Below are 72,089 nucleotides of genomic sequence, written 5' to 3' on the forward strand. Positions count from 1 at the left end.
CCCGGGGCCCCCCAGTGGCCCAGGGCCCTCCAGTGACCAGTGGCACCCCCGCTCTGACCACAGTGCAAAAGGAGGATGTGCTACAACACCTTCGCAGACTCAATCCCAGGAAAGCCTCAGGCCCGGATGGGGTGTCCTCACATTGCCTGAGAACCTGCGCAAACCAACTAGCTCCCATCCTCACCTCTCTCTTCAACAGATCCCTATCAGAGGGGGGGGTCCCCGCCTGCTTCAAAAGGTCCACAATAATACCAGTCCCTAAAAAACCAGGGAACATGGAGCTCAACAACTTCAGACCCGTAGCCCTGACCCCCGTCATCATGAAAGTATTTGAGAGGCTAGTGCTGGCCTACCTGAAGCACTCCACCGGCACCCTCCTTGAACCACACCAGTTTGCCTACAGGGAAAACCGATCAGTTGACGATGCAATCAATGTCAGCCTAGCATACATCTTGGCATACCTTGACAGACCAGGGGCCTACGCTAGGGTCCTTTTCCTGGACTTCAGCTCGGCCTTTAATACCATCTGCCCGGACATTCTGATCGACAACCTTGCGCACCTCGGGGTAGACCCCCTCCTCTGCAGGTGGGTTAAGGACTTTCTCTCCAACAGAACCCAACGGGTCAAGCTTGGCAGTCACATCTCCAGCGAGAGAACCACTAATGTCGGTGCACCGCAAGGCTGCGTGCTGTCTCCACTCCTGTTCTCCCTGTTCCAACAAATGCACCTCAACCTCTGACTCCGTCAAAGTCATTCAATTCGCAGATGATACCACGCTTATCGGCCTCATCGACCGAAACGGGGAGGACTCCTATCGAAACGAAATTGAGAGGATCTGTAATTGGTGCAAGGACAACAACCTCGTTCTCAACACGGCAAAGACCGTGGAACTGATCGTGGACTTCCGGAAACTCTCCCCTGCCCCCCTCCCTGTGCTCATCGACGGGTCCGAGGTCTCCAGAGTTCAAAGTGTACGGTTCCTCGGCACAACCCTAACAAGCGACCTCAAATGGGAGCAGAACACTACAAAAACTCAGAAGAAAGCACAGCAAAGGCTATTCTTCCTGCGCCAATTGAAGAAATTCGGCATGTCACGGGAACTGCTCACCAGCTTTTACACCTCGACCATCGAATCCATCCTCTGCTGCTCCATCATCGTCTGGTACGCCGGTACATCTGCTAAGGACAAATACAAACTCCACAGAGTGATAAACGCAGCAGAAAAGATCATCGGCGCCCACCTGCCCTCGCTAGATCTCCTCTACACCATGAGAATGAAGACAAGGGCCTCCAAGATCCTACTTGACCCCTCCCACCCGGGCAGACGCTACTTCGAGACCCTTCCGCTGGGACGTCGGCTCAGATCCATCCCCACCAAAACCACTAGGCGCATGAACACCTTCTTCCCCCAAGCAGTCCAACTGTTGAACTCACTGAACTCAAGACCCCCCCACCACCACCGGGACATTCTATCCCCTAGGGCAACCGCCCCCCCCCCCCCCCACACTGCTGTTAATTCTGACCCCTCGAAGACTCTAACTGTGTTGCTCCATATATCTGCATGCATGCTTTGCCTTGCTTATGCTTATATGTTATGTATTTTATATGTTATGTATTTTATATGTTTATATGTTTATATGTTCTTGAACTGCCACTTGCCATGTGAACCACAAGCAATTCCGGGCTCACCAATCGGTGTGCTTGGCGACAATAAAGATGATTCTGATTCTGATTGATAGGTTTTGTTTCAGGAAATTGTAAGTTGAATTTGTTAGTCAGTTGAGTCCTGTGTTAAACATGGTGATAGGAGTGGAGAAGGAGAGGAGGCACTGAAGTTGCAAAAACAAGGTACTGGCAGCTAAGAAAGCTTCTTTAGAGGCTCCTTAAAGGAAAGGTTCAGGGAGGGTGGAGGAAAAATAAAAATCAATTTCCACTTACCTGGGGCTTCCTCCAGCCTGTGGCAGGCAGGTGCCCTCGCCGCCGCTCCGCAGGCTCCCGGTGGTCTCCGGTGGCCGACCCGACCTGGCCAGGCCGGCTGCCAGGTCGGGCTCTTCTGCACTCCAAGTCCTGGTACTTCTGCGTTCCACGCCGGCGCTCTGACGTCATCGGACGTCCGCCGGGCTGTACTGCGCATGCGCAGAAATACTGCGCATGCGCAGTACAGCCCGGCGGACGTCCGATGACGTCAGAGCGCCGGCGTGGGACGCAGAAGTACCAGGACTTGGAGCGCAAAAGAGCCCGACCTGGCAGCCGGCCTGGCCAGGTCGGGTCGGCCACCGGGAGCCTGCGGAGCGGCGGCGAGGGCACCTCCTGCCTGCCACGGGCTGGAGGAAGCCCCAGGTAAGTGGAAATTGATTTTTATTTTTCCTCCACCCTCCCTGATCCTTCCCTTTAGGGCCAGTTTCCACTAGAGCGAATCCGCATGCGTTGTCTGCATGCGGATTCGCATAACCAATACAAGTGGATGAGACTGTTTCCACTTGTCAGTTTTTTAGTGCGTTTTTCTGTGCAGGATTTTTCTGCACGGTAGGGCCTGCAGAATTCGCCTGCGTGAGGAATGCAGGCGATTCGCAGGCTATGTATTTAATAGGGAAAACGCACATGCGTTTTTGCCGCGATTTCGCGTGCAAATTCGCACGAAAACTAATGCAAATTGAACCAGGCAGTGACATGGTTAAAATCGCTCATAGCCTGCCTATGCGAAATCGCATGCGAAATCGCGGCAAAAATCGCATGCGGAATCGCATCCGCATGCGATTTTGTCAGCGGTGGAATCCCAGCGATTCGCACCGCACTAGTGGAAACGGGCCCTTAAACTTGCCTCTGAAGAAGCTCTCTTAGCGAAACAGCTGTCAGGCATCGCCTCACCCCCACTGTACACCCCAATTGTGTCTGCACCGTGGATTAACCTCTTGACGACCAGCTAACGCCGATTGGCGTAAACTGGTCGTCTGCGGGTTACCATGGAAACGGCCGCTCGATCGAGTGGCCTTTCCATGTCAGTTCACGGAGGGTGTCCCCGAGAACAGCCGGAGAGCCGCCGATCGCGGCTCGCCGGCAAAATGTAAACAGGCGGGGAAGAAATCCCCGCTGTTTACATCATACGGCGCTGCTGCGCAGCAGCGCCGTAAGGCAGATCGGCGACCCCCGGCCTCTGATTGGCCGGGGATCGCCGGCATATGATAGGCTGAAGCCTATCCTTCAATGCGCAGGATGGAAATCCGTCCTGTGCAGCTCACAGGGGGAGGGAGAGGGAGGGAGGGAGCGCCGAAAACGCTGCGGCGGGGGGCTTTGAAGAGCCCCCCCCCCCGCAAAACGCAGCAAGCCAGCAGCGATCAGACCCCCCCCCCCCAGCAGGACATCCCAATAGTGGGGAAAAAAGGGGGGTAGTCTGATCGCCAAGGCTCACTCCTGATCGGTGCTGCGGGCTGGAGAGCCCACGCAGCACCGATCAGTGCAGAAAGCCCTGGTTTAAAGGTACCTTGTGTGTGAAACTTCAGTGCCTCCTCTCCTTCTCTACTCCTATGTACATGAATGTCTCTGAGAGCACGTTGTAGCATAAAGTACTCAATCCGGTGAGCCCAGCATCTATTTGCCCTCATCTAGTGCCAGTCTTTTTCTTTTTCTATATTGTTAAACATGGTGATATTAAGATACATAAATATTTACTTTTACACAATTCTAGATTTGGTCATATAGTGTAAACTGTTTTTTGATGGTTTTCAATGTGTTTTTAAACTACTTATAATAGCGTATGCAATACTGTAATAAAAATTATTATAAAAATAATTTACAAAAAATTGTATATTTTTGTAAATGAAGACTACTTTGTATCTCTGAAACGTTGGCACTTGAGTCGCTAGTAAGTAGGGGGCTGTCTTTAGAAGTCCAGCTTTCTAGTCCTGCATGCAATACTAAGTTTTCTATAACTCTGCAATTAGAACCCTCAACCGGAAACTGTTGTAGTTGGAGCTGAGAGTCCAGTTCTGCGGAATGCACACAGAAGGGAGTGGTAGGGTCATGTGCTTAGCATGACAGAGCATCCTCCGTATGAACAGTCATCACAGCAAGTCTGTCCCCGGGCGGGCCCCGCCTCTTTACTCCCCGGAGACCGTTATCAATACAATACAGCCTGCCGCCCCGCCCTCTCTGCGTCTATTGCAGTCCCCGAGTCCCCGCCGTTGCAATGTCCCAGAAATGCTCCGCTTTCCCGTAAACGCTCCCTTCCAAGCTCACCTTATCGACTGTAACCCCGCCCCCGGATAAACAACGCCACAACATCCCACTGGCCGGAGCCGCCCCTGGTCCCTCTCATGGCCACGCCCAATCCTGCATCTTTCCCGAGGTTGTGGTCAGCGCTGCCTCGCCCTCGTCTATAGCCAAGTGTTGCATTGCTGGCCACGCCCTTTCCCGCGAGCCCGCCCACCACCAAAATAAAGCGTTCCAGAGACCGGTAGTGTTCACTAGTCTTCTTGCTCTCGGCGGCCCCGCTATTCGGCATCATGGTGCGAGTCATCGAGAATCTGGTAAGAGAAGTGTAGTGTTTCTCCAGGTGGTAGTATGCCACGTGATGTGTGCCTGGCATGCTGTGACCTTTGTCCCTCACAAGCACGTGTCCCCGTGTGCTGCACCCACTCTTTTTATACAGAGTTTGGATGGTTTAAAATTCTGTGTTCCGATCTGCTATAACGTGACCTGTTGGCGAGGAAACAGTACATTACTAGTAGAACTGGTTTAAAGTTGGCATTCTTGAGTTTGAGATAATCATACAGTTGTAGTAGAAAAGTACAAACATCCAAGATCTATGTTGCAGTTACATAAGGGGCATGATTAGGGGTGGAGAGAAACTAGTCACGTGTATATACAGTATATGTGACTATAACTATCTGCATGGCTTTACATTAATGCGTTGTGCGTGTGTGGGTTTTTTTTTTTTTTTTATAATTGGTTTGTCATGTCTTGTTGGTGCATGGTGATTATTTCCAAGTGCCAATATTTTTGCAGCACTGCAATCAATGGGGCATGCAAATGTCAAACCAGCATCCATATTTGACACAGGAAGAGAGAACTGTCTTAGCTTACACGCTAGATGCCAACCAACCAACTTGTGTATTTGTTTCTCTCTGATCAGTATTCCTCAAAGTGGTTTGAAAACTTTTTTTTTTTCTTTTTTTAAGTCTGTTTGCAGAATTTCTGTGTGTAGCTCTGCAATGCTGACCAGGTTAAACCACTAGTGATTAGCAATGGTCAGTGAGATACAAATAATTCTCAATTTGCCACTGGTTTTATGTGGGTTTATGCAACTTGAAAAGAGCCAGTAAAATGCTTCTGTGGCATCTGGTCCATTTTCCAGGTTGGGTAGCAATAGGTGATGCAGAAGTAGTGACTACACCAGGGCCCCTTGACCAGAGGGGCCCTTTATGTGGTTTCCTTCAACTGCTTTATTAGCTCTTAATTGGTGGTGGGTTGGTAATGATTGCCACTATATGTGCTTTGGTGTTTGCATATTAGTTGTAACCATTAAAACCACTTGAGGGCTGTAGGCCTGCACCCCCTCCCCCTAGTGACCAGGCTATATTTTACTATTTAGGCCACTGCAGCTTCAAGTCCTCACTGCAGGGCTGTACAACCTAGCACACAAGTGATTTCCCCCCCCCCCCTCCTCCTCCTCCTCCTTTTCTGCCCACCAACAGAGCTCTCTGTTGGTGGGCTCTGTGGTGGCTGGATGGTGTAATGGTTAAGGGCTCTGCCTCTGACGCAGGAGACCAGGGTTCGAATCCCGGCTCTGCCTGTTCAGTAAGCCAGCACCTAGTCAGTAGGAGACCTTTGGCAAGTCTCCCTAACACTGCTACTGCCTATAGAGCGCGTCCTAGTGGCTGCTGCTCTGGCGCTTTGAGTCCGCCAGGAGAAAAGCGCGATATAAATGTTAGTTGTCTTGTCTTGTCTCTGATCCCTGCCAGCTTTCTATTTATTTTTTTTTTTTTTTTTCTTTCTATTTATTTTTTTTTTTTTTTTTATATCCCAGAAGATTGCTTGTAGTGGACCCTCTAGTGCGGGGGGTGCCCAATAGGTCGATCGCAATCTACCTGTAGATCGCGACCGCCTATTTGGTAGATCGCGGCCTCTTGGCCGCGTCCCATCACATTTTGCGGCCGGCAGCTGTCCCATCGAATTCTGCTGCCAGCCGCTGGCCAATAGGAAGCATGGGAGGAGAGGAGGTGTGGATGAAGAGGCCATGATGCGACGTCATGGCTGGGGGCGGGGCCGGGCATGCACGCCTGCCTGCCTCATTCAATCACGCTGCCCGCCGGGGAGACCAGACAACGCCGCTGGAGGGAAGTAAGTGATTGGGCACTCCCCCACCTACCTATGCTGGAGGCACCCCCCCCACCTACCTATGCTGGAGGCACCCCCCCCACCTACCTATGCTGGAGGCACCCCACCTACCTATGCTGGAGGCACCCCCCCCCCCCCACCTACCTATGCTGGAGGCACCCCCCCCACCTACCTATGCTGGAGGCACCCCCCCCACCTACCTATGCTGGAGGCACCTACCTATGCTGGGGGCACCCCCCCACCTACCTATGCTGGGGGCACCCATTCCCCCCCCCCCCCCCCACACCTACCTATGCCGGAGGGACCTATACTTAGCTACTTATACTTCAGGCACTTGTACCTGGGGGCTGTTCATGACTGGGGGAGGGGGTGGTGTCTGCAACACTTTAAATGTTGGTAGATCTCCAAGACTTGGCAAATTTTAAAGCGGTTTAACACCCAGCATTACAACTTTGCTTTAAAAGATTGCTTACAGCTTACAAACTATTATGCCAGATTTTTTTTTTTAAGCAGAAATTCACTGAATGGGTTAAACATGACATTTTAGTGTTGGATTTAACTAGGAATCCGCATCCGTTATCTTTTAGTTACAAATGTATCTTTATTTGAAATACAAATAGACCTTTGAAAAGCCTGCTGGGGAAGCCCTCTTTGTCCTCTCTCAGAGCAGTGTTTGTTTGTTACATTGTAGATACATTTGTAACTAAACATGCAAGCACGGAGGAGTATTTCTAGCTAAATGCAGCACTAAAATGTCATGTTTAATCCATTCAGTGAATTTCTGCTAAAAAAAAAATCTGGCATAATAGTTTATAAGCTGTAAGCAATCTTTTAAAGCAAAGTTGAAATGCTGGGTGTTAGACCACTTTAAAGTAGCTCGCCAGCCAAAAAAGTGTGGGCACCCCTGCTCTAGCTGAACAAACTTTTTTGGTGTTTTACACCTCTGGCTAATTACGGTAACCTCTAAGCGTGCGATCTGTGAAGGCCCAGATCCTAGTCATATGCTAATTACAAATCACAGGTCTTTCGAGACAGGAAACCGATTGCGTTTTCTGGTCTGACGGCTCGTACGTCACAGCGGCGCTTGCGGCCCGCAGCATTGGACATACCTTTAGCATGAGTCCAACGCTGTCTGTCCTATCGCCGGCTCTTGTGCTTGGCAAAACTCCGGGCTCCTGTGTGTCACATGACATACAGGAAGTATTCTGTGCATTAGAGCTTGCAGGAGGCGAAGTGGTTGGACAGGCATCGCTGGACTCGTGTTGGAAGAGACAGAGGGGCAACAAACCGGCACAGATGGGGCACAAAGCTTGATTTTAAAGAAAATCTTGAATTGAAATCTTAATTTAGGACAGAAATCGCTCAATTCAATTTTTTTTTTTTTCCTAAATCGGTCAGGCCTAATTGCCATGTCTCCTTATTCTAGTGTTTTTTACTATGTGTTTACTATTATTTGGTTTGCTGTTTGCAATCTACATGTTGCCACTCGGTACACTTATCCAACGACATGGCCTGACGTACCACTGCTACGCCGATGACGCACAGCTATACCTGTCCTTCAAACCTGGTGGAACAGACCCTACCCAAAAAATAAACTCTTGCTTAGCTGAGTTTCAGGCATGGATGAATAACTGGTTGAAACTGAATGCTGACAAAACTGAGGTCCTGTTTGTCCAAAGCCAGTGCTCGCCATCAAAACAGCTCTATCCTAAAGCAACACCAATCAGGATTGGGAATTCAGACATAAACAGCTCCAACCTTGTGCGCAGCCTTGGCGTACTAATCGATGGGGAATTGAGTTTCAGAAACCAAATTTCATCTGTAGTTAAATCTTCCTTCTTTCATCTGAAGAACATTGCAAAGATTAAACATCTGATTCCCCCAGAGGATCTTCCAACCCTAGTCCACGCCTTCATCACATCACGGCTGGACTACTGCAATGCCCTTTATGCTGGCCTCCCCAAAAAGGACCTGCGTCGCCTGCAATTAGTGCAGAATGCTGCTGCCAGATTGCTAACAAACCAGCCTCGCCACTGTCACATTACACCGATCCTTCGCTCACTGCACTGGCTACCAGTAGAATGGAGAATACTCTTCAAGATTGGACTGCTGACATTCAAATCCCTGCACAATCTGGGCCCTGGATACATGAAGGACATGCTGAAGCTGCACCACACCTCTCACAACCTCAGATCAGCAAGTTCTATAAACTTGGTCACTCCCAGAGTGCACCTCAAAAAATCTGGAGACAGAGCCTTCTGTCATGCTGCCCCTACTCTTTGGAACTCCCTACCACACCCAGTAAAGACAGCACCATCCCTGGAGCTATTCAAATCCAGACTGAAAAGCCACCTGTTTAGCCTGGCATTTCCGGACTTATAAAATTCTTCTTCTGTACCACGATGGTCGGAGCCATGCTTATGCGCTTTGAGTCCCACGGGAGAAAAGCGCTTTACAAATGTTATTTGTTGTTGGACCCCCAATTTAGTGCTTTTTACAGTACCCCCTATTATAATGTGCCCTCTATCATACTACCCCCACGATGGGGGGAAAATGCCAGGGTAACCCTGCAGAGTACTCAATGAACCCTGGTTGAGAAAGCCTTTCCTAAGGTATGTGATAACAGCAGAAAATGTTTTGAATACAGGATTACCATCTTTAACACTAAGGCTATCATTCATGAACAGGCTGTCGGTAAAGAGAATTAGTGCGGGAAAACACCGCTGGCGAATTTTTAGACTTCTGGGTGGGCATTCATAAAGATGTATCCATGTGCGGAGATTCCCCGAGCTAAGCTGGCGGTAGGCAGGTGGAGACACGGAAGCTGCAGAGTTGATACATTTCTCCGTGTTCCGCTCTGCTGCAGCTGCCTGGGAGGTCTGTGTGTCTCCATTCACTTACATTGGTATCGCCACATCAGAGGGAGCGGTACTTCCCGACCTCACACCGCTTGCAGTGATCCTCATGAATTAACATTTTGCTACATTTGTACTGATGATCACCGCACAAGGCGGTGATTTATCACTCTGCTCGGTAGTGTCATTTTTCCATGCGGAAAGAGGCTTTATAAATGCTGACTTTGCCGAGTGGTCGGTAAAGTCAGCTGTTTTAAGCATTTCCGCATGCGGAAATGCTTTATGAATGATAGCTTAACTGTAAGGTTTGTTACAGCCAATTTTTTTTTTTTTACTTGCCTTAGGAGTGGAAGCCCCTGAATCCTGTCCTCAGCCAGGCCGAACCAGAAATGAGTTGGGTGTGTCTGTGCTACTGCGCATGTGCGAGCGGTCAACAAGGTTTTTTTAAAGAGACAGATACTTACCCGAGGAGAGGGAAGGCTCTGGGTCCTATTAGAGCCTACCCGCTCCTCTCCTGGTCCCCTCGTTCCAGTGCTGGCTCGCCTGGTAGCAGTATTTGACTAATTTAGTCAAATACTGCTTTACCCGGCCGAAGGAGGCTTCAGAAGTGCTCCTGAAGAGCGGCCCTGTACTGCACCTGCGCAAGCACGCTCACGCCTGTGCAGTATGGAGCCGCACGTCTTCGGGAGGACACTGCTTCCGAAGACTTCCAAATAGCCTTTCGGTGGGGGATTGAAACGGGGGTGGGGGGGAGCCAGCACAGGATAGAGGGCACCAAGGGAGGAGACGGAAGGCTCTATACGACCCAGAGCCTTCCCTCTCCTTAAGTATTTGCTATCTCTATCTCGTTGCTGTAATGTCTGTATAACACCTGAAACAAGCATGCAGCTAAACTTGTCAGATCTGACAATACAGTCAACATCTGATCTGCTGCATGCTTGTTCATGGAAGCAGCTAAATTAGCATCCTATGCTTTCAGATTAACTTATCTGCCATGACAGTCAGCTGATACAGGTGAGAGAACAAATTACAACTTGTGATTAGACACTGAGATGGCATTAGACAGGCTAAACTTTCTAAATACATGCAAGGTGCTTTTTTTTTTTTTTTTTTTCTTCTTCTTCCTTCTGTCCTGTGCAAGAGTTCAGGTCCACTTTCAATCATTATCCAACCTTGTGTCTTGTACTGTAAAGACAGGTACATGGATAAATGTTTTTGTTTCTTCTTCTATTTGACTTTCTTTTCGTGTTACTGTTTCCATAGCCTAAATCACCATGGAATCCTTGGTTTATTTAGTCAAGTAATGTCTGTGACGTGAGAGGCAAGAATGACTTTGCATTTTTTTTTTTTCTTGTCTGGGGAGCATTTTAATAGGCCTCTAACCTTTGTCCACCTGTAGGCTTATTGTTGTTGCCTGGAAACCTAGGCAGATGGGTGTCAGGCTCACCTGATCTGGGCCTGTTTTGTATCTTGACACTTCTAAATCATGTGTGAAGACCGGAACTAACATCTTGTTTCTTTGCATTAATTGCCTTCAGGAAGCTGTGTTCTCCTTCTCTGCAAAACATTTTATTACAGATGCCACATTTTCAGAAACTGGTTTGAGGCCAAAAACCCACTAGGAGCGATTTCTAACTGCTAACAATTTGAAAAAGCTCTTGCTAATGGAATGCTATGGGGGATTTTTATAAAATCACATAGCTCGAGTGGGATCCCACCCATAGCATTACATTAGCAAGAGTTTTCAAATCTCAAAACGCTCAGAAAATTGCTCCTAGTGGGTTTCTGGCTTAAAGGGAACCAGAGACAAAGCACCCTCATGTGGTTTTTACCATATAAATCAATGGGAACATGACAGTAAACACCTACCCTGAAATTTCTTTTAAACAATACCAGTTGCTTAGCAGTCCTCCTGATCCTGTGTCTAATAACTTTTGCCATAGATGCCGAACAAGCATGTGCAGATAAAGTATCTATTTTGACTCAGCCACCTCAGGTTTTTACTGGATTGGCCATATGCTTGTTCCAAGGTTTTGACTCTAACACTGTCAGCCAGAAGAATAGCAGGACTGCCGGGCAACTGGTATTGTTTATAAGGAAATATATATGGCGGCCTCCATATCGCTCACCTTGGGTTGCCTTTAAAGCCGTGTACACACTTATCTGAATTTGCATGCATTGTGTGGAAATTTGCTGCACGTGTATTTCAATGACCTCACATTTGACCTGCATCTCTTCCGCACTTCGTAGTAGTTGAAATGAGGACTCTGGCCTCACATTCCATGCTGGCATATGTAACTCCTCAGTGTTGCGTACATCCAAAAACACATAGTGGGTAAGAGCGCTTTAAATCAGCAACTGCCTTACGAATGGTCTGCAGAGGGCTGTCGGCAAATTACAGGCACACTGTGTGCTTTCAAACTGCATTACCAAATTATGCAAGGACTAAACTGACCCCAACAACACCTCCAAAATAAAGGGAGACCCTCAACTACATATAGGTTGCACGCTAGTAATGATAAAAACAACTTGCATGAAATTTACCTTCAGTTGCACGATTTGCATTAAGTTGCAATAATAGAGAATGTTTGCTTCCCAAATGGTTTTGCATACAAAGGCATTCCATACTAGACACTTTTATCTCTGAGGTCTGCTCCTGTTGAAAGCGGCCCTACCACTTGAGTATTAAACAATTATTTGGACCTGGGCCCCACCCCCTTACATTAAATGTGCACCCGCCAGTAATAGGTGGCTGCAGCATAGGTAGCCTGTGGTAGGTGGCTGCAGCATAGGTAGCCTGTGGTAGGTGTAGCCAGTGGTAGGTGGCCGCAGCATAGGTAGCCAGGGATAGGTGTGGCTGCAGCATAGGTAGCCAGTTATGGGTGTAGCCAGTGGTAGGTGGCTGCAGCATAGGTAGCCAGGGATAGGTGTAGCCAGTGGTAGGTGGCCACAGCATAGGTAGCCAGGGATGGGTGTAGCCAGTGGTAGGTGGTACAGAATGGGTAGCCAGGGATAGGTGTAGCCAGTGGTAGGTGGCGCAGTATAGGTAGCCAGGGATGAGTGTAGCTAGTGGTAGGTGGCCGCAGCATAGGGATAGGTGTAGAATTAGGTGTTCTTAGGGTTAGAATTGGGTGGAGAGCCAGAGGGGGGGGGGGGGGGGGGGGGGGGGGAGGGGGGAGAGGGAGTCAGGGGACAAACACTCACTTGTCAGCAGCCCAGTCCTAAGTGCTTCATTCACTTAGAGTGCAGAGACGCTGGGTGGGAAGTGAACAAGCGTCATTGATGACGCCAGCCCAGGACTGAGGAAGTGCTCTGCATAGTGCGCCGCTGGTGGGAGCCTGGGAGGCAGTCTGTGCGTTCCAGCAGCCGCGTCCTCACTGGACACGCGTCATATCCGGCTCCTGAGAGCCGACTCGCTGAGTGGTAATGGGCGGCGGAAGTGGAAAAAACGGTATTTTGACAATGTGCATGGTATGATAACCATGCACATTGAAACCGCGATATATCGCGATACCGGTATATCCCGACAACCCTAATTAGCTGATTAGGCAATTCCTGCAAATCACAGAAGCGCTAGTGCTTCTTAAAACGCTAGCACAATATCAACCCTATGGCAGTGATATCACTGTTGTGATTGCCGCTGATCACGGACATTTTGTGATTAACGGCAATCTCAAAACGTGTTGCCTGCAGTTTTTCCTCGCGATACAGTGCTTACAAAGGCACTGATCTCGATCGTCACATTGCAAGAGTGTACTGTGTTTTTACAGTGCTAATTGCGGTAAAATCACCCTCGCAAAATGGTAGCGCTAAGTGCTACTGTTTTTGAGCTTTTTAAAGGGTCACTTAAATAAAAAAACTTTTACTCACCTGGGGCTTCTACCTGCCCCCTGCAGCTGTCCCGTGCCCATGCAGCCTCGCTCAGATCCTCCTGTCCCCACCGGCAGCTACTTTCACTTTCCTGGACAGGCCTGGGAACCCGAGTGATTCTTCACGGTGCTGGCCGCAATAGCGCACTCTATACTGCTATTGCAGCCAGGAACACTAAGAATAACTCTTGTTGCCGGGCCTGTCGCCGAAAACAGAAGTAGCTGCCGGCGGGGGACAGAAGGATCCGAGCGAGACTACAGCTACGTACACACATGTGACAACGATCGTTCATTGTCAACAACGAACTTTTAATTGAGGAAAGAACGACCTAAGTAAAGTCAGTTTTAAAAGGTGTGTAACGATCAGATCGTTAGAACGAACATTACATCACGTAAAAGTAACTATTGCGCATGCGCATAAAAATGAAAAGTTCCATGGAGAAATAGTGAAATGCGCATGTCAATCCTAGTACGAACAATCGTTTCCAACGATGTACTACTTTTGAAACGATCGCAGTTGGGAAAAATCCGCCAAGCTAGATCATTCGTTTTGAACGATCTAGCTCATCCGTCGTTAGACTTCAGGGTCGTCAGCTTTTTTTTTTTTTTTTTTTTTCAAATGATCGTTTGAAAGGATCGGGGAACGATCGTTTCAAACGACTATAGTCACAACGACCATGAAGTCTAACGACGGACGCGCTAGATCGTTCAAAACGAATGATCTAGCTTGGCGGATTTTTCCCAACGACTATCGTTTTCAAAAGTAGTACATCGTTGGAAACTATCGTTCGTACTAGGCTTGACATGCGCATTTCATTATTTCTCCATGGAACTTTTCATTTTTATGCGCAGGCGCAATAGTTACTCTTACGTGATGTACGATCTAATCGTTCCCCACCTTTTTAAAACTGACTTTACTTAGGTCGTTCTTTCATCAACGAATGATCGTTGTCTCATGTGTGTACGTAGCTGTAAACCTCAAAACTGCACTGGTCCATAAGGGGGAAACGAGGTCTGGATGCGACGTGGTTAAATGCAACAAACTATTACACTCTCCTCTTCTTCCCCCCCCCCCCCCCCCCCCTACTGATTTGAAAAACCTCCTGCTAATGCAATGCTATAGGAGATTTTTATAAAATCACATCCCTGAAGTGGGATCACACCCATAGCATTACAATGGCAAGAGTTTTTTTTTTTTTTTTTTTTTTTTTTTTTTTTAAATTGCAAAGTGCTCAGAAAATCACTCCTAGTGGGTTTCTGGCCTTCTAAAGGGATTTAACCTAAACCTGAGGTGGATAACTACAAAAAAAGTTAGATGCTTGCCTATGAAGAGGGAAGACTGAGGATTCCTCTTAGATGTGGCTGTACTTGCGCAGTAAGGCTGCGCTCCTACAAGACTGAGCATGACCACAAGAACATATCTAACAAGCTCTTGTTGCCAAAGTTCAGAGGGTCCATGCGGCAACAGTGGTGGTGGGATGTCTTAGGACTATTCAGAGGCTTCCCTCTACCTAGGAAGTATGTAATTTTGGTTTTTTTGTTTGTTTGTTTTTTCCCTCTTGCGTGTACATTAGACAAAAAAAAGCTCAAAATGTTTCAGTCTCTATGGTGGCCATACACATTTTGATTTAGTAGTGGATCAGGTAGAACACCACGCACGCACTCTTTCACTCACTGTTTCCTCTCCAGAGTGTCAAGACCCTATCACTGCTGTTTCACTTTGCTGGAAGCTACCGTATTTTTCGCCGTATAAGACTCACTTTGTCTCCCCCAAAAATAGGGGGGAAAAAGTCCCTGCGTCTTATACGGCAAAGGCAGGGAATTCCCGACTTAGAAACGCCCGCCAATACGGAGCGCGACCTGCCGCCACGTCGGGAATTCCCTGCCTGTGTATGTAACTTGTGGCTGCACCCGACGTATGCCTCTTCCCTCTCCCCCCCCCATGCCTGTTATGTGTCTGGCTGAGTGTGTAATATGCCCCCTCCCGCTGTGTGCCTTATCTCTGCGTGCCCCCACGAGTGTATAATATGCCTGCTCCCCCGCCTGCCTCATCTCCCTCCCCATGTCTTGGCTGCAGTGGGCTTACCTTTCAGCCATGCCCGCGGATTGGAGACCTCCTTCACAGCCGCGCATCTCGCTCTAGTGATCGGCATGTGATAATGACGCAATCACCACATGCCGATCACTAGAGCGAGATGCGCGGCTGTGAAGGAGGTCTCCAATCCTTGCGGGCAAGGCGGAGAGGTAAGCCCGCTGCAGATTAACACCCGGGTGGGCCAGCCAAGACATGGGGGAGGGAAATAAGGCAGGCGGGAGCGGGCATATTATACACTCGCGGGGGCACGCAGAGATAAGGCACACAGCGGGAGGGGGCATGTTACACACTCAGCCAGACACATAACAGGCATGGGGGAGAGGGAAGAGGCATACGTGGGGTGCAGCCACAATTTACACACACGTGGGGGACACAGGCACATGGGGCAGGCATGAGGGCCACACAGAGGACACAAGGGCCATGCATGAGGGCCACACAGAGGACACAAGGGCCATGCATGGTTGCCACAGAGGACACAAGGGCCATGCATGGTTGCCACAGAGGACACAAGGGCCATGCATGGTTGCCACAGAGGACACAAGGGCCATGCATGGTTGCCACAGAGGACACAAGGGCCATGCATGGTTGCCACAGAGGACACAAGGGCCATGCATGGTTGCCACAGAGGACACAAGGGCCATGCATGGTTGCCACAGAGGACACAAGGGCCATGCATGGTTGCCACAGAGGACACAAGGGCCATGCATGGTTGCCACAGAGGACACAAGGGCCATGCATGGTTGCCACAGAGGACACAAGGGCCATGCATGGTTGCCACAGAGGACACAAGGGCCATGCATGGTTGCCACAGAGGACACAAGGGCCATGCATGGTTGCCACAGAGGACACAAGGGCCATGCATGGTTGCCACAGAGGACACATGGGGCAAGCATATAGGGCAGGCATGGGTGACACAGGGCACATGAGCATGTATGAGGGACACAGATGACACATGGGGTATGCATGGGTGACGCATGGGGCAGGTATTGGGGACACATGGGGAGACAATGGGACACACAAAAAAAAAAAAAAGGCTTTAGTGGAAACAGGCCCATAGGAATTCATTAGTCAATTTTTCTAAATCCAGAATCCGCGTGCAGTGGAAACAGGCCCCAACAACTGCAATCAAGATTTCAAGAACAATCTGGGAAACTTCTGCCAGCAGGGAGTGTAACAATTACCGTATTTCACGCTGTATAAGACGCACCAAGGTTTAGAGGGCAAAAACCAGATTTTTTTTTTTTTTTTTTTTTTTTTTTTGTGGCACTGTAATTTTTTTACCACAAAGAGAAAAAAGCTGGCAGGCACACTGGACTTAAAAATCTCACCAAATTTTATTGGTACTAGCGAAATGCAACTGAGCCATTCTAGCAAAGTGTATCAGCATAAACACAAACCTCACAGTTCCTTTTTCAGCAAATGATATGCACATATGAAGCTAGCTCAGAGCAAAGCATAGAAAAGCATGTGAGTAGCTGCGAAGTAGCAGTGCAGGATACTTGCGTGACCTTTGGCAGATTGTGTGGACCGAGTGGGGGCATGATGTGCTGGGGTACATCCAGGTTGGCTGCCCTTACAGCCGTTTCGCCCTATTTGTCTGTAGGCTTCATCAGAGGGGCATCGTGCCTTGCTGGTCCCCTGGGTGTTCGCCGCATCTAGGCCGCTCTCCGCCCGCTGCGTGTATCACGCTCGTTGGCTTCTACTTTGAAAAATTGCTTTGTGTAAAGGTGCCCACACACTTTTATAGATGGGCACCTGTGGTGACAAAGATCAACTCCTCTCATCAGAGAGGGTTTAAATCCTTCCACACACTAGGCATACAATTTGATGTGTCTCTATCTCGTTACAAAAAAACCTTTTTAATGGCTAACAGAGTTAAATGATGCAAGCTTTCTGGGATCTAGTCCCCTTCTTCAGGAATATTTTCAGTCTGCTGATCACCTGACACCTAACGAATAAACAGTAACCAGCACAACTGACATCTTCGTGTTTACCATTTATCTGCACCAGTGGTTTACTTCAGCTTACATCTGGAAATATGCCTGAAGAAGGGGAATAGATCCCAGAAAGCTTGCATCATTTAACTCTATTAGTTAGCCATTAAAAAGGTATTATTTACAAAACGTGTTTTTTTTTTTTTTTTTTTTTTTTCCTACCTATATAATTTGTTTGGCTAACATGGTACAGAAACGTTTTTGCTACTAATACATTTCAAAAATCGTTAAAAAAAAATCTGCAGCTTGGCATTTTTCAATGTAGTGTAACCATATGGGCCATTGATCTCTCACCTCTCCCAACCCACAGCTGGTCGTTATCTTCCGTCCGGTGTGATCAATCCATTTTTGGCCAAAATCAATTATCGATCGTGCTGGCATGTTGGAGCATCTATTTCTAGAGAATCTGCCAGGAATAATCAGAAAACATTGATAAGTGTCTGGCCATCTTTACAATCTTTTTCTACATGCAAACCCCTGATTTAGCTTGCACACTGCAGCTGTGAAATGCAGGTCCTACTGGTAGGACCGCAGACTGAGCGGAGATATGGAGACCAAAAGGAGTAAGATAGAAAATGTGAAAATCCAGTTGCTTGACAGAGCTAAGAAAAACAAGTTTGCTTTCTTAAAGCAGAAAGAATTTGTGGTAATTCAGGTTGGAGTGAGCTTGAGATGTCTCCCAGTGCATCACTGCTGAATATATGCAAATTAACCATTGTTGCCTTGACAGAGCTGAGATGGGTCAGTATTAAAATGCCCATTTGATACCACAAATATCAGAGTATAAATATGCATTACTGCAACAGGCAGCGGAAAGTTCTCATTTATCCAGTAAAATGCTGTGGATCTTCTCCATGTAGCAGCCTATCACTTCCAGTCACTACTGTTCCAGCTGGATCTGTCCCAATGTTAAGTAAGCCTGATGTGCATTTTGTAACGGAATCTGAAAAAAATGTGCAGCACAGTTTTTACACGCATGATGCAAAGTAAATCCATTGCATGCAGCAGCTGCTGAATAATGTAAAGTGTAACTTGTCATTAGAACTTGGCTGGAATATTGCATAATTGGTTCATTTTGGAGGATCTTTTATTTCCTATGAGAATATTTATGGCCAGTGCACACCAAAAAGTGCTGGCATAATCGCAAACGCTCAGCGCTTTTTGAAGTGATTTTCTAGGCTTGTGCCTAGCGATTTTTCTAATCGCACCTAGCGCTTTTTGGAGCATTTTGGGGTGTTGTTGGTGTTTGTTTGTTTTTTTTCTGTGTCCCACTGACACTTGTGTTGCATAGACAGCCTTGGTAATTCCTACTGTGTGCCACTGCTGGTCTGGCAGGGACTACTACCTGTGACAGGTGCACATTGTAATACCCATCACTGCATATACCTGCTACTACCTGTTGTTCACGTCCATGCACCCACCCACCTACATGAGTGCACGCAGTGTGCTATACCACTCCGTGCATACCTGTTAACTGCACATTGTATTAATCAAGTCAGTGCATACCTTTCACTTTGTTTCTTCGCGCGCACCCCCCCCCCCCCCCCCCCCCATATGGACAAAACAGGTAGAGGCAGACCCAGAGGAAAGCCACCCGGCAGGTCTCTGCGAGGTCGTGGTGATGTGATTTCGTGCAGCCCTGGCCCAAAGTACAGTGCTCAGAAGAAGGTACTTCCCATCAACTCCCAAGATTGTCGAGAGGTGATTGACTGTTTAACAAAGAACACCCCATCTTCCGCAGCCACCAGCACTACTCCAAGTACCACATACACTACATTTGACACTTCGCAGAAGTTATTTGGTGGGGAAATCACTGATGCACAGCCATTATTGTTACAACCAGATGAAGGCGCTAAGCAAGTTACACCACCTCGTATGTCTGAGTTAGGTGACACTATGGACATAACGTGTGAGGAGGGGGATGAAGAAAGCGAAGCTGGGCAGGATGATGATGACGATGATACGGATCCCACGTATGTTCCCAATAGAGGAGATGAACAGGGGGACAGTTCAGAGGGGGATTCAGAGAGGAGTTGGGGGAGACGAGTTACTGAAAGAAGCGGGGGAAGCTCGTTGTCAGAAACAGCTAGTGGCAGTGTCCGGCTCCATGTATCGCCACCTATGTACAGCCAGCCAACATGCCCTTCGTCAGCTGCTGATGCCACTATAGCGCCATCACCCCAGGGGGGGCTCAGTGGTTTGGAAAACATTTTTTTTTATTTTTTTTTGTCTTCCTCAGATTGGCGCAATGCCATCTGTTCTCTCTGCCTCCAAAAAATTGAGCCGTGGAAAGGCTAACGCCCACGTAGGGACAAGTGCCTTACGAAGGCATCACCCAGTCCCATGCACGCCTCCAGGACTTCTCAAGAGCTGCTCCAGCACCAGGGAACTCCCCTACCTCCACCCATTAGGGCAGCCCCTTCCTTCAACACCTTCAAGAAGGCCCTCAAAACTCACCTTTTCACTCTGGCCTACCACCCCTCACAATTACTCTGAACTCTGGTCCCCTACCTCTCCCTCTAGATTGTAAGCCTTTGGGCAGGGTCCTCCTCCTTTTGTGTCCTACCTGATCATGCACCTCCATTACTGTAACCCCCATGTTATGCATTTGAGTGAACATAACTAGCCTAATCCCCATGCTCCCATCCAGTGACTAAGCATTACCTTGTACTCATACTGTGCTGTGTGATCTGGTTTTCTTGTATTCCTGTATTGTCATATTGCTGTATGTCACCCCTAAATATTGTCTGTAACCTAAATTAATGTCCAGCGCTGCGTAATATGTTGGCGCTTTATAAATACAATTAATACCAACTGGTGGACTCTGAGGCCTTGCGTAAATTTGTGGCCATTGGGACACCGCAGTGGAAGATGCCAGGCCACAATTTTTTCTCTAAAAAGGCGATACCCAAACTGTACCATGAAGTTGAGAGGCAAGTGGTGTCATCTCTGGCACACAGCGTTGGGTCAAGGGTCAACCTGACCATGGATGCCTGGTCTGCCAAGCACGGTCAGGGCAGGTACATTACTTACACAGCCCATTGGGTCAACCTGGTGACCGATGGCAAGCAGGGCATATGTGGCTGTGCAGTGGACCAACTCGTGACACCTCCCCGGCTTGCAGGCAGGCCTCCTGCCACCTGCTTTCCTCCTTCTACATCCTCTTCTCTGTCGTCGTCCTCCTTGGCTGAGTGGCAGTTCAAATCTACTGGTGCTGTGATCTCCTCTCCAGCTTCAAAGCCCCAGCTCCCCAGGGCCTATGCTGCATGCCAGGTACGACGGTGTCATGACATCTTAGACATTTCTTGCCTCAAAGCGGAGAGTCACACTGGACCAGCTCTCCTGGCTGCTCTTAACAAAGAGGTGGATCAGTGGCTGACCCCGCACCAACTGGAGATTGGCATCGTGGTGTGTGACAACGTCAGCAATCTCCTTTCCGCTTTGAATTTGGTAAAGCTGACACGTACCCTGCATGGCACATGTGCTGAATCTAGTCCTTGAAAGATTTGTGTCCAAGTACCCAGGCTTAGAGGACGTCCTGAAGCAGGCCAGGAAGTTGTGTGGGCATTTCAGGCGGTCTTGCACGGCCATGGCACACTTTGGCAAGAGAAACAAGTTGTCGGTGAGATGCCTCACTTGCGATAGCCCAACTTGCTGGAATTCGACCCTCCTTATGTTCTCTCACCTGCTAGAACAGGAGAAAGTCGTCACCCAGTACCTTTACAATTTCAGTAGAAGGAAACCATCTGGGGAGATGGGGATGTTCTGGCCCAACAACTGGAAGCTCATGCAAAAAATGCATGCAGGCTCATGCGGCCGTTTGAGGAGGTGACCAACCTGGTGAGTCGCAGTGAAGGCACCATCAGCAACTTGATCCAGTACGCTTACTTCCTGGAGCGTGGGGTGGTGGGTCAAGCTGTGGAGGAGTGTGAACAGGAACAGTTACGGGAGGAAGTGTTGTGCGATCACTTTGAATCAGATGTTTCCTCCAACACCTGCGGCAGCACAGTTGAGGAGGAAGTCGTGTGGGGAAGAGGAGCCAGACTTGGATGATGAAGCCAGGGTTTTAGAAGAAAAGTAGGTCTGGCACCATCTGCTGCTTCAGTGAAAATTTTAATCCAACAAGTACAGTAAGGTTAACATTGGGAAGTACAAAAAGACGGCCTGACAGCCGTTTCGCAGGTCTCCCTGCTTCATCAGAGGCCAATAAGGATTGGCCTCTGACGAAGCAGGGAGACCTGCGAAACGGCAGATTGGTGCCGGACCTACTTTTCTTCTAAAACCCTGGATGTATGACTGAATTGGTGGTGAGCACATTCTGGTCAGTCTAATAATCCAACTGCAAATTTCCAGCGAGCCTTGAGTGCCAGTCAGTTCTGTATCTCTGGACTGGTTGATGAGGAAGCTGTTTCTTTGGAGGCGGTAGAAGAACCACCGCAGCAGGGGGCTGGTGCTGCTGCTCAACGTTCCTGTGGTATTTGTTTGTAGCTGGGGGGGGGGAGGAGGAGGACTTGCCTGATGTCAATGAGGAAGAGCAAGAGGAGATGGGATAGTACATCTGCATCCAACTTTGTGCAGATGGCGTCCTTTCATGCTGTCTAGCCTGTTGAGGGACCCCTGTATAAAAAAAAAAAAAAACCTCAAGGGGAATGAGCTGTACTGGGGGGCCACGCTACTAGACCCTCGGTATAGGCACAAAGTGACGGTCATGTTACCAATTCACCTGAGGGCAGGTAGCAAACTACCTGGCCTTAAAGAGAATCTGTATTGTTAAAATCGCACAAAAGTAAACATACCAGTGCGCTAGGGGACATCTCCTATTACCCTCTGTCACAATTTTGCCGCTCCTCGCCGCATTAAAAGTGCTTAAAAACAGTTTTAAAAAGTTTGTTTATAAACAAACAAAATGGCCACCAAAACAGGAAGTAGGTTGATGTACAGTATGTCCACACATAGAAAATACATTCATACACAAGCAGGCTGTATACACCCTTCCTTTTGAATCTCAAGAGATCATTTGTGTTTCTTTCCCCCTGCAGCTATCTTCCACTGAAGTGTCAGGCTGTTTCTTCCTGCAGAGTGCAGACAGCTCTGCCTGTATGTAATTCCTCAGTATGTGAAAGCCCAGCCAGCTCAGAGGAGGATTTATCCAGCTTGTAAAAGATAAGAGAGAAGCTGCCCTAATCTAAATAATACACAGGCAGTGTGCAGAGAGGGGCCTGGAGGGGGGAGATGCATCACAGAACCACAACACTGAAGAACTTGGCAGCCTTCCAGACACAGGCTGACAAGAGAGAGATAAGTTGATTTATTACAGAGATGGTGATAGTAGAACCTGCTGCAGTAAGCCAGAACACATTAGAATAGCTTTTGAAACTTGTAGGATGATAAAAAACAGGATGCAATTTTTGTTACGGAGTCTCTTTAAAGGGGGACTTCAGCCTAAACAAACATACTGTTAAGTTACATTAGTTATGTTAGAATAGATATGTTATATAATCTTTTACCCACCCTGTTTTTAAAAGAACAGGCAAATGTTTGTGATTCATGGTGGCAGCCATCTTTTTGGTTGAAAGGAGGTGACAGGGAGCATGAGACACAGTTCCAACTGACCTGTGTCCTGATAATCCCTCCCAGCTGCACACACTAGGCTTCAAATGTCAAATTCAAAATGTAAAAAAAAATGTGCACCAAAGCAGCAGAACGAGAACATCAGAAATCCCATCATGCTTTGCACAGCATAAGGGAAAACTGCCCGGGCAGCTGTTTCTTCTGTGCAGCTAAAAATGAGGCTTGTATAAGAGAAACAATGTTCTGATGCTGTAAAACTGTTAAAGAAACACCAAGCCTTTTTTCAGTGCTGCTGAGTCAATTTTTTTTAGTCTGGAGGTTAACTTTAAGTGTGGATGTAGACACTGAGCAGCGATGAACCCTTGGACTACTTGGTGCGCAGGCTTGACCTGTGGCCTGAGCTGTCCCAATTTGCCATCCAACTTCTGTCTTGCCCTGCCTCAAGCGTCCTGTCAGAAAGGACCTTCAGCGCAGCTGGAGGCATTGTCGCTGAGAAGTTGCCTAAGTCACGAGTGTTCAGTACCTCCCCTTTATCAAAATGAATGAGGCATGGATCCCGGAGGCCTACTGCCCACCCCAAGACTAAGTCAGTCCCCACACACAGCATCTCTGGCTACAGGCCATGTGACTGCCTGCCCCAAGAATAAGTCGCTCCCCACACAGCATCTCTGCCCCCAGGCTGCTTGACTGCCTTCTCTGCCACCACCAACAGGATCCAGGACTCAGGTGGTTTCCTGAAATGTTAAGGCCACTGTACTAATTTTTATTTCCCCCTCCCCCAACAAAACAAGGCATGTACATGTGCCAATTCCCCTTTGTGATCATTACCTTGTCGCGGTGAAGGGGCTTGCGTATCATAATGAAGCAATGACCGCTGGCTATAGGAGTGTCTGATCAGCTGGACAGTCACTGTTCTGTCATTCAGCTACCTTAGCCTGGCGACCATATGGGCTTAAAAACAGCCACGGCCTGCAGTCTCGCCATGATGCGCACCAGTCCAGCACAGCTGTCGCTACATAAACAGCTGTTTGTGGTGCGTTTTACACAGTGAATTTGGTGTGTCAGTGTGAAGCAGTACTCTAATTACACTCCCTGATGTATACACATGCACACTGTTTTAAAGCACTTTAGGCCTGCAATTTATCATTCAATGTGATTTTTCTGCCCTTAAAACGCGGCTTTGCATCAACTCTGGATTTTTCCCTGGGACTTATGGCGTGTATTCCACTCCGCCATGCCCCCTCCAGGTGTTAGATCCCTTGAAACATCTTTTCCAGCACTTTTGTGGCCAGCATACATTTTTTTTTTTTTTTTTTCTAGTTTTCAAAGTTCACCTCCCCATTCAAGTCTATCGCGGTTCGCGCAAACCAAACTTTTGCAGAAGTTCGCGAACCAAAAATCGGCGGTTCAGGCCATCTCTAGTAAGCACGGGGGGGGGGGGGGGTAAATCACTCACAATCGCAAAACGTCGGCTTCAGCGATTGTGAATTTTAGATGTGAACAAAGCCTAAAGGTGCGTACACACATGCGACTATAGTAGTTTGAAACTATCATTTCAAACGACGATCGTTTAAAGAATAAAAGCAGCCAACGACCATAAGTCTAGCGATGGACGAGCTAGATCGTTAAAAACGAACGATCTAGCTTGTCGGATTTTTTTTCCAACGACTATCGTTTGCAAAAGTAGTACATCGTTGGAAACTGTCGTTCGTACTAGGCTTGACATGCGCATTTCACTATTTTTTCCATGGAACTTATCATTTTTATGTGCAATAGTTGCTTTACGTGATGTAACGTTCGTTCTAACGATCAGATCGTTACACACCTTTTTAAAACTAACTTTACTATGGTCGTTCTTTCATCAATTAAAAAGTTTGTTCGTCCACAATGAACGATCGTTGTTGCGTGTGTATGTAGCTTAAGTCTAGAAAATGGAACCTCTAATTTGATGTTTACATGACACCCATAACTTAACACTTCTAAGGTTTCACCTAAAGGCAGTTCACCAGTGCACGTTTTTGCTGATTGCAGGGATGCTAAATTGTATAATGTAGATGCTGCAGAATGCAGGGAACCTCTTTAATTCTTGCCAAATTGTTATTACCCTGCATGCTACATCTTTTGTGTGTTGGTGTTTGACCCATTCTTGTAGTGTTTTGAAGTGGGAACTAGGAAGGTATAAATGTTGTAAAATGTACAATTCAGACCAATAGAACAAATCTGATCTCAAGGTTTTACTTTCAGGAAGAATTCCAGGGTGTCCTGAAGGATGCTGGATCAAAACTTGTAGTTGTAGACTTTACTGCTACGTGGTGTGGCCCATGCAAAATGATTGCACCCGTCTTTGAGGTAAGTTCTTGTAAACACTCCTATTGATCATGTGGAAGAACATTCTATTAGGGGTCTCCAGTGTAGAGTCAGGGCAGTTTATGGCCAAATTCTCTAAGGCAACCTACTGTATTTTCTGCCGTATAAGATGCACCCAGGTTTAGAGGGCAGAAACCAGGGAAAAAAAATATACATAGTAAACCTGGTGCGTCCATGTTCCAGGAGCGTCTTGTACATGTTCTAGCCCAGATGGTGTCCTTGTGTATCCCCCATGTCTTCCCCATGTGTCCTTCTGTTTTTGTGTCCCCTTCTGTCCTTCTCGCTCAACCCTCCCCCTTCTCCCCGCATGTGTTCTCTCCCTCCCCCTTGCGTCTCCTGGCTCCCTGTGCGCTGCAATGCAGAGCCACAACTTACCTAATCAATTATTATAAGTGATATCAGACCTCTGTGCTCCCTCCCGCTAGCCTCCTCTCCCTCACCATTGTCTCTCAGGCGCATGGAAGGTAAGCTGCCGCTTTACAATACAGCACGCGGGGGGCAGGAGATACAGAGGGGGGGGGGGGAGGGGCACAGCGGTCTGACATCACCGCGGGAGCATTGATTAGGTAAGCTACGGCTATGCACAGGAGCCAGGAGACTCAAGGGGAAGCTGACACAAAGGCAGGGAATCCCCAACATTCCCTGCCTCTGCCGTATGAGACAGAGAATTTTTTTTTTTTTTTTTGTCCCTCCCCATTTTTGGGGGGAGAAAAAGTGCATCTTATACATCGGAAAATACGGTAGGTTGTAATGCGCATTTAATCTTTAAGGGCTGGTTCAGGCGTAAGCGTTCGGAACGTCGCGGTAAACGCTCCCATTCAACTGAATGGGAGCGGTTACACCGAGCTTTTACCCGAACGCGGCGTTCGGGTCCCGATTTTTCGCGAGCGTTCGGGCTGCCCCTGGAAGCGACATGTTGCTTCCAGGGAGCGGCCAACCGCGACGGCTACTGTTCCCCCTAGGGGAAGAAAAAAAAACACGACCGCATCACGACGCGACCGAAGGCTACTGAAAGCCTGACCGCGCAGCCGCCGCAACGCCCCTAGACGCCACACAGACGTCCATCTGAACCAGCCCTTATGCTAGAATTAGAGGCTGTCAGGGGAAGTAACTTATCCGCTTGTTAGACTGGTATTGTGTAACTCCACCTATGCACTGTTAATCTTCCGAGGGGGCCAAGCTCAGTAAAGGACATCAGAATAGATGGGGAAGCCTCAACAGGATCCTCTCTTTAGGTTAGTATCAGGTTTTGTGTACCTTCCGGACGCTTACAGGCCAAATGTAAACAAACTCACTATAAATAGTAAAACTACACCCTAAAGCATTTTACATATACAAATACATTAGTTTTCCACAATGAATTAACTCCTTACCTCCCACACTCCCCAATTATTTTTTTAAAAAAAAATTGTGTAATTTAAAAAAAAAAAAAAAAAAAAAAAATTTTTTACAATACACAAATAGTTACCTTAGGGACTGAATTTTTTTTTTTTTTTTTTTTTTTTTTTTTTTGTCAAGAGGGTATAACAGTTACTTTATAAACTACGGGCTTGTAATTAGGGATGGATGCAAAACAACAGAAAAAAATGCACTTTATTTCCAAATTAAATTATGTCCCTATCTCAATGTTTGGCGCCAATATTTTAACGGTTTTATAACCGGGACAAATGGGGAAACACATTTCATGGGTTTTAATTACAGTAGCATGCATTATTTAAAAACTATAATGGCCGTAAACTGAATTTTTTTGTTTTTCCTATTCTCCCATTAAAACACATTTTTAGAATAAAAAAAAAATTCTTGGCATAATGTCCCACCTAAAGAAATCGGTGGCGAAAAAAACAAGATCTAGTTCATTTCATTGTGATAAGTAATAATAAAGTTATAGACGAATGGAAGGAGCGCTGAAAGGTGAAAATTGCTCTGGTGTTCAAGGGGTAAAACGTGTGTGTGTGTGTGTGTGTGTGTTGTTTTTTTTTCCCCAGAAGCTGCAGTGTTTATGGGTTTAACAGTGGTGATTTGTGTGTAGGAGAGAGGATCCGTAAAGCCCTTTTACTTACAGAACGATAAAATGGTATTTGCAACTTAGCTGAGATGGTCCTACTGGACTAAACCTGTACTACTGGTAGAACAGGAAGAACTGTTGCATGCCAGTGTATTTGTTTTTTTGTAAATTAAAGACTCTTTGAATGGCATATTGTATAGGTGCGTGAAAGAGTTAAGCTCTCATTCTTTTCTGTGTCACTGCGTTTTCCCCCTAGGATATGAGCAAGCAGTATCCTGACGTCTTGTTTATAAAGGTGGACGTGGATGACGCACAGGTAACATAGCAGATGCATTTGTGGCACTTTTGTATTTGGTATCTAGATATCCTTAAATCACACCTGATGTGGAAGCTGACATTCATTTCCTTTTACACACTGCAGATTGCCTGAGTGGTTTGTTTATCCTCTCCCTCTAATATATTTAGCCATAGACCCTGAACAAGCAGATGTTTTTGAGAGTATTAACTGTATGCTTGTTTCAGGTGTGTCACACAGTACTGCAGACAAAAGCTGGGATCCTACCAGCCAGTGCAGAAAACCATGCCTTTTCTGCACTAAGTAACTTTTTTTGCAGCATTTTTGGGGTGTTTTTTGTATGCACTTGTGTTCAGTGTTTTTTTTTTTTTTTTTTTTTCTTTTTTCTCCATTTTTGGTGTTTGCACTCTTATTTTCTTTAACCACTTAAGTTCCAACGGTCTCTGCCCCTTTAAGGACCAGAGACAGCTGGTACAGAAGCGGTGGAAACCCGCCGAATCGATGCAACGGCCGCACATCGGGAACCTGGGCCACCCACTCTGCCGTCTCTATGACAGCAAAGTTCCTGTGAGCCGGCTGCTTTCATTGGCTCCTGGCCCTGTCTTTGAATGCAAGCCAATGGTAGTTACTTACACTGAAAAACCGGGTCAGGAGCCAATGAAATCGGCTCCTGACCCGCTCACAGGGCTCTGCCATCATAGTGACAGCAGGGCAAGTGAGCTGCAGCGGGGATTCAACTGCGAGAGGGAGGGAAAAAAAACAGCGGATGCGTGCAGCAGTGGTGAGTTGAAATTTACGCCCTGGCAGCCAGCCATCAAGACAGATTTAAGTTAGCAAGGTCCGAAAGTAGTTAATCAATGTGGTAAAATACCGTACCATATTTGTATTTATAATGAAGAAAAAATTAAAATAAAAGTAAAATGTGTTCCTCTTCATCTCCGTGTATGGTTTTTTTATTTTTTTTTATTTTTTGCAAGTTGTGTGCATCCCCACACCACACACCCGTGTGTTTTCAAATGCAGCCCATATACATTAATTGACGGCAAAAACTCTTCTGCCTAGTAGTGTTCTAGCCAAAAGATCAGCAGGACTGCCAGGCAACTGGTATTGTTTCCAAGGGAAATGGGTTACCCACATTACCCTATTCACAAAACTTCTCATAAATGACTTATCACCTATTTGCTAAAAAATAACCTTTCAGCACATTTACAAGCTCAATCACTCAAAGTAAGCTGTTCTGATTAACTACATTTCAAGATTTACTTTTCTTATAATATTTTTTTCCGGGAGCTTTAAAATGGTAACATAAGGGGAAAACTTTGTGAATTGTACCCAATGTGCTTCTCACTTAAAGGGGCCCATACACTGTTCGATTTCAGCCATCAATCAATTCTATAGAATCAATCAGAAATCGATTTGCAGCCAATTTCAATCAATTTGACCTATCTGCTGCTGGCAGCAGATCAATGGCCCATAGAGTAGCATTGGATCCAATGGTCCAATAATGTATTTGGATAGATTTAATTTTGAAATCTATTGGAAATTGTTCCGTGTGTGTGTGTGTGTGTGGCACACCAGATTCCTGTCAGATTTGAACTGACAAATCTATCTGATGCTCGAATCTGCTGCAAATCTTTTTAGTGTGTGGCCACCTTAATGCTACATACACAAATGCGACAACGATCGTTCGTTGAGAACGACGAACGAACTTTTAATTGATGAAAGAACGACCTAAGTAAAGATAGTTTTAAAAGGTGTGTAACGATCTGAACGTTAGAACGAACGTTACATCACGTAAAGCAACTATTGCGCCTGCGCATAAAAATGAGAAGTTTCACAGAGAAATAGTGAAATGCACATGTCAAGCCTAGTACGAACGACCATTTCCAACGATGTACTACTTTTGCAAACGATCTTCGTTGGTTAAAATCCGCCGATGTAGCGATTTGGCTCGTTCGTCGTTTGCCTTAATAGTCGGTGGTTCGTTTTTTTTTTGTAACGATCGTCGTTGGTAAAGATCGGGGAACGATCGTTACAAACGACTATAGTCACGTGTGTACGCACCTTTAGTGTACTTTTTGAGAAACTGAAAACCTTGCCTGATTTTTATCATCCCTAATGGTCAATGATATGCAAATGTTATGATGCAGAATTATGCAAATCTATGCAGCTTGCAATTTCACCTCCATAGGATTTTATTGGTGAACTTCCATGTGCAATTTGGATAAGACTGCATCAACTCTGAACTATTTTGCATCTCAGTGATCATACTGTGGATGTTTGCATGCGGTAGCAATTGCTCGATGCTTACTTGTCTTACAGCAACTCTATCACTATGGTCCAGTAGGGCTTGGGATAGGGTTGTTAGTTTATTTATTTTTTTCCTGATAATACACATATGCAGTCTCTAGAACTTGAAAATTGTACACCTGTTTTTTAAGGTGGCCATACATCAGGTGACTTGGCATCCAATCGACCATCCGTTTCAATTATTATGATTGGACAAAAATCGGTGCTGCCAAATGCATGCCCAATCGACTGTGCAACCAATGTTGGCCCGCAGTTGGTCACATTAATCGGTCGGACATGCTGCAAGATGTCAGGCCGACTTGCTGGATCAGGTGTGCAGCGGTAACTGTGAGTGATATGGGACGAGCTACGAACCCCCTGGTGATGTTCCCACAATGTGTATGTGCTGTAATGTGCATTTATACATTACCTGTCCTGCGTCACGGTGTCCGTCTGTCTTCTGCCTCTCTTTATTTAGCCACATACACGCTGTCGGCGCATAGCACGCCGTCACATGACGTCACACATGCACCATGCCGGCAGTATGTGGCTAATTTAAGAGGCGGAAGGACAGATACCTCCACACAGGACAGGTAATGTATACATACATCCACACGGGTGGGCTTGACCAATTTTTATTCCCTCAATATGTTCATTAGAGACAGTTTTGGGTGTTGGTTTAGTAATGAGGACAATAGACATGCTGCTTGGCTTCCTACGCAGTTTTTTTTTTTTACATTAGTACAAAAGATTGGGACTCCGATTGTCCCAAATACCTGTACATGCTTTGGGTTTGCCTGGAACTATCTTTTTAGGGTGAGAAATATGGTTGTATTTGGTTTAAAAAGGAGCTCTTAAAGAGAACCAGAGGTGGGATTTCATTATGTTAGTGGGGCACAGAGGCTGGTTGTGCACACTAACACAGCCTCTGTTGCCCCATGGTGTGTCTCCATGTGTCCCGTTCCCCCCCCCCCCCCCCCCCCCCCTCCCGCGGATAGGAGGGAAGTGACACGGGCGGGTAGCGCTGATGCGGGGGAGCGGCGCTGACTGCTCATAGGTAAAGCTTGTGCTGGCGACACGCTGCGTGGTGCCTGCACTGCGGGGGGTATAGCGGCGCGTAGGGGGGACATGGAGGCACACCATGGGGCAACGGAGGCTGGTCTTAGTGTGCACAACCAGCCTCTGTGCCCCACTAACATAATTAAATACCACCTTGGGGTTTTTTTTTTTAACATTCATTCTAGACCTTGTTTATTCAACGTTTGCCCATTGTAAAATCCTGCCTCGCATAAACTACACATTGACTTCTTCTAATAATTCTAGAAGGTGAAACAGGCACTTGTTTTTCACATTGGTGTCCTATGTTACTAACATTTTTTGTTTTGTAGGATGTCTCTACATTCTGTTCAGTCAGTTGTATGCCAACCTTCCAATTTTATAAAGATGGAAAAAAGGTGAGCAACCTGTTGTGTGGTATAAGGCTACAACTTTGTTTTCTGGCCTCCTCAGTAAAGACAACTGTAAGGCCACATACACACATCAGACCATAGTCTTTTGAAAATGAAAGATCAGAGACCAATTTTACCCCTTCCATGTAGTATGAGAGCCATACCTTCAGTCTTTTTTCTATGGCGCTGAACTCCCCATCAGAAAAAAATCTTTGCAAGATGCTGCACAGACACAAAAGATCAGTATCTGCAAAATATCTGTTCCTGCCAAAGATCCGTTCCTGCAAATTGCATTCATAGTCTGAGATCTGCAGCTCATCATACACACCTTGTTTAACTGACATTCATCTGCAGATCTGAAAATCCATCCTGGTGGAACTGATCTGCAGATGAATGTCTGTTAAACAAGGTGTGTATGATGATCTGCAGATATAGACTATGGATCTTTTGCAGGAACAGATCTTTTGCAGATACCGATCTTTTGAATGTCTACAGCATCTTTGTGTGCAGCATCTTGCAAAGATTTCTGTCTGATGGGGAGTTCAGCTCCATAGAATAGACTTGCGTAGGTATGGCTCTCATACTACATGGAAGGGGGTAAAATTGGTCTGCGATCTTTCATTTTCCAAAGACTATGGTCTGATGTGTGTATGAGCCTTTAGGCCCCTTCCTCACTTGCGTGCATCAGAAAATGCAAGTGCTGTCGGAAAGCATGGCACTTGTGTTTCTATGCAATTGTTTTCCATTGATTAAAATGCAAGGTGTTTGTGGATTTTTGTTGGTAACCCTGCAATGTAAATTGTAATGAATGTATGGGGACATCAGTGTAGTCTATGCCATTCTGCTGTCTCTGCAGATTGCAGTTGCAAATCGCAACTGTAAATGTGGAGAAGGGGCCTAATGGTACATACACACTTGAGATAAAAGTATTTGGAAAAGGCAAGATCACAGACCACTTTTACCCCATTCCTTGTAGTATGAGAGCATACTCTACAGTCTAGTCTATTGAGCTAAACTACCCATCAGATACAAAATCTTTGCCAGATGATGTACACATGCAACAGATCAGTATCTGCAAAACCTCAGTTCCCGCAAAATGCATTATAGTCTGATATCTGCAGACCTCATACACACCTTGTTTAACAGACATTCATCTAATCTTCTGAAGATCCATCCTGGTGGCTGCAAATGATGGTCCATTAAAAAAAGGTGTGTATGAGATCTGCAGATATCAGACTATGAATTCATTTTGCAGGAACTGATCTGTTGCATGTGTACAGCATATTGCAAATGGGGAGTTCAGCTCAATAGAATAGACTGTGTAGAGTATGCTCTCATACTACATGGAATCGGGTAAAGACTTGGAGTTTGGACACACCTTCTCATTCAAAGAGGTGTGTGTGTTTTTTTTTTTTTTTTTTTTTTTTTTGTTCATGACTATGAACATTGTAGATGCACACTGAAGGCATTCAAACTATGAATTAAAACATGTGGAAGTATAGCACATAACCAAAAAAGTGTGAAAACTGAAAATGTCATTCTAGGTTCTTCAAAGTCGCCACCTTTTGCTTTGATTACTACTTTGCACACTCTTGGCATTCTCTTAATGAGCTTCAAGAGGTAGTCACCTGCAATGGTCTTCCAACAGTGTTGAAGGAGTTCCCAGAGATGCTTAGCACTTGTTGGCCCTTTTGCTTTCACTCTGCGGTCCAGCTCACCCCGAATTGGGTTCAGGTCTGGTGACTGTGGAGGCCAGGTCATCTGGCCCAGCACCCCATCACTCTCCTTCCTGGTCAGATAGCGCTTAACCACTCGATGACCCAGCCTTCCCCCCCCCCCCCCCCCCTCTTGAGGACCAGCGCTGATTTTGCTGATCTGTGCTGGGTGGGCTTTACAGCCCCAGCACAGATCACCAGGCAGAGCGACCAGATTGCCCCCCTTACCCCCCCCCCCCTAGGGGCATGATGTGCTGGGGAGGTCTGATCGCTCCTGCCTACGTGTGGCTGGGGGGGGGGGTGCACCTCAAAGCCCCCTCCACCGCAGGATTCCCCCTTTCCCTCTTCTCCCTCCCTGCCCCGGAGATCGGAGGCTGCACCGGAACGGATCTGTCCTGTGCAGCCTCTAACAGGCTCCTGCCTGTCATGTGACAGCGATCCCCGGCCGTTGATTGACCGGGGATCGCTGATCTGGTACAACGCTGCTACTGTTAGCAGCGTTTTACAAATGTAAACAAAGCGGATTATTTCCGCTTGTGTTTACAATTAGCCTGCGAGCCACGATCGGCGCCCCGCAGGCTATTCACGGAGCCCCCCGCCGTGAATTGACAGGAAGCAGCCGCTCGCGCGAGCTTCCTGATTAATTAGCCTGCAGCTGCCACTTTGCCGACGCGCGTTATGAGTGCGCGGTTGGCAAGTAGTTAAACAGCCTGGAGGTGTGTTTGGGGTCATTGTCCTGTTGAAAAATGATGGTCCAGCTAAACGCAAACCGGATGGAATAGCATGCCGCTGCAAGATGCTGTGGTAGCCATGCTGGTTCAGTATGCCTTCAATTTTTGAATAAATCCCCAACAGTGTCACCAGCAAAGCACCCCCACACCATCACACCTCCTCCATGCTTCACGGTGGGAGCTAGGCATGTTAGAGGCCATCTGTTCACCTTTTCTGCGTTGCACAAAGATATGGTGGTTGGAACCAGAAATCTCCAATTTGGACTCATCAGACCAAAGCACAGACTTCCACTGGTCTAATGTCCATTCCTTGTGTTCTTTAGCCCAAACAAGTCTCTTCTGCTTGTTTCCTGTCCTTAGTGGTTTCCTAGCAGATATTCTTCCATGATGGCCTGATTCACAGTCTCCTCTTAACAGTTGTTCTAGAGATGTGTCTGCTGCTAGAATTCTGTGTGGCATTGACCTGGTTTCTGATCTGAGCTGCTGTTAACCTGCGATTTCTGAGGCTTGTGACTCGGATGAACTTATCCTCCGCAGCAGAGGTGACTCTTGGTCTTCCTTTCCTGGGGCGGTCCGCATGTGAGCCAGTAGTTTTTTTTTTTTTTTTTTTTTTTTTTTTTTTTTTTTTTCCCCTTTCCATAATACAAATTCTATCAGCTGTGTATCCACCTGACTTCTCCACAACGCAACTGATGGGCCCAGCCACATTTATAAGCAAGAAATCCCACTTATTAAACCTGACAGGGCACACCTGTGAAGTGAAAACCATTTCAGGTGACTACCACTTGAAGCTCATCAAGAGTGTGCAACGCAGTAGTCAAAGCAAAAGGTGGCTACTTTGAAGAACCTAGAATATGACATGCATATCTCTATCTCACAAAAGTATTCGGCCCCCTTGAAGTTTTCCACATTTTGTCACATTACTGCCACAAACATGAATCAATTTTATTGGAATTCCACGTGAAAGACCAATACAAAGTGGTGTACACATGAGAAGTGGAACAAAAATCCTCATACATGATTCCAAACACTTTTAACAAATAACTGCAAAGTGGGGTGTGCGTAATTATTCAGCCCCCTCTGGTCTGAGTGCAGTCAGTTGCCCATAGACATTGCATTCATTTTGCCTGATGAATGCTAATGACTAAATAGAGTGCACCTGTGTAATGTCAGTACAAATACAGCTGCTCTGTGACTGCCTCAGAGGTTGTCTAAGAGAATATTGGGAGCAAAAACACCGTGAAGTCCAAAGAACACACCAGACAGGTCAGGGATCAAGTTATTGAGAAATTTAAAGCAGGCTAAAGGTGCATACACACATCAGACTATAGTCTTTGGAAAATAAAGATCAGACCAATCTTACCACCCTTCATGTAGTATGAGAGCCATACCTACAGTCTATTCTATGGAGCTGAACTCCCCATCAGACAGAAATCTTTGCAAGATGCTGCACACAAACATGCTGTAGACACTCAAAAGATCAGTATCTGCAAAAGATCTGTTCCTGCCAAAAATCCATTCCTGCAATGATAGTCTATGAGATCTCCAGATCATCATACACACATGATTTAACTGACATTCATCTGCAGATCAGATCCACCAGGATGGATTTTCAGATCTGTGGATGATTGCTTGATCTGCAGATGAATGTCAGTTAAATCATGTGTGTATGATGATCTGCAGATCTCATAGACTATCATTGCAGGAATGGATTTTTGGCAGGAACAGATCTTTTGCAGATACTGATCTTTTGTGTCTGTACAGCATCTGTGTGTGCAGCATCTTGCAAAGATTTTTTTCTGATGTTGAGTTCAGCTCCATAGAACAGACTGTGTAGGTATGGCTCTCATACTACATGAAGGGTGGTAAGATTGGTCTGTGATCTTTCATTTTCCAAAGACTATAGTCTGATGTGTGTATGCACCTTTAGGCTACAACAAGATTTCCAAAGCCTTGAACATCCCACATAGCACTGTTCAAGCGATCACTCAGAAATGGAAGGAGTATGGCACAACTGTAAACCTACCAAGACGAGGCCGTCCACCTAAACTCACAGGCCGAACAAGGATGGCGCTGATCAGAATTGCTGTCAAGAGGCACATGGTGACTCTGGACGAGCTGCAGAGATCCACAGCTCAGGTGCACTGAACAAAGTTGGCCTTTATGGAAGAGTGGCAAGAAGAAAGCCATTGTTAACAGACGCATAAAAAGTCCTGTTTGCAGTTTGCCATAAGCCATGTGGGGACACAACAAACATGTGGAAGAAGGTGCTCTGGTCAGAGGAGACCAAAATGGAACTTTCTGGCCAAAATGCAAAACTCTGTGTGCAGAAAACAAACACTTCACATCACTCTGAACACACCATCCCCACTGTCAAATATGGTGGTGGCAGCATCATGCTCGGGGGGGGTGCATCTCTTCAGCAGGGACAGGGAAGCTGGTCAGAGTTGATGGGAAGATGGATGGAGCCAAATGCAGGGCAAACTTGGAAGAAAGACCTCAAACGACAGCGCTCATAGGCTACAACTGAATTGTAGACCAACAGGGGCTAAATGCATGCCTTGAATGCAAATCGTGTACTAGTCCTAATCTATAATTTGAATGCAAATTGAAGCACATGGCTGCAGCTAGCCATAAGGATACTTAAGTTTTGTACAGCAGGAAACATTAGCAGCGCTTCCAAACAGAGGCTGCACCCGAATTGACTACCTGCAATAGATGTGCAGAGCTCCACAATGTGGACTAAAATACACAACTTGCTTTCAAAACGGGTACCGCAAAGGAGGATGTTGGCTTCAGTATAAATAACATGTGCAGTGTTCTCACCAGAGGCATTTACCAGGGTGCGCCGCCCGGCTGATCTCCTCTGAGCGCCTGGGTAAATTACCCCTGCTCTGCATTTATTAGTGATCAGCGGCGGCTGTATCATTGCAGCCAGCCGCTGTCACTCAGACGCCATCTCCGCCCTCCTCCTCAGCTCCCGGCAGTTGTGTGGAGGGGCGGGGAATGCAGGGAACGTCACGCAGCTCGTATGAGCTCTGAAGAGGAAGCACGGCTCTCGGAAGGTCTTGCAGACGCTGTCCTCCTCCTCTCCTTGTACTGTACTTGCAGCTCACACGAGCTGAAGAGAGGAACCGCTGCTCTGGAATGTCCAGCCAGACGCTGTCCTTCTCTCCATGTACTGGTCCCAGCAGCATCGTGTATGTGTGTAATCTTGCTGGCTACTACTAATGGAGGAGGGGGGGCCTCTAACTCAGCCACCAGCTGGCCAGAACTTTAGGATGCTTGACCCTTTGACCCCACAATTCTCCAGTCCTGCCACTGCCTCCCCCAGCCCTGATTGATGCCCGAAGTGAATGAGTGTCACTGATGAGAGGGAGTTGCAGTTTGGGGGGGGGGGGCGGCAAGGGCAGACAGAGGCACAAGAGTAATTAGTAAGGGACACCCTGGCCCCTATACAGCCAGCAATATCCTCTGTGTGACCAGCGTCACATTACAACCAGCAGCCAGATGCAATCTGCAGATTTGAAAATGAAACGTGTGTTTTTTTTTTTGTTTGTTTGTTTGTTTTTTTCTTCCCTTCTGTTCTGCCCCCCCCCCCCCCCCCCCACACACACACACACACACACACACACACACACACACACACACACACACACACACACACACACACACACACACACACACACACACACACACACACACACACACACACACACACACACACACACACACACACACACACACACACACACACACACACACACACACACACACACACACACACACACACACACACACACACACACACACACACACACACACACACACACACGTTGCCTATATACATGGGTGGTGTAAGAGGGATGTCTGTGGTCCAGAAATCCTCTTTACCACTCTGGGACCACCCATGTACTGTATATAGCAAAAGCTGCTACTTTCATTGTCAAATCAGAAGGGTAGTTAGAATTTTAAAGGACACTAAAATGTCCAGTTACTTACCTGGGGCTTCTTCCAGCCCCTTTAGTTGTTCTTCTCCCTTGCAGTCATTCCGCACGCTGTGTTCCTCTGAATGCTGCATGCACAGCCACGTGTCACTCGCCTCCCCTATCACATTCCCGTGACCGCTAGCGTTTTGCACTTGCGCAGTAATTAAAAATTGCGGGCAAAACACTCCTGGTCACAGGAGCATGATGGAGGAGCTGCGGGGCTAAGGAACAGAGCAGTGTGGAATGGCTATCATGGAGCAGGAGGACTTTAGGAGGCTAGAAGAAGCCCCAGGTAAGTAACTAGTCTAATTTTTCTTCAGTTAAGTATCCCTTTAAGAGATTCCAGTACAAAAGACAGAGCCTAGCCTGTCATTTAATTGGGGGGGGGGGGGGGGGGCGCGATTCCAGACCTAGTAGAACCCGACCTAACCTTCCTCCACCCAGCTACTTTTTCATACCACCCGGCTGGAAGAAAATTCTGGGGAGAACACTGATGTGCATAATTATTCCCTACTAGACTTCCCACGGCGATGATGGGTCCTTTCGGAAGACCTACCGCTAGTTTAACAATAAAAACACAATTTTTTTCCTAGTGCTGCTAGTCATAAAATGGTATACACCTTTCTCTCAGACATCAAATGACAGCGCTCATGGGCTGCAACTGTAGACTAACAGAGGCATGCGTTTCGGATGCAGCCTCTGTTTGGAAGTGCTGCCAATGTCTCCTGCTGTACAAAATCTTGGAAGAAAACCTCTTGGAGTCTGCAAAAGACTTGAGTGAGCTGTACATCATTTCTCCTTGCATTCACATTTAACATTAAGTAGCATGCACTTTGATTAAAAATTGACAGGAAGTCATTCTGGTCCAATTTCAAGTATTTTCTTATACAGTGAGGTCCATAAAATATTTGGACAGGCAACTCTTTTCCAACTTTGGCTCTGTACATTACCACAGAAATGCACGCACTCAAACACACTTTTGGTTTAACCATTTCCGCCGCCCGGACGTGAAGCTCACGTCCGGGCGGCAGCTCTGCAGCGCTCCCGCGCTTGGGCGCGCTCCCGCCCGCGGGTGCGCCCCCGCATCCCCGCTGTGCCGCCCAGTAGCCCTGGGATCAGTGAAAGGGAACATGGTTCCCGATCACTGATCCCTTTCCCCCGCAGAAAAACCGAAGCGCTCACCTGTGAGGCTCCGGCTCTTCTGCCCGGAGAGATTTCCGCATCCCCCTTGTACTTCCGCTTAGAGAGAAATACAAGGAGGGAAACAAAAAACGAAGGTGGCCATCTTGTGGCCAAATAGTAAAACTACAGCTACACATTTTTTTACATTACTATTTACACAGCTAACAACATTAAAAATTAACAGTTTATGTCCCACACCAAAATATTACCCAAATAAAAGTTTTAATAGTAAAAAAAAAAAAAATTACAATTAGACAAAGACATAAATAGTTAAGGGTCTGAACTTTTAAAATATGCATTTAAAGGGGGTATACTACAAACATTTTTAAAATAAGCTTGTAAATAGTGATGGACGCAAAACGGAAACGATGCACCTTTATTTGCAAATAAAATATTGGCGCCATACATTGTGATAGGGACAAAATTTAAATGGTATAATAATCGAGACATACGGGCAAATAAAATACATAGGTTTTAATTATGGTAGCGTGGATTATTTTAAAGCTATAATGGCCAAAAACTGAGAAATAATGAATTTTTTTCCCATTTTTTTCTTATTAATCTTGTTAAAATGCATTTACGGTAAAGTGGCTCTTAGCAAAATGTACCACCCACAGAAAGCCTAATTAGTGGCGGAAAAAACAAGATATAGATCAATAAATTGTGATAAGTAGTGATAAAGTTATTAGCGAATGAATGGGAGGTGAAAATTGCTCTGATGCATAAGGCGAAAAATCCCCGCGGGCTGAAATGGTTAAGCAGGGATAACGTTATTGCTAATGAAAGAGGGACTAATGACTAAAGTGTCAAAACTGCTCTGCTCCATATGGATGAAACCAGATCTAGATGCGAAGTGGTTAATCTGCCATCATGCACTGACATCCTAACATGGGTGAACACAAATTTGGGACCTAAACCAATTTAATCATCACATTTATTTTATTTTTTTATGGATAAATCTAGTTAAAGCAAACCCAAGGCAAACAAAAAATTATATGCTTATGAAGAGGGGAAATGTATGCATCCTATAGAGGCTTCCCACGTCAACTTTGAGCCCACCACGGCTGCCCAGGCCCCTCTGAAAGATGAGCATGCAGCTTTGGCTTGCTGTGTAGGCATGGCCATAGCCGTACAGGCGCAGTATAGCTGCATTAGTACATGGTGGAGTGTGGCTATGCAAACCTATCTGACAAGCTCTTGTTGGATATGTTCAGAGCGAGAATCCACGTGTGGCAACGGTGGTGGCAAGAAGGATATGGGAATCCACTGGAGGATCCAAAAGCTTCCCTCTTCATAGATGAGTAGCTTATTTTATTCCTGTCCATGAGGTGCATTACAGTATAATCTCATTATCGAGTCTGAAGCAGCCAGACAGTACACCCAGCATCAGCCAATTCCCATCAGTGCCAGATAGCCGAGACTCTGCTGTAGTTTTGAAGACATTTATAGATCCATAATCGTGGTGTTATCTTGGTCTTGTGCAGACTTGTATTAGCTGGCCACTTACCACTTTTTTTTTATTTTTCTTCTTACAGGTGGATGAATTTAGTGGTGCAAACAAGGAAAAATTGGCAGAGTTTGTGGTTAGGCTGAAGTAATCGGACAGGAACGTGCCTTCATTTAACTTCCATATATTTTACCCATATCTGAAGTCCTCTAGCAAGTTCAATTGCACATTGAAGATCACCTTTCCTTGCTGCTGAAGTCTTCTGGAATACTTTTTCTGTAAATCTGTATTGTAAGGTTTGTGAAATGGAACAAAGGGGAAAAGTTCAATAAAAGTGCTATATTCCTCTGAATCTGAATTTAGCAGTCCCTTTTTTTTTTTTTTTTTTTTTTTTTTCTTTAGTCTTATTTGAAGCAAATTATTTGAGGACTTGTACAGCTTAGCTGAAATATTGTCCAGAGAATGCTCTGCAATGTTCTTAGGGCTGGTTCACGCTGCAGGAGCTTTTTCGAAGCACTTGTGATTTTTTTAAAAGCTCTTGCTAATGTAATACGAGTTTGTTATCACTTGCGCAATAAGATTTTATAAAAAAAAAAAATCCCCCATTGCATTATATTAGCAAGTGCTTTTCAAATCGCTTGTGCTAAAAAAAAAGCTCTTGCAGTGTGAACCAGGCCTTGCAGACCAAAGCGTAATAAATTTGGACGCACTATGCGCTTCCATAGCCTGAAATGTGAGTTGTGCCTATAGCAGAAAATGCATGCAGATTTGTTCTAGTTTAAACGGGCCTTAAAGGGGAACTTCAGCCTAAACAAACATACTGTCATCAAGTTACATTAGTTATGTTAATTAGAATAGATAGGTAATCTCTTACCCACCCTGTTTTAAAAGAACAGGCAAATGTTTGTGATTCATGGGGGCTGCCATCTTTGTCATGGGGGCAGCCATCTTTTTGGTTGAAAGGAGGTGACAAGGAGCAGGAGACACAGTTCCCACTGTCCTGTGTCCTGATAACCCCTCCCAGCTGCACACGCTAGGCTTCAAATGTCAAATTCAAAATGTAAAAAAAAAAAAAATGCACCAAAACAGCAGAACGAGAACAACAACATCAGACATCCCATCATGCTTTGCACAGCATCAGGGGAAAAAAGCCCGGGCAGTTTTCTTTTGTGCAGCTAAAAATGAGGCTTGTATAAGAGAAACAAAGTTCTGATGCTGTGAAACTGTTAAAGAACACCAAGCCTTTTCAGTGCAGCTGAGTCCATTTTTAGTCCGGAGGTTCACTTTAAAAATCAGGTTTGCAAGTTTCTGTCAGGACTGGGTCATACTACAGCATAAATTTCACTGATGAGGAAATACAGCTATAAAACACTTTCCTAGCAGGAAATTACTTCTCAGAGCAGAAAAGAGATAAAGGAGGTCTGATGCCTGTGACAGCCGATTGCAGTGTTTGGCTGGCAGTGGAGGGGAAAAATTGTAAACTTTATTTTTTTTTTTATTTTAAAATAATCTGCAGCAGTGATCGGAGCTCACCAACAGAAAGCTCTGTTGGTGGTCAGAAAAGGTGGTGGTTTTGGATTAATTTGTGTGGCTCTGCAGCAAACCATTAAAGCGGCCGAGCCCTAATTTGAAGAAAAACTGCCTGGTCACTGGGGGTGGGGGGTACGGGTAAAGCCCGTGGTTAAAGGGGTACCTGCTCTTTCTCTCATCATCCTCCAGGACAGCCACCTGAGATTACCATTGAGCCCCTCCCCTGTGGAAACAATGCACATGCAATTAATTAATTACTCCTCTGATCCACCCTCTATATAGTAAGCCTCCTCCTCTACCTCCCTAGTTCTTTCATTGTTTCCACTCACCCGTGGACAGTGCACTAGTTTTTTTGTTTATGCTGTAGGGGAGCGTGTGTCGCACCTATAGTAGAGATGGAAATATTTCTGACCTTTCCCCATGAGACTGCAGTTCAGGCTTGTGTCGGCCGAACGGGGAGGAAGTGGTAAGCGGAGCCCAGCGTACACTACCTGCCGGCGTGGAGGGCTGTGTAGAAAGCCTGAAAGCGTCCTTTCTCGTGGCCGCCGCCTGATACTATCGGCGTTGTTCCGGGGAGCCGGAGGGTCACGTGACGCCCTGACGTCAGGCGGAGGCGACCAGGCGCGTACGCTCCGCCAACCGGGGACGTCAGGGGCTAGTAGCCGGAAAAGCTTCTTGAGGCAGGCGGGGCTACAGGCGGCAACTGCAGAGCGCACGTGGAACGCCGACACGCTGCGGGCAGGACATGGATCAGCCAGAGGCCGCCACAGCGGACAGCAATGTACCAGCCGCAGAGACACACAGCCAGCCGGCACAGGTACAGCTGAAGGTGTTTCTGCACCCCATAAGTGCTACACTATACATGGCTTGGGGTTGCAGAGAATACTAACAGCCTTATGTTTCTTGTCTGTTTGCTTTACAGAAACATGTGAAAAAGACTAATAAGTGCTCAAAGTGTGGGGAGGTGATGCCACCAATTTTCACACGATCATCATGTGACAAGTGCAGACATAGGGGGGACACTATCCCTGACACTAATATGATGATGATTGACTTAATGAAGTCTATGAAAAAGGAACTGACTACCACCTTTGCAGCCTTCAGGGCAGCTCTTCCTACTCAGCCTCCAGTACAGGGACAGGCCCAGCCCACACCCCTGTCTACATCGACAACAGACAGTAGTACGCAAGCGGTAACAGTGAGCATCCAGCCGCCAGCAGGAGAGCAGCCGCAGGGTTCAGGGCTCAGGCAGGATCTGACCCAGCCCAAGCGTATATTACCAACTGTGCCAGTAGAACCTGACTCTCCAGATGATTCGTGGGAGGATATTTCAGGAGAGTCTCTAGAGGAAGGGGAGGCTAGGGATTCGGACGATCCGGGGAGAGCTACAGCCAGAATGCCTAGATACCTGTTTAGCATAGAGGATACATCGGAACTCCTTAAAGCTGTATACGAATCTGAGCATATTCAGGAGATAACCCCGACTTCGTCAGTGCAGGACGATATATACAGGGGATTAGAGGAGACCGATTGCAGAACTTTCCCGGTACACAAATCGATTAAAGGGGTCATATCTTCTCAGTGGAAGCAGCCTGAGAAAAGATTTATCCCTAGATCATTTAAGAGGAGATTCCCCTTTAAGCAAGAGGACCAGGAGTTATGGTCAAAGTGCCCAAGGTTGGACGCATCATTAGCTCAATACTCCAAAGCCACAGATTTGTCATTTGAAGATTCAGGCAGCCTAAAGGATCCTATGGATCGCAAGGCGGAAATCCTCCTCAAAAGGGCATGGCAGGCAGCATCCTTCGGATTAAGCCGGCTATTGCAGCCATATGTCTTACACGCAACCTAGAGAAGTGGATGAGAGGGTTAAAGGTGCACCTTATTGCAGGTACCCCACATGAGAAAATTTTACACTCCCTTCCAGTCATGTCTAAGACGGTAGCTTTCCTGGCAGATGGGGCCACAGAGTCCTTAAGATCTGCGGCAAAAACAGCAGCCCATATAAACTCGTCTAGGCGGGCAATATGGTTAAACACCTGGGAGGGGGATGTCTCATCCAAGCACAGGTTATGTGCTATGGAATTTCAGGGGGACTTGTTATTCGGGAAGGATCTAGACGGTATTCTAGAGAGATCTTCCGATAGAACCAAGAAATTCCCGGACAAGAAGGATAACAGGAAACGAGTTATTTTAGATTTAATAAGCAATGGGTACAGGATAGAATTCCGAGAGCCCCCCCCAAGAAATTTTGTGATTAAGGGGGCCCCTAGGGACCCAGAAAAGGCAGAAGCAGTTCGCTCCTCTGTGATAAAATTATTGCAACAGAGAGTGATTCAGAGGGTTCCGGTCCAGGAGTTTGGCAGGGGGTTTTATTCAAGAGTTTTTGTAATACAGAAGCCGTCAGGAAAGTACAGGATGATACTCAACCTGAAGCCCCTGCACCCTTACATTCTGGAAAAGAAGTTTCGAATGGAAAGCGTCGCATCAATCCGCAATTTAATTTGGCCAGGAGCTTTTATGGCCACACTAGATTTGGAGGACGCGTACCTCCACCTTCCTATCCATCCGCAATTTCAGAGGTTTTTGAGGTTTGCGGTAGTCATGGGGGATGCGATATGCCATTACCAATACCGTGCCCTGCCATTCGGAATATCCTCAGCCCCGAGGATATTCACGAAAGTTGTTGCAGAAGCGGTCGCGCAGTTACATCTCCAGAATGTAAGGGTTCTTCCGTATCTGGACGATTTTTTGATTTTGTCGAATACCGAACAGTCCTTAAAGGAAAACCTACACCTCTGCGTCCAGACCTTAGAGAGTCTGGGCTGGTTAATCAGCAGAGAGAAGTCGTGTTTTCGGCCATCCCAAACAGCGCTTTTCCTGGGGCTAATCTGGGATTCAGAGCAGGAACAGATTCGGCTTCCCCAACCGAAGGTCAGCAAGCTGCTGAGAGCAGTGACCGAGCATACATCGGCCCCGTCAGTGTCCCTAAGGCAGACAATATCCCTACTGGGCTTAATGACCTCAGTGATCCCGGCGGTGGAGTGGGCTCAGGCACACACGCGGGAATTACAGGCCTGGTTTCTTCAGGTCGGGGACAGGAGAGCCTCCTTAGATCAGCGAGTAAACCCACCACAGCGGGTGTTGCTCTCTCTCCAATGGTGGGTGAACACAGACCACTTGTCCAGCGGACGTCCCTGGATGCAGAAGGCTCCAGTGAAACTATACACAGATGCCAGTGCATGGGGGTGGGGCGCCCACTGTTTGGATCAGCAAGTACAGGGTCAGTGGTCCCCTCAACTCAGCCGGAAATCATCGAACTTCAGGGAATTAATGGCGGTCAGATTGGCCCTACAGGCTTTACTGCCGCACATAAGCAACAGGGAGGTACTATTGTTCTCCGACAATATGGTCACGGTCTCCTATATCAGGAAACGGGGGCACCAGGGTGCAGGCTCTCAGGGAGCTGACAATGCAGATTCTTACATGGGCAGAGGAAAACCTGCAGTCACTAGCAGCAACCCATATTCAGGGCAGTCAGAACCGCTGGGCAGATGCCTTCAGCAGGTCAGTCTTAATAGAAGCAGAATGGCAGCTGAACCAGGAGGTCTTCGATCTCATCACAGCAGAATGGGGCAGGCCAAGCATAGATCTGTTTGCCACACCTCAAAATACAAAGACAAGGGATTTCTTTTCCCTACACCCTTCATCTTCAACAGACCGGTTAGATGCCCTGACACAGGAATGGCCGAAGGGCCTTCTATACGCTTTTCCCCCGTTCAATTTAATCCCAAGGGTCCTGAGCAAGTTGAGGCAGTCCCAGGCACAAGTAATATTCATAGCACCCTGGTGGCCAAAGAGGGCCTGGTTTCCCTTTCTACAGACTTTGAAGGTACAGGGGCCCTGGCACTTAGGGGACCGAGGGGACCTACTAATACAGAATGGACAGACGCACCCAGACCCAGGATTTCTGAAGCTCACAGCCTGGATCCTAAGTGGCAGACTTTAAAGGGACTAGGATTTTCAGGTAGAGTAATTAATACTCTGCTAAAATGCAGGAAGGAAAACACTAGGAAGATTTATTCCAAGGTGTGGAAGGTTTTTTGTTCATGGAAGGACAGGAATAGAGTTAGTTCAAATGAAACAAGATTTATTTTGGAATTCCTACAGGATGGGGTGGACATGGGATTGGCGGTTAGCACCCTCAGGGTCCAAGTCTCAGCCTTATCCGTATTTTTAGATAGGCAGCTATCCACAGAATTACATATAAGGAACTTCTTGAAGTCAGTGGCCAGATCACAGCCGGTCCCGGTAAAGATGACGCCCCCATGGGACCTAGCACTAGTCCTAGATTTTCTAATGTCGGACACTTTCCAACCAGCAGAGACCATTCCGATTAGGCTATTAACACTAAAAGTGGCCTTCTTGGTGGCCATTACAACGGCAAGGAGAGTAGGGGATATACAGTCACTATCAATAAAAGACCCCTATATGGTGATTCACCCGGACAGAATAGTTTTCCGACCAGACCCGACATATTTGCCAAAGGTAGCTACGCAATTCCATAGACTGCAGGAGGTTGTTTTACCATCCTTTTCTACAGACCCCAAAAATGATAAAGAAAGGAAACTGGCAAATCTAGATGTGAGACAAGCAATTATCACATATTTGCAGAGGACACAGGAATGGAGAAGGTCCAGCCATTTATTTGTATTGTTTTCTGGCACCCGAAGGGGATTACAGACAACTAAGGGTTCCATAGCCAGATGGATTCGGCAGCTGATACAGCTAGCCTATGACAACTCACAGACTGACACACCTCCAATCATTAGAGCACACTCTACGCGGTCACTGGCTGCATCCTGGGCGGAGAGATCCGGGGCAACTCTGGACCAGATATGTAAGGCGGCTACATGGTCAGGACACTCTACATTCGTGAAGCACTACAGAGTGGAGCTGTTGTCCAGCCAGGATCAAGCGTTTGGTCGTAAAGTACTCCAAGCAGTCATCCCACCCTAAGGTAAAAGTTTCTCGCTGGTCTCAGGTGGCTGTCCTGGAGGATGATGAGAGAAAGGCCGTCCTACTTACCGGTAGTAGTGTTTCGGCGAATCCTCCAGGACAGCTGCCTTAGTACCCAGCCCTAGGATATTGATACGATATAGTATAAACTAGAACAAGGGTGAGCCTGTTACTCTGGTAATGAACTAGGGAGGTAGAGGAGGAGGCTTACTATATAGAGGGTGGATCAGAGGAGTAATTAATTAATTGCATGTGCATTGTTTCCACAGGGGAGGGGCTCAATGGTAATCTCAGGTGGCTGTCCTGGAGGATTCGCCGAAACACTACTACCGGTAAGTAGGACGGCCTTTCTCCTAGTAAGGAAACTGACACTACACTGTTGGTCATCCTGAGCTGTCATTGCCAACATAAATGAGACTTGTAAAAGTTTGGGGCTTAAAGGATACCAGACCTAGAGTAAATGGGGGGGGGGGGGGGAGGCGGAGCAGGCATGTAGTGCAAGCTGTCCTGATGCCCACTCCAAGACCCTTCCCCATTGTCTACTCTGCCCATTCTACCTAAACCCCATCCCAGCAAGGAAACTGCCATTACCTTGTTCAGCTGAGCCAGCTTCCACTTCATGTTTGCTTCCCATCTGATGGACATAGCTCTGTGGGCCAGATTTATCAAAGCCTTACCAATTTTTTTTTTTTTTTTTTTTTTTTTTGTATTTTTTTTTTTAACCAGCCTGGCGGTATGGACGAGCTCAGCTCGTCCATCACCGCCGGAGGCTGCCGCTCAGGCCCTGCTGGGCCGATTCGCATGAAATAAAGTGCAGCACACGCAGCCGGCACTTTGCCAGCCGCGTGTGCTGCCCGATCGCCGCCGCTCTGCGGCGATTCGCCGCGAGCAGCGGCGAAAGAGGGTCCCCCCAGCCGCCCGAGCCCTGCGCAGCCGGAACAAATAGTTCCGGCCAGCGCTAAGGGCTGGATCGGAGGCGGCAGACGTCAGGACGTCGGCTGACGTCGATGACGTCACTCCGCTCGTCGCTATGGCGACGATCTAAGCAAAACAAGGAAGGCCGCTCATTGCGGCCTTCCTTGTTTATTCTGGGCGCCGGAGGCGATCGGAAGAACGCCTCCGGAGCGCCATCTAGTGGGCTTTCATGCAGCCAACTTTCAGTTGGCTGCATGAAATAGTTTTTTTTTTTATTTAAAAAAAACCCTCCCGCAGCCTCCCTGGCGATCTTATCAGAACGCCAGGGTGGTTAATTAAACCGTTCTAACCAGCAGGAGTACTGTTATGCGTGATACGATTCTTAAATCCTACTTGATAGTGAGTTTAGTGTGAATTTCTAGAACTGCACGAGTTAAAGTGCAAATCCATCCCTAAACTGTCACAGATTAAGTGCTTAAAGGATTGCTATCTGGGGGGGAAAAAAAGTAAGCAGTTAAAATTTGACAGAACCAACAGGTTTTGGGCCAGCCCATCTCCTCATGGGGGATTCTCTGGGTTTTCTTTGTTTTTCAACAGCATTTCCTGAACCGCAGTTGCAAAGTCCTAACTGACAGTAGTGAGGAGGGAGGCTGGCTGGTATTTTACTGTTTTGGCAGTTAACCACTTGAGGACCGTGGGCTTTACCCCCCCCCCCCCCCCCCCCCTTAAGGACCGGCCACTTTGTTTCCATTCAGACCACTGCAGCTTTCACGGTTTATTGCTCGCTCATACAACCTACCACCTAAATGAATTTTGGCTCCTTTTCTTGTCACTAATAAAGCTTTCTTTTGGTGCGATTTGATTGATCCTGCGATTTTTTTTTTTTTTTTTTTTATTTTTTTTTTTTTTTTTTTTTACTTTTTATTATAGTCATCAAAAAAGACATGAATTTTGGCAAAAGAAATTTTTTTTTTTTTTTTTTTTTTAAACTTTCTGTGCTGACATTTTTCAAATAAAGTAAAATTTCTGTATACATGCAGCGCGAAAAATGTGGACAAACGTGTTTGATAAAAAAAAACCCATTCAGTGTATATTTATTGGTTTGGGTAAAAGTTATAGCGTTTACAAACTATGGTGCAAAAAGTGAAATTTCCCATTTTCAAGCATCTATGACTTTTCTGACCACCTGACATGTTTCATGAGGGGCTAGAATTCCAGGATAGTATAAATGCCCCCCAAATGACCCCATTTTGGAAAGAAGACATCCCAAAGTATTCACTGAGAGGCATAGTGAGTTCATAGAAGATATTAATTTTTTTGTCACAAGTAAGCGGAAAATGACACTGTGACAAAAAAAAAAATTCCATTTCTTCTAACTTGCGACAAAAAAAATGAAATCTGCCACGGACTCACCATGCCCCTCTCTGAATACCTTGAAGTGTCTACTTTCCAAAATGGGGTCATTTGTGGGGTGTGTTTACTGTCCTCGCATTTTGGGGGTGCTAATTTGTAAGCACCCCTGTAAAGCCTAAAGGTGCTCATTGGACTTTGGGCCCCTTAGCGCAGTTAGGCTGCAAAAAAGTGCTGTTGAATAAAGCGATACAAAGGAAAGGGGAGTCGGCACTGCAGTTAGATCTACTTGCAATGGGGAGGGCCCGCAGGGTTGCGGCGGGTTCACCTTATGGCACAGGCAGCGTGCTCAGGCTGAAAATAGACATAGTCCGTCAGAAAGAACAAAAGCATGCAGAGCTGGTACTAGCTGTGTTCCGTGTTTAATCCATAGGTTGTGATACATAGATAGTGGTACGTCAGCTACGTGCAATATAAAGGTTCACATACCGTTGGGTGGAGGCTGCGAGCTGTGAGCTGGTGGTGGGTGCTGGGCACAGAATAAGCCTGACGGCCGTTTCGCGCTGGCAGAGCGCTTCTGCGGAGGCTTGTACGTGTGTGGGGCTGAGCTGGCTGGGTACAAATACTCTCAGCTATGGCGTCCGGTGGATTTCCGCTTGCCGGGGCCGCCCCTGTTCCCCTCCTACTATTCCAATGGAGGAGCGCATATGCGCTCCACACTAGAGCCAGGGAGGGAAGCATACTTGGACTACGGATGCCAGTGCAGGCCATACTATATTAATGTCTGCTGGAGTTATTGCTGCTAATGGCATATTAAGTCCGGTTAAACCGGACTTAATATGCCATTAGCAGCAATAGCTCCAGCAGACATCTAATATAGTATGGCCTGCACTGGCATCCGTAGTCCAAGTATGCTTCCCTCCCTGGCTCTAGTGTGGAGCGCATATGCGCTCCACCATCGGAACAGTAGGAGGGGAACAGGGGCGGCCACGGCGAGCAGAAATCCGCCGGACGCCATAGCTGAGAGTATTTGTACCCAGCCAGCTCAGCCCCACACGTACAAGCCTCCGCAGAAGCGCTCTGCTAGCGCGAAATGGCCGTCAGGCTTATTCTGTGCCCAGCACCCACCACCAGCTCGCAGCCTCCACCCAACGGTATGTGAACCTTTATATTGCACGTAACTGACGTACCACTATCTATGTATCACAACCTATGGATTAAACACGGAACACAGCTAGTGCCGGCTCTACATCCTTTTGTTCTTTCTGCAAAAAAGTGCCACACATGTGGTATTGCCGTACTCAGGAGAAGTAGTATAATGTGTTTAGGGGTGTATTTTTACACATACCGCTGCTGGGTGGGAGAAATATCTCTGTAAATGGACAATCTTTTTTTTTTTTTTTTTTTTTTTTTTTTTTTTTTTTTTTACACAATTGTCCATTTACAGAGATCTTTCTCCCACTCACCATGGGTATGTGTAAAAATACACCCCAAAACACATTATACTACTTCTCCTGAGTACGGCGATACCACATGTGTGGCACTTTTTTGCACCCTAACTGCGCTAAGGGGCCCAAAGTCCAATGAGTACCTTTAGGATTTCACAGGTCATTTTGAGAAATTTCGTTTCAAGACTACTCCTCACGGTTTAGGGCCCCTAAAATGCCAGGGCAGTATAGGAACCCCACTAATGACCCCATTTTAGAAAGAAGACACCCCAAGGTATTCCGTTAGGAGTATGGTGAGTTCATAGAAGATTTTATTTTTTGTCACAAGTTAGTGGAAATTGATTTTTATTGTTTTTTTTCACAAAGTGTCATTTTCCGCTAACTTGTGACAAAAAATAAAATCTTCTATGAACTCACCATACTACTAACGGCATACCTTTGGGTGTCTTTTTAAAATGGGCTAATTTGTGGGGTTCCTATACTGCCCTGGCATTTTTGGGGCCCTAAACCGTGAGGAGTTGTCTTGAAACCAACAATGTGTCGCAAAATGACCTGTGAAATCCTAAAGGTACTCATTGGACTTTGGGCCCCTTAGCGTACTTGGGGTGTAAAAAAAAGTGCCACACGTGGTACCGCTGTACTCGGGAGAAGTAGTATAATGTGTTTTGTGGTGTATTTTTACACATACCCATGCTGGGTGGGAGAAATATCTCTGTAAATGACAATTTATTTTTTTTTGTTTGTTTTTTTTACACACAATTGTCCATTTACAGAGATTTCTCCCACCCAGCATGGGTATGTGTAAAAATACACCCCAAAACACATTATACTACGTCTCCCGAGTACGGCGATACCACATGTGTGACACTTTTTTGCAGCCTAGGTGTGCTAAGGGGCCCAACGTCCTAATCACAGGTCATTTTGAGGCATTTGTTTTCTAGACTACTCCTCACGGTTTAGGGCCCCTAAAATGCCAGGGCAGTATAGGAACCCCACAAATGACCCCATTCTAGAAAGAAGACACCCAAAGGTATTCCGTTAGGAGTATGGCGAGTTCATAGAGTTTATTTTTTGTCACAAGTTAGTGAAAAATGACACTTTGTGAAAAAAAAAAATCAATTTCCGCTAACTTTTGACAAAAAATAAAATCTGCTATAAACTCGTCATACACCTAACAGAATACATTGGGGTGTCTTTTTTTTTTTTTTCTAAAATGGGGTCAGTTTGTGGGGTTCCTATATCGCCCTGGCATTTTACGATCCCAAAACCGTGAGTAGTCTGGAAACTGAATGTTCAGGGGTATAAGCATCTGAAAATTTTGATGACAGGTGGTCTATGAGGGGGCGAATTTCCGGTCATAAGCAGGGTGGCCTTTAGATGACAGGTTGTATTGGGCCTGATCTGATGGATAGGAGTGCTAGGGGGTGACAGGAGGTGATTGATGGGTGTCTCAGGGGGTGGTTAGAGGAGAAAATAGATGCAATCAATGCACTGGGGAGGTGATCGGAAGGGGGTCTGAGGGGGATCTGAGGGTTTGGCCCGAGTGATCAGGAGCCCACACGGGGCAAATTAGGGCCTGATCTTATGGGTAGGTGTGCTAGGGGGTGACAGGAGGTGATTGATGGGTGTCTCAAGGTGTGATTAGAGGGGGGAATAGATGCAAGCAATGCACTGGCGAGGTGATCAGTGCTGGGGTCTGAGGGCGTTCTGAGGGTATGGGCGGGTGATTGAGTGCCCTAAAGGCAGATAGGGGTCTAATCTGATGGGTAGCAGTGACAGGGGGTGATTGATGGGTAATTAGTGGGTGTTTGGAGGAGAGAACAGATGTAAACACTGCACTTGGGAGGTGATCTGATGTCGGATCTGCGGTCGATCTATTGGTGTAAGTGGGTGATCAGATTGCCCGCAAGGGGCAGGTTAGGGGCTGATTGATGGGTGGCAGTGACAGGGGGTGATTGATGGGTGATTGACAGGTGATTGACTTGTGATCAGGGGGGATAGATGCATACAGTACACAGGAGGGGGGGGGGGGTCTGGGGAGAATCTGAGGGGTGGGGGGGTGATCAGATAGTGACATGGAGTGATTGATGGGTGATTAGAGGGGTGATTGGGTGCAAACAGGGGTCTGGGGGGTGGGCAGGGGGGGGGGTCTGAGGGATGCTGTGGGCGATCTGGGGCAGGGGGGGGGAGAAATCAGTGTGCTTGGGTGCGACATAGGGTGGCTGCAGCCTGCCCTGGTGGTCCCTCGGACACTGGGACCACCAGGGCAGGAGGCAGCCTGTTAAATACACTTTGTAAACATTACAAAGTGTATTATACACTTTGTATGCGGCGATCGTCTGGTTAACATCCCGCCGGCGCTTCCGTATGGCCGGCGGGATGTTGCGGCGGGTGAGCAGAGACAGGCGCCGGCGGAGGATCGCGTCACGGATGACGCGATCGCTCCGCCCATGCCCCTACAAGGACCGCCGCCATTTGTCAATACGGCGGTCCTTGTGGGGTCCACTTCCCGGCCGCCAATTGTCAATACGGCGGTCGGGAAGTGGTTAAAGCGGATCAGAGATGAAAAACTAACTCTAACAAGTAACTTGTCTATATATCTCATCTAAAGTTTCGATAGTTTACACAGCAAATCTAGCTGCAAGCAGCTTCAATAGTTTATGATTATTTATTCCTGTGATACAATGAGAGCAACCATGTTCTGTTTGTCATTACACAGGCAAGCTGCTCTGCATCTCCAGCCCTCAGCCTGAGAAAACTTCACTCCGCTCTCCTTCCTCTTTTCCTCTGCCTCTGAAATCTCTGGCTAGTAACACCTCCCCCTTCCACCTGTCCAGACTGAGCTCCCATAAGCCCTTACTACTGTCTTAAAAAAACCAAGGCACTCTGAAAAGCTGTGGACGAGGCTTGTTTAGTTTATAGGGAATTTGAGTATTAAAACAAAAATAAAGTATTTGGGTTGAGCAATGCTCTATAAACTATATGAAAGGAACACCATTATGCAATTAGCAAGTTTATCTCTGATCCACTTTAAACTGCTGTTCAAGAAATGCTGTTGAAAACAAAGAAAACCCTGAGGCCCCGTTTCCACTATCGCAAATCCGCATGCGTCTTGCGTATGCGGATTCGCATAGACAATATAAGTGAATGGGCCTGTTTCCACTTATGCGTCTGCGGGAGCGTTTTATTGTGCAGAGAAAATCTGCACGGAACACCCTGCAGAATTCGCCTGCGTGTGGAATGCAGGCGAATCACACACAATGTATTTAATAGGGAAATTGCATGCGTTTTCCCCATGCGGTTTTTGCCGCGTATTCGCATAGGTACCAATGTAAATTCACACAGGCAGTGACATGGTTAAAATCGCATATACCCTCACCTATTCGCGGCAAAAACGCATGCGGAATCGCATCCGCATGCGATTTCATCAGCGGTGGAATCCAGGCGATTCTGCACCGCAATAGTGGAAACGAGCCCTGAGAATCCCCGACGAGGAGATGGTCCAAAACCTGTCTGGTCAAACTTTAACTTACTACTTCTTTTTTTTTTCGCGATAGTGGTCCTTTTTAATGGCCGTTCTACAGATAGTGCAGCAGTGAAGGCTAGGCATGATTTTATGAAGTGCTTCTTCCTTCTGCTGAATTTCTCCTCAGAGCCTGCTAGTATCAATACAGCAGATGTATTGGTTACCTCAGCAACAGCAATTTCCCTCACACTGCACTGTTTGAAAGACCTTCCAAGCTCCTCCTATTTTAAACCCGGTTTAAAAAGGAAACTGCACTATCTAGTTATTTCTTAATATGTCTGAGACAGTTCTGCACTGATTTCTAAAAACCTACCAATTTTGTGCACAGAAGAAAACGCAGACAGCAGCATGCAGTTGGAACGGTGCCATACTGAGGAATCGGCAAGCTGCTGCCCAAAGCTTGCACAGCCATGAACTGTAACGCTTTAAACTCTTGAGGACTACAGGTTTATACCCGCCTAGTGACCAGGCAATTTTTTTTCCTCCCCACCCTACCTAAATTGGCCCTTTGATCCTAAAGCCCCGTCTACACGATCTCCTCTTCCGCATCCCCGCGCGTGCGTCGGATTCGATCCGCCCTCGTCGCCGCGCCGCTTATCTTCCGCTCGATTAACTGCCATTGTCCCCTTGTGGGGAACGAGCAGGGAATCTGCGGTGGCAAAATCGGACCCGACGGATCTTATCAATCGAGCCGCATTAGCGGCTCGATCAAGTCACATCGCCTCCACATCTTCCCATGTAGACGGGGCTTTACACTATACTACCCTCTCATATGCATCAGCCTAGGAGAGGAATTAGATTGTGAGACACTCCTGGGGGCAGTTGACTGACAGGGCTGTCCCCTGTACAGCACTGCGCTAGATCGCAGCACTGTGCAAATGTAAATTGCCCTTTTATTATCTTTAATTCAGCCTGCCAGCTCCAAAGTGTGGCTGATAACTGTTCCCTGCTCTGTTTACAAGCAGGGATCGCACACGTGTTCCCTGCTAATCCCACCCACCACACTTTGATGCCAATCAGCGTTAGGTGGTCCCCAGTGAGCCACCCTCCCACCGCCCATTGGCATGAAGTGGTTAAAGGACACCTGAAGTGGATACGGGGGCTGCCATATTTTTTCTTTTTTTAAACCATGCCAGTTGCCTGGCAGTCCTGCTGATCATTCCATCATAAGTGTCTGGGTCACACAACTGAAACAAGCATGCAGCTAATCTTGTCCAATTTTGTGAGAAATATCTGATCTGCATGTTGGTCTCTTAATTCTTTTAGCCATAGGCCCTGAACCGAGGATCAGCAGGACAGCCAGGCAACTGGTATGGTTTAAAAGGAAATAAATATAACAGCCTCCATATCCCTCTCACTTCAAATTCCCTTAGAGGCCTGGTGCACACCAAAACCCGCTAGCAGATCCGCAAAATGCTAGCAGATTTTGAAACGCTTTTTCTGTAGCGTTTCAGCTAGCGTTTTGCGGTTTTGTCTAGCGGTTTTGGTGTAGTAGATTTCCTGTATTGTTACAGTAAAGCTGTTACTGAACAGCTACTGTAACAAAAAACGCCTGGCAAACCGCTCTGAAGTGCCGCTTTTTAGAGCGGTTTGCGTTTTTCCTATACTTAACATTGAGGCAGAAACGCATCCACAACCCAAAAAATGCCTCACACAGGCATTTATCATTTCTGCAAAATCCCTTCTCGCTCTGGTGTGCACCACCCCATTGAGATACATTGACCAAGCAGATCCGCAGCCGCAAGCGGATCTGAAAACGCCCATAAAGCCGCTCGGTGTGCACCAGCCCTAAAAGAATATATGTTTGCTATGCTAAACATGAAACTTGAAAGCCTTGATCAATTTTTGATTGAAATATCAATCATTAAGCTCAGGCAAGAGTAGAGAAATCAAAGTATGCATAACTTTGTACTGCATTGAGCTCTAAAGTGGTGGCAACACTTTGATCCATTTTTCAAACTGATTTATTTATATATTTATTTTTTTAAATACACATGGCATAAACCATCAACCTCTGCGCTTTGATTCCACCAGGAGAAAAGTGCAATATAAATGTTCTGTGTATACTGTTTGTGTAACCTTGTTCAGATCAGAGACCCCCAGCAGATGACAGCACAAGAGTGGTGTTGCAGGAGACCAGGCAGTCTGTCATCAGCACCACAGTGTGGTGAGAGTTTGACAGTGGTTAATGGTGTATAGCATGTAATAGCTGTTGAATACACTTTACATTCCTGTAATTTGCCCACCAGCCAGCCATTGTGCTCCCCCAAAAAATTTGGAGCTGCCACTGGGCCAGATTCTGAAGTCTGGCTACTTCTCAAATTAACCAAGTAACGATGGTCAAGATGCAACCTAGCAGAAAAATTATGTATGTATGTATTGTTTTGATAGATTGTATTTATAAAGCGCCAGCATATTACGCAGCGCTGGACATTAGTTAACCCTTTTGGAACCAGCTGCCTAACCCCCCCCCCCCCCCCCCAAAGGACCAGGCGATTTTGCGTTGGGGGGGGGGAGGGGGGTCAGGCAGCTGGATCCCTGCTAGGGCTTAGGTGGGCATGGTGTCTCCTGTGTGGCTAGGTGTCCCCCCAGTATGCAGCAGCCTTTACTCACCTCCTAGGCTACAGCGATGAGCAGCTGTGGACCCCTGCACTTTCACTGGCATCCCCGCTTGTACTGACGCCAAGTCCCGGGTCGCGGCTTGATGACGTCATCAAGCCTGGACTTGCGTCAGAACGAGCAGGGATGCCGGCCAGAGTGGAGGGGAGCGCCGATCACTGGGGGAATGTAAGGAAGGTGAGTGGATCCTCTTCAATTTCCCCCCCCCCCCCCTACTGCCACAGCTCTAAGGGCCCTTTTCCACCAGCGCTGGCTGAATCGCAAAAACGCAAACCGCTAGCGATTTTACAATCGCTATGGTTTGCTTTTTAACATAGGAATCGCGGTAGGTCATTTCCACTACCGCGATTCGTTTTTGCCGGGAACGCGAACGTGCGGTGGAGCGATATTTGCCACGATTTTGCTATGCAGTGCATAGCATAGCAAAATCGCGGCCGCGAACGTCGGGGAATCGCCGGTAATTGCGATTCAGCAATCGCTAGCGTTCAGCGTGAACGCTAGCGATTGCTAGTGGAAAAGGGCCCTAATGGTGATCACTATGATCCGCTGGCAAGGGGAGATGTCACCTGTCATATGACCGTTTAAGCTCACCTCTTGGGTGCGCACGATAGCGTTGGGAGCGGAAACAGTTGTCGGCGTAAGTCCTACTCCACATCAGGCTGGAACAGCCACAAGTGCGGCGTAGGATTTCATATCAGCGGTCCCCAAAAGGTTAAGGTTACAGACAATATTTAGGGGTGACATACTGCAATAAGACAATATAGGAATACATGCAAACCAGATCACTCAGCACAGTAGGAGTACAAGGTAATGCTTAGCCAGTCGCTGGATGGGAGCATGGAGATTAGACAAGTCAAGTTCACTCAGATCCATAGGATGGGTGTACAGTAATGGAGTTGCATGAAAACGTAGGAGACATAAGGAGGAGGACCCTGCCCGAAGGCTTACAATCTAGAGAGAGAGGTAGGGACACAAAAGGTAGGGTACCAAAGTTCAGCTGTGGGTTTAGAGCACTAGTGAAGGGGGGGGGGGGGGGGTGTTAGGCCCGAGTGAAAAGGTGAGTTTTGTGGGCCTTCTTGAAGATGGGGAGACCCCAATGGGGGAAGGTAAGGAGTTCCATAGTGTTGGAGCAGCTCTTGTGAAGACCTGGAGGCGTGCATGGGATTGGGGGGAGGGGGGAGTCAAGCGACGTTCTTTGGAGGAGCGGGGTGAGTGGCCATAAGTCACCAAAGGCTTGTGCCTATAGGCCAAGTGCCTCCCTCCTCTATGCAGAGTCCCGAGCAGAGTGTAAATTAGGGATGATCACAGATATACAAATTGTTCTGAGATAATGCAAATTCATGCAAATTCTTATGCAAATAAATGCAGCTTGAAAATGGACCAATCAATTTAAACCTGGGTTTAAAAAGATTGGCTCATTTTTAAACTGCATACGTTTGCATAATTTCAGAACAATTTGCATCTCATAGATCAGAGGTCCCCAACCTGGGGGCCGCGGCCCCCTGGGGGTCCGTGGGCAGATTTCTGGGGGGGCCGCGGCGGATCTGGCCTTTCTCCCTCTCCCCCCAGCGGCCGCCGTTCCTGATACCTTATGAGCAGGCGGCCGCTTTCTTCCTTATATTCCCCATAGCCCCTCTCGTATTACAGCAGCGCTTGCTGTGCGACTGCTGTAAGGAGGGAAGGAGGCGGGGCAGCGTTCCCATGGTAACGGCGATCGCCGCTACAGGAAGCCGCTGCCCTATTTCCTACCCTTCCTTACAGCAGCCGCGCGGGAAGCGCTGCTGTAATACGAGGTGCTGCAAGAGGAGAGGAGCTATGGGGAACATAAGGAAGCGACTGCCCGCTCGTAAGGTAACAGGAGCGGCGGCCGTGGGGGGGGGGGGGAATTAGGAGAGGCTACACTGGGCTAACTGTACTGGCGACACTGGGGCAGCGATACTGGGCTAACTATACTTGCTATTTTGGGCTAACTATACTTGCTATTCTGGGCTAACTATACTTGCTATACTGGGCTAACTATCACCTTTACTGGGGGCACCTACCTATCTAACATATGCTGGGGGCAACTATTCTGGCTACCTATATTAGAGGCACCCACCTAGCTAACCTGTACTGGAGAACCTACCTATCTAACTTATACCGGGGGCACCTGCCTGTCTAACCTATACTGGGGGCAACTATACTGGCTACCTATACTGGAGGCACCTACCTGGCTAACCTATAGCGGGGGCAACTATACTGGCTCACTTATGCCTGGCTACCTATACTGGGGGGGTGGGGTGGCGCAATTTTAACACCCTCGCCCTGGGTGCATTTTAGCCTAGAAACTGCACTGGTTTTTAATGGCCACACTGAAAGAAGGGAAGGAATTTTTATAATGCATAATGGGCACACTTAAGAGGGTAATTGGAAGAGTTGGCAAGGTTTTTCTTATTTTGTCCATGCATATTAGCGGATGGGGCAGATTTTTAGACTAGCTAAACTTCTTACTAAGGGTGGGGGCAGGGTTTGTAGTTACATCCCTGATGGAGTATCTAGAAAGGTTCCAGGATGCTCCTTAGACCACACCCGTGTTGCTTGGAAGATGGTAAAGGAGGTAACTGCTTTTCTGCTTAAAGAGAACCCAAGGTAAGAGTGTTATGTAGGCTGCCATATTTGTTTCCTTTTAAACAATACCAGTTGCCTGGTAGCCCTGCTGATCAATTTGGCTGCAGTAGTATCTGAATTACACCAGAAACAAGCATGTGGCTAATCTTGTCAGATCTGACAATATTGTCAGAAACACCTGATCTGCTGCATGCTTGTTCAGGGTTTATAGCTGAAAGTATTAGAGGCAGGGAGTGAATGAAAAAAATACTCTGGAAAAGCACTTAGAAAAGCGCTTTTAACAAAAACGCAGTGCATAGTGGAACGCCAGGAGGCACTAAAAAAACACGCACAAAAACGCAAAACGTTTGCGTTTTCATTTTTAGATGTGAACAAGGCCTAAATGCAGTAATCTGTTCAGAAAAAAATATATTGAGCAACATAAAACTCAAATTGCTGGCAGTTTGTTCAGTCAAGTGCATATCTTATGCTGGGCATACACGGCATTTTGCTTCCTTATCAATCGAGCCGCTGATGGCTCGATTGATAATATCCGACAGGTCAGATGACCTACCGGATAGATTCCCCGCTCGATCCCCGCCGGCGGACAATATCGGGGAATCGAGCGGCTGATAAGGCGCGCCGGCGGGGACAAGCGGGAATCGATCCGCGGGGATGCGCCGGCATTGAGCCGGCGGCTCGATCCGGCGCATAATTGTATAGGTGTATGCCCAGCATTAATCTGTTTGATCAAGAAAGGAACCACTACAGAGTGAAGTTCTGTAAAGTAAAATACAGTGGGTTGCAAAAGTATTCAGCCCCCTTGAAGTTTTCCACATTTTGTCACATTACTGCCACAAACATACATCAATTTTATTGGAATTCCACGTGAAAGACCAATACAAAGTGGTGTACATGTGATAAGTGGATCGAAAATCATACATCATTCTAAACATTTTTTACAAATAACTGCAAAGTGGGGTGTGCGTAATTATTCGGCCCCCTGAGTTAATACTTTGTAGAACCACCTTTTGTTGCAATTACAGCTGCCAGTCTTTTAGGGTATGTCTCTACCAGCTTTGCACATCTAGAGACTGAAAACCTTGCCCATTCTTCTTCTGCTCCAGCTCAGTCAGATTAGATGGACAGCATTTGTGAACAGCAGTTTTCAGATCTTGCCACAGATTCTCGATTGGATTTAGATCTGGACTTTGACTGGGCCATTCTAACACATAGATATGTTTTGTTTTAAACCATTCCATTGTTGCCCTGGCTTTATGTTTAGGGTCATTGTCCTGCTGGAAGGTGAACCTCCGCCCCAGTCTCAAGTCTTCTTCCCATCAACTCTGACCAGCTTCCCTGCTGAAGAGATGCCCCCCCCCCCCCGCCCCCCGAGCATGATGCTGCCACCACCACCATATTTGACAGTGGGGATGGTGTGTTCAGAGTGATGTGCAGTGTTAGTTTTCTGCCACACATAGCATTTTGCATTTTGGCCAAAAGTTCCATTTTGGTCTCATCTGACCAGAGCACCTTATTCCACATGGTTGCTGTGTCCCCCACATGGCTTGTGGCAAACTGCAAACGGGACTTCTTATGCTTTCTGTTAACAATGCCTTTCTTCTTGACACTCTTCCATAAAGGCCAACTTTGTACAGTGCATGACTAATAGTTGTCCTATGGAGTCTCCCACCTGAGCTGTAGATATCTGCAGCTCGTCCAGAGTCACCATGGGCCTCTTGACTGCATTTCTGATCAGCGCTCTCCTTGTTTGGCCTGTGAGTTTAGGTGGATGGCCTTGTCTTGGTAAGTTTACAGTTGTGCCATACTCCTTCCATTTCTGAATAATCGCTTGAACAGTGCTCCTTGGGATGTTCGCTTTGGAAATCTTTTTGTAGCCTAAGCCTGCTTTAAATGTCTCAATAACTTGATCCCTGACCTGTCTTGGACCTGTCTTGTGTGTTCTTTGGACTTCGCGGTGTTGTTGCTCCCAATATTCTCTTAGACAACCTCTGAGGCCCTCACAGAGCAGCTGTATTTGTACTGACATTAGATTACACACAGGTGCACTCTATTTAGTCATTAGCACTCATCGGGCAATGTCTATAGTCAACTGACTGCACTCAGATCAAAGGGGGTCGAATAATTATGCACACACCACTTTGCAGTTATTTATTTGTAAAAAATGTTTGGAATCATGTATGATTTTCGTTCCACTTCTCATGTGTACCCCACTTTGTGTTGGTCTTTCATGTGGAATTCCAATAAAATTGATTCAAGTTTGTGGCAGTAATGTGACAAAATGTGGAAAACTTCAAGGGGGCCGAATACTTTTGCAACCCACTGTATGTCTGTGAGTCTGCACTTTTATCCAGATCATGCTATATTCAAATTGAAGAGAAGCGATTTAGCTGACCACCGTTTTCTGGTACAAAAGATGTTTTGTTACACTACATAGAAATTCTTCAGTTCATTTTTTTTTCCTTTTTTTTCTTTTTACTAAAGAAGTTGTTTGCAATAGTAGGGCCCAGTGCACACAAAAACCGCTAGCAGATCCTCAAAACGTTAGAGGTTTTTGGAGCAGATTTCAGAGCGATTCTAGGCATGTTAGGGCCCTTTTCCACTAGCGGCGTTTGCGATGCTGACTCTCAAAATCACAAACCGCTAGTGATTTTTTAAATCGCTACGGTTTGCTAAATAACATAGGAATCGTGGTAGGTTATTTCCACTACCGCGATTCGTTTTTGGCTCAAACGCGATCGCGCTGCAGAGCGATATTTGCCGCGATTTTGCTATGCACACTACAGCATAGCAAAATCGTGAACGCAATCACCGGAACTTTCCTGCATTTTGCGATTCAACAATCGCTAGCGTTCAGCGTGAACACTAGCGATTGCTAGTGGAAAAGGGCCCCATTTTCTAAACATGCCAAGCATTTTTTGGAGCGTTTTTGTGTAGCAGATTACAAATATTGTTACAGTAAAAGCTGTTACTGAACAGCTTCTGTAACAAAAACTTAACATTGAGGCAGAAACGCTTCTGCAAACCGCAAAAGTGCTGCAGGACCCACGTTTGCGGTTTGCTAAAACCCGCTGGTGTGCACCATCCCATTGAAATACATTAGCCAAGCGTTTTCACAGGTGCAAGCGGTTTGGAAAACGCTACAAAAACTGCTCGGTGTGCACCAGGCCTGACAAAAGGTCTTGGGGAACATAAAATGATCTTCATTTTTTTTCCTTGTATTTTTTTTAAAATCTATATATGGTATTTCTAATTGTACAGTATCTTGGTATCACTTTTGTATTCTTTATTTGTAAAGCACAACATAAAATGTTTCTCTATCAGTTATTATTTTTATATAATAACTCTGAAGGTGCTTTCACACTGGGTCGGTGGGGTAATTTTACCGCAGCCCAGTGAAAGTCGATGGGGTCATTCATAACAACACGGTGCGATACGACGGAAGTGAAGTTTTTGTTGCCTACGCAAGGACAGATCTACTGACGCAAGGACAGATCTACATTACTGTACGGTTCTGTGGCGACCTCCAGCAGCGCAGAAGTTATGTAAGTCTATAGCGACGCAGGGATTTTAAAACACTTAAGCGGTGGCATTGCAGAGCGCATGCGCAGAAGCGTATTTTTACAATACGATTCTGTGCTCTTCCGTATTTCTGAAAGAGGAGGTGAGCGCAAGGGAGCTTCACTTCCTGTTTGGCTGTCAGCCAGAAGGGAATTACCGCATGTCACTGTTAACCACACTACCATTCGCCCTACCTCTCAAGCCCGCTGTCTGGGTGTCACCCTGGACTCCGCACTCTCCTTCACTTCCCACATCCAAAACCTCACTAAGTCCTGCAACTTCCACCTTCGTAACATCTGTAAGATTCGCCCTTTCCTGACCTCTGTCACCACCAAACTCCTCATCCATGTCCTCATAATTTCCCGCCTTGACTACTGCAATGCCCTGCTGTCTGGTCTCCCTATGACCCGAACAGCCCCACTGCAGTCCATCATGAATGCGGCAGCCAGAATTATCCACTGCTCCCATCGCTCCACCACGGCGGATCCGCTCCTAGAATCCCTCCACTGGCTTCCTATCCAGTCCAGAATCAGATTCAAGATACTGTGTCTGACCTACAAATCTGTCCACAAAACCTGTCCAACCTACATTTCCGATCTTACTCAGAGGTACACACCTAGCCGCTCACTCCGCTCTTCCAATGAACTTCGCCTAACCGCCCCCCGAATCACCCAGTCCCATGCACGCCTCCAGGACTTCTCAAGAGCTGCTCCAACACTATGGAACTCCCTACCTCCACCCATTAGGGCAGCCCCCTCCTTCATCATCTTCAAGAAAGCACTCAAAACTCACCTTTTCACTCTGGCCTACCACCCCTCACAAGTGCTCTAAACCTACAGCTGAACTCTGGTCCCCTACCATTCGTGTCCTTACCTCTCCCTCTAGATTGTAAGCCTTTGGGCAGGGTCCTCCTCCTTTTGTGTCCTACCTGATCTTGCACCTCCATTACTGTGCACCCATGCTATGCATCTGAGTGAACCTAACCTGCCTAATCTCCATGCTCCAATCCAGTGACTGACTAAGCAATACCTTGTACTCATACTATGCTGTATGATCTGGTTATCTTGTATTCCTGTATTGTCATATTGCTGTATGTCACCCCTAAATATTGTCTGTAACCTAAATTAATGTTCAGCGCTGCGTAATATGTTTGCGCTTTATAAATACAATAAATAATAATAATAATAATGTTAACACGGTAATCCCCAAAGGCCTGTTTTTGGCAGTGCGGCCTCACATGTATGTGCTTTTGCTAATTTGTATGTAACACATCCTTGTCAATTTACCTCTCTTATTAACTGTCCCTGAAAAGGACTTGCAATCTAATATCTGTACCACACTGTAGGGTCAGTATTTTGGGGAGAAGCCAGTGAACCAACTTTGGGTGTGTGTGTGTGTGTGTGTGTATTCATTACCGTGTATTCCCAGCATTACAGTCTCCAAGCCGCTGGGAGACTGAAGGCGGAGCTCCGTCATTCATGCAGAGTGCGAACTCCTGCAATCCACGCCCGCAACCATTCCCACCAATCTGCGTGGAGTGGTCCTGGGGCTGCATTCTGGTCGGGAAGGGGTTAAATGTAGGTCCTGGAAGCCATCTGTATACTGTACAGTGTATGGTGGTGAGCCTCTGGACAAATTGTAGCAAATATTATTTGTAACATAAACATTTCCACAAAGCCACAACCACTGCTCTGCTGGACATAAGAGATGTAATGTAATATCTTCCCTATCACACATCTTATTCTAGATTATTATTATTATTATTATTATTATTATTCATTTATAAAGCGCCAACATATTCCATGGCACTGTACAAAGTAGGAAAAAAACGTGGGCATAGCTCCCAACTGTCCCTCTTTAGGAGGGACAGTCCCTCTTTGGGAGCCCTGTCCCTCTGTACCCATTTCCTCCTCATTTGTCCCTTTTTCAGGACTTTGTCCCTCTTTCTATGTAAATATATGGATTTCTCTAATAAAAAATGTGTTTGATTGACTCTAAACTTTATTCCCATCCTTTAAATTGATATATTAATAATTTTTAAATGTTAATATGAAGGAAAATGAACCAGGATAGAAAGGACCAGTGTGGTTTGAATTGTAAAACAACATATTTTTCTTATGAAATCTTTATGGTATGCGTGACGGGAGTGTAATCAGGGGTGTGGCAGGGGCATGGCTTAAAGAGAACCTGAGCTGAAAATAAAAAGTCAAAATAACCAAACACAGGTCATACTTCCCGTGTAGTCTACTTCTCAATCTCTGTCTCCCCTCCTGTGTCCTGTTTGTCCACTGTGATCAAGAGAATTCTCCGTCCTCCATTTTAAAAATGGCCACTACACCATAACAGCTTCCTGGTCAGCACACTAAACTGTAATAATCGCCCACTTGAGCCATAGGGAAGCAGGAACATTACCTTGCACATTCAGTTGTAACTGACAGCTGCTGATATATAACTGACAGCAACTGGTGTATTTCAGTTCTGACAAAATATTGTCAGAACTAGACAGCATCACTGTAAGAAGAAAATGGTGAGCTTCTGAGAGGAACTGACAGTGAGGTTAGTATTTAATATTCATTTGCAGCCACGTCATGTGTTTATTTTAAATAATTTTACTCAGTTCAGGTTTCCTTTAAGTGTCCCTCTTTCTCATCTCAAAAAGTTGGGAGGTATGCATCTTATTCTATATTATTGATTTATAAAGCACCAACATATTCCAAGGCACTGTACAAAGTAGGAAACGAACATGGGGTAGTGTTGCCAACTCATCCCTTTAAAGGGACTTTGGAGTCCCTTTAATTGCTGACACATCTAAGTGCGGTCATTGCGGTATCTTCAAGCATAGCATAGATGACACATCTAAGTTAGGCCCAGTGCACACCAAAACCGCTAGCAGATCGTCAAAACGCTAGCGGTTTTGGGAGCAGAGAGCAGATATTTGGCCGGGTGCACACCGAGCGGATTTTGTATGCGATCCGCCGGCCGCGTCGGCCAGTGAAGATGCTTGGCTATTGTGTTTCGGTGTGTGGTGCGCGCCGGCGGTTTGAGGTTTTTTGGCAAACCGCAAATGCGCAGCAGGAGGCGCATTTGCGGCTTGGCGGAAGCCTCGGGCCGCCGGTGTGCACCATCCCATTGCAGTACATTAGCCAAGCATTTTTCCAGGCGGATGCGGCCGGCGGATCGCTCCAAAAAACCGCTCGGTGTGCACTGGGCCTTATACAGTTTCTGGGGCTATTTGCACATAATCAGTGCCTTAACTGCATCTAAATAGCCACAAAACCTGTATAATTCATATGTGTCAGTAATTAAAGGGATGAGTTGGCAACACAGGCATGGGGTACATCATCATCATAATAATAATAATAATACAGACTATATAGAATGTGTAATTCCTTCAGCTTCTTATCTGCATTATATAGAAGTAACACAATCCTTATACTATAGAGCTTCTAATATTCCCACCCCGCACAGCTGCACCCCTCCCAGATCTACACGACGTCACTATTGAAAATACTACCATCCGCCCTACCTCCCAAGCCCGCTGTCTAGGCGTTACTCTGGACTCTGAACTTTCCTTTACAGCCCACATCCAAGGTATTGCCAGATCCTGCAACATCTCCAAGATCCGCTCCTACCTGTCCCCTGACACCACTAAACTCCTTATCCACGCCCTTCTCATCTCCCGCCTAGACTACTGCAATTCTCTTTTGTCTGGCCTCCCCTCTAACCGTACTGCCCCACTTCAATTGGTAATGAATGTGGAAGCCAGACCGATACATTCTTCTCACCGCAACACCTCTACAACTCCGCTCTGTAAAGCCCTACACTGGCTCCCCATCAGCTTTAGGATCAATTTCAAAATCCTGTGCTTGGCCTACAAATCAGTGCACAAGACCTGCCCGACCTACGTCTCTGATCTGGTCCACAGGCACATACCAGCCCGCCCTCTTTGATCCTCCAATGACCTGCGCCTAGTCGCACCGCGCATAACTCAGTCACATGCATGATTGCAGGACTTCACCAGGGCTGCCCCTACTCTCTGGAACTCGCTCCCACCAGCCGTCAGACTCGCCCCCACCTTTAAACAAGCTCTCAAGACTCACCTCTTCACGCTCGCATACCCCCCTGCACCAGCACCATAATATGTTCTGTTAGACACCCTCTCAAAAGATGCACCTATTGTCTCCACTCCACCCATTAGATTGTAAGCCTCTGGCAGGGCCATCTCCCTTAGTGTTTCCAGCTTGATTATGCAATCTTACTGACAATCACCCCTCTTGTAGACTCGAACAGTCTCTATTTTGACCTATGACACTGTATTGTTATCAAATAATTTGCATGATCTTGTTTTGTTGTGAGTTTCCTGTATGTTCTACTTGTATGTTAACCCATTTATCTATTGTGCAGCGCTGCGTAATATGTTGGCGCTTTATAAATACAATAAATAATAATAATAATACTGTATTTATATTTTCTCTAATTAGGAGCTTGGAGCTCCACCTGCTGGACTGAAAATAATAAGCTGGATGTATCATTGGTTTTAATAATGTACCAGTGTCTACTGGTAATGGAACATCTAGGAGTCAGGATCTATACCCAGGACTGTTCCCTGGTAGGCAAGGCAAACACAATAGCATAACCTGTTGATAAGGGCAGCATCGATAATGCATTTAACCTAAAAAAAATATTAAAAAGATAATTCACTGTAATTATAGGCTTCATTTAAAGGAGAACTGTAGTGAGAGGTATATAGAGGCTTCCATATTGATTTCCTTTTAAGCAATACCATTTGCATGGCTATCCTGCTGATCATCTGCCTCTAATACTGTTTGCCCTAGACCCTGAACAAGCATGCAGCAGATCAAGTGTTTCTGACATTTTTGTCAGATCTGACAATATTAGCTGCATGCTTGTTTCTGGTGTGATTCTGCAGGCAGATAGCTCAGAAGGGCTGCCAGGTAACTGGTATTTCTTAAAAGGAAATCAATATGGCAGCCTCCATATACCTCTCACTACAGTTCTCCTTTAATATCAGCTGCACTGTTAAATAATATTTGGGGCATTGGAAACTGGACTCATTGGCATGTGCAGTGTGCACCACCCAGTATGCCTATTTATCATGTCTTCTCTGGTATATTGAAACAGAAATCCACACAAGACCTGTTTAAGACCAGATTCAAAAAATGTAAAACAAATACAAATAAGAAGTACATTTCTTCCAGAGTAAAATTAGCCATATATTACTTTTCTCATATGTTGCTGTCACTTACAGTAAATAGTAGAAATCGGACATTACCGACAGGTTTTGGGTTAGTCTATCTGTTCATGGGAGATTCTCAGCATGGCCTTTATTCTTTATGAGGACATTCCCTGGAAAAGATTTATACAAAGATGCTGGCCAGACTCCCTGCTCGCTGCACACTTTTTTGGCAGTTGGACGGAGTGACTGCCATTCACTAAATGCTTTTAAAAATAAAGAAAACCCTGAGAACCCCCCATGAGAAGATCTATCGCAAATTTCTACTACTTACTGTAAGTGACAGCAACGTAGGAGAAAAGTAATTTATGGTTCATTTTACTCTGGAAGAAACATACTTCTTATTTGTGTATGTTTACATGTATTTTAAATTTTAAGATTTTCGCGACAGAGGTCCTTTAACTTCATTAATCCTCTGCTACCTCCCTAATTGGAGAGCACCTTGGTGTGCTTCTGCCTATCCTATTGCAGGGTACCATAGATCTAAATAATACAGCTGTGATGGAGCAGATGGAGAAACTTGGGCTGCCAGTATGCAGGAACTTTTTATGGACAGTCCAAAAGGTAGAGGTTGCATGACTGAATATTTGCCACAAACACAGCTAGTGTGCTTCTGTTTTCATCGGTCCACTTTTCAGCAATGTGTGTTAGCGTGTTACATTGGTGAGATGTTGAAAAGTGGACAGAAGTGTGCTAGTGTGTTCATCATTAGAGATGGCCCGAACTGTTCGCCGGTGAACTTCCTGGGTTCGCGATCGCGGAGAACCACAAACTTTTTTCGGAAGTTCGATTCGCCCCCATAGTGCATCATTAGGGTCAACTTTGACCCTCTACATCACAGTCAGCAGGCACATTGTAGCCAATCAGGCTACACTCCCTCCTGGAGCCCCACCCTCCTTATAAAAGGCAGGCAGCGTCAGGCATTGGACTCACTCGTGTGCCTGCAGTAATCAGAGAAGGTAGAGCTGCTGCTGCTGCTGCAGAGAGCGCTATAGGGAAAGCTTAGTTAGGCTCTTGTAGGCTTGTTAGCTTGCTCCTTGCTGATTCTTATTGCTAAAAAAGCACCCCTCAACAGCTCTTTTGAGAGCTAATCTTGTTCTTGTGATCTATTTTTTTTTTTTGTGTCCCACAGACACTTGTGTTGCATAGACAGCCTTGGTAATTCCTACTGTGTCACTGCCAGTTCCAGGCCCAGCACATTCAGTGACTATCTGTATGTGTGACAGGCAGCTGAACATTAGTAATCCCAATCACTGCACCTGTTCAGTGCACCTACCTACCTATGCCTACGTGAGCGCACACATTGTTAATACCACCAGTCATTGCACCTGTTCACGGTACCCGTGTGTGTGTGTGTCTGTGACAGGTGCACATTTGTAATTCCAATCACTGCACCTGTTCAGTGCACCTACCTACCTATGTGAGCACAAGCAGTGTAACATACCACCAGTCATTACACCTGTTCACGGTACCTGTGTGTGACAGGTGCACATTTGTAATTCCAATCTCTGCACCTGCTTACTGTTCAATGCACCTACCTACCTACCTACCTACCTACGTGAGCGCAAGCAGTGTAATATACCACCAGTCATTGCACCTGTTCACGGTACCTGTGTGTGACAGCTGCACATTTGTAATACTAATCCCTGCATACCTGTTCACTGCACCTGTGTGACCACACGCTGTTTAGTATACCAGTCTGTGCATACCTGTTAACTGCACCTGTGTGGCAGCTGCACATTGTATTGTAATACCAGTCACTGCTACCTGTTCACTGCATATGTGTGACCGCACGCTGTTTATTATACCAGTCCGTGCATACCTGTTAACTGCACCTGTGGGACAGCTGCACATTGTATTGTAATACCAGTGTCAGAAAATCATATTAATGCAGATAAATTATACCCATCTTGCTTTAGGTTGATTATCTATGTTTTAAAATGTTCTGCAAATTATTCAAGTTAATTTCATGATTTTATGATTATAAGCAGAGTTATTCTATAGAGTCAGAGTTAGATTGTTGGTTAGAGTAACCCTTAGTGTTATATTCTGCAGTAAGCTGTCTGTTCCCTTTACAAGGTTATGTTTATAATAAGAACGCTGGAGAAATGTTCTGACTACTCTGTTCTGGCTGTAATGCCTGCTTAGCAAGGCTTGCCCATCAGAAACATGCACCATAGAAGCTACGTATGCTATACGCTGATATTTTAATCATGTATAGAGATCATGTATAGTGATCATAGAGTTATTAATGAATGAGTTGATCAATGATCGACCTATACATTAAGGTAAATAAGTTTGCTTTCTATATATTTTAGCATGAATTAAAACAGATGGCTGTTTGTTATGAATACCAAACCAAAACAATAAGCCATGTGATCAAGACAGTACAACCTGTGACCACAGGGGGCATTCAGGAAATCCCTGTTAATTAATGATGTACCAAAGAACATGCCAATTTCCTAGAATAAGTCAAGAACATACGCATATATTTTGGCGTCTATCAGATTCAGAAAGATGTCATAGAACACCATTTGGGTCACCACTTGTGTCATAATTCTAATTAAAATGTTATTGATGTAATTTTGATCAGAAAAGACTTAGATAGCTTATGTTAATAAGACCAGTAGCGTCATATATGTACGCACCTGCTCAGATAACCTGCTAGTTTAAAATGTCACAAAATGTCAGAATGTACCAGTTAAAAATAAGTTTGAATTTTGTGCGTCACCATAAAATCCCCTAACAGATGCCATCTTATAAACTTTACAAGAAAAAGCCCTGGCAGGCTGGTATATTTTATCATTGAGCCTGAAACTCTACTGAGATCGACTGAGGCCTAGAGACTACCTTCCACTGTGATTCTAGAACTAGTGATGGGCGAACATCCAGATGTTCGGGTTCGGGGGGTTCAGCCGAACATGCCCCCGATATTCGGCATGTTCGGGCCGAACCCCGAACCCAACCCGAACATGTCCCTTTGGGGCCCCTATAGGGTCCCAGCATAAAGGGAGAGCATGCCCCGAGCGCGGGGGGGTGGGGGGGGGTCGGAAATGACCCCCACCCCTCCCCGCTAAGCTCTCACTTCTGCTGGACCCTATAAAATTAAATAGAAGTCCCCCAAAGTACCTGTAGCAGGCTGGCAGGAAGAGGACAGCAAGCGGGCAGCCGGAGAGCATGCCGCTAGTACCATCTGGTACTTCCGCCCTCTCTCTGATGCACTTCCTGTTTACATTTGTAAGTCGCGTCAAGAGAGAGCAGAAGTACCGTGATGACGTGTACGAGGGTATGCGTCATCTACATGATGACACGTACCCTCGTACGTGTCATCACGGTACTTCTGTTCTCTCTTGACGCGGGAACCGTCTCTAAGGGGTAGGTGTGGGACATTAAAGGATCCGCAGGCCAGACAAGGTCAATGAAAAAAGCTGGTATTCTTTATTTGAAGCTCCACATGACAAAGTGCAATAAAACTACATAATCAAGTAGCTGATCCTGTGGTTTTATTGCACTTTGTCATGTGGAGTTTCAAATAAAGAATATCCACTTTTTTCATTGACCTTGTATGGCCTGTGGATCCTTCCTTGTCTGCATATGTGGATTGGCCTGGATTACCAGATCCTGCACCGATTGGTATGATCTGAAGGGGGCTTGAGCGTATACAAACTCTCCTTATGCAAGGATAAGAAGCATCATGATGTTAGAAGCCTCGATCCCAGGACTATCTTGCAATCCTCTATTTGATAGATGGAAATGCTGTCCTGCATTGTATACTGGTGTAGAGGCAGAGTAGTAGAGGGAAAACTAGATTGCACCAAAAAAGATCTGCGGATTGGGTTCTTCCAGATAGGTAAATTTTTTATTTTTTATGTTCTTTTGGAAGCAAAATGTGCATTTCTGTGTATACATGCATACACTGAATGTTACAACCCAATTTGTCATCACTCAGGAAGTTATCTTTAACCACTTCCAGACATTGATGATTGAAATCTATGCCCTGTTTTGATCCCCTTGCAGCTCCCAGGCCGCAGATTTTAATCATCCCGCTGCTGCCGCTGATCATGTTACTCT

The 72,089-nt window shown here is 46.4% G+C and overlaps 1 protein-coding gene across 1 annotated transcript; it reads left to right on the forward strand.

The window, feature by feature from the left end:
- The first annotated feature begins 4,176 nt into the window (after window positions 1–4,176).
- Window positions 4,177–40,541, forward strand: LOC137551575 (thioredoxin-like). Its single transcript, XM_068271348.1, has 5 exons — window positions 4,177–4,527; window positions 24,966–25,070; window positions 27,350–27,409; window positions 31,066–31,131; window positions 40,278–40,541. The coding sequence occupies exons 1-5, from the start codon at window positions 4,504–4,506 to the stop codon at window positions 40,338–40,340; spliced, it is 318 nt and encodes a 105-aa protein (XP_068127449.1). The 5' UTR covers window positions 4,177–4,503; the 3' UTR covers window positions 40,341–40,541.
- Window positions 40,542–72,089: the final 31,548 nt, after the last annotated feature.

The sequence above is a fragment of the Hyperolius riggenbachi genome, chromosome 1 (genome assembly GCF_040937935.1).
Source record: "Hyperolius riggenbachi isolate aHypRig1 chromosome 1, aHypRig1.pri, whole genome shotgun sequence".
Classification (NCBI taxonomy): Eukaryota; Metazoa; Chordata; class Amphibia; order Anura; family Hyperoliidae; genus Hyperolius; species Hyperolius riggenbachi.

What these genes read in the sequence shown, in the direction of transcription:
- LOC137551575 (XM_068271348.1), top strand. Translation starts at nt 4,504, where the DNA reads ATGGTGCGAGTCATCGAGAATCTG. An exon ending in TGATTGCACCCGTCTTTGAG is followed by an intron (nt 25,071 to 27,349) that starts GTAAGTTCTTGT and finishes TTTTCCCCCTAG; the next exon opens with GATATGAGCAAGCAGTATCC. An exon ending in TTTATAAAGATGGAAAAAAG is followed by an intron (nt 31,132 to 40,277) that starts GTGAGCAACCTG and finishes TTCTTCTTACAG; the next exon opens with GTGGATGAATTTAGTGGTGC.